The sequence below is a fragment of the Martes martes genome (assembly GCF_963455335.1).
Source record: "Martes martes genome assembly, chromosome: 6".
Taxonomy (NCBI): domain Eukaryota; kingdom Metazoa; phylum Chordata; class Mammalia; order Carnivora; family Mustelidae; genus Martes; species Martes martes.
The window spans coordinates 8,655,539-8,727,627 of NC_137893.1; the positions used below are offsets into that span (position 1 = coordinate 8,655,539).

General features: G+C 41.8%; 1 protein-coding gene across 1 annotated transcript; it reads left to right on the forward strand.

The window, feature by feature from the left end:
* Positions 1–14,025: 14,025 nt before the first annotated feature.
* Positions 14,026–39,232, forward strand: RSPH3 (radial spoke head 3; the record flags this gene model as incomplete). Its single annotated transcript, XM_080805875.1, has 10 exons — positions 14,026–14,030; positions 18,666–18,798; positions 18,916–19,607; positions 23,387–23,474; positions 30,583–30,724; positions 32,271–32,416; positions 33,606–33,809; positions 35,571–35,733; positions 37,583–37,669; positions 38,645–39,232. 10 exons carry the CDS (start codon positions 14,026–14,028, stop codon positions 38,899–38,901), a joined length of 1,917 nt encoding a protein of 638 aa, XP_080662001.1. The 3' UTR covers positions 38,902–39,232.
* Positions 39,233–72,089: the final 32,857 nt, after the last annotated feature.

Genomic DNA, 72,089 nt, shown 5'->3' on the forward strand with positions numbered 1-72,089 from the left:
GAAGGCTGTGTGTTGGGGGGGCCAAGGATATGTGGACATTTCCGGCCCTCTCTCTCTCTTTTGCCGTGAACCTTAAATTTCTCTAAAAAACATAATGTCTAAGTAAAAATAATTAATTTTAAAAATCAGTTACATCAAGATGATTGATCTACAGATCATCTATGTCTTTACTGATACTTTGTCTAGTTATTATATCAATCACTCTGTAAGAGATGTTAAAGTTTCCCACTATTATTATGATAACATTTCATCAATTTTTGTTTCTTTTATTTAGAGTCTGTTTTAGATGCATACACATTTATGATTGTTATATCATCCTGACTTGTAGGGTCATTCATTATGTAATGTGCCTACTTCTTTCTGTAATACTATGTTTGGAAGTCTATTTTATGATATTAATATAGCCACTTCAATCTTCTTACTTTTTTTGCATGATGTTTTTTTCTATCCATTTTATGTTCAATCTTTTTTGTGTCTATATGTGTATTTGTTTGTTTGTTTTTTAAGTAGGCTCCATGCCCAGCATGGAGCCCAATGCAGGCTGAACTCACAATCCTGAGATCAAGACCTGAACCTGGATTAAGAGTTGGACGCTTCACCAACTGAGCCACCCGGGAGCCCCTGTCTTTATGTGTTTCTTATTTAATAGGTTATATTATTCAGTTCTAAAATTTCTACTTTATACATTTTCAATTTCTCTTATGCAATTTCCCATCTCATTTATTAGCATTTTTTTTTTACCCCACTGAACATAATTATAATAGCTGCTTTAAAATTCTTGATTGTCTTCTCTCTTGAAAATAGGTCACATTTTCCTGTTTCTTCATATTCTGAATAGTTTGGGATTATATCTTGGACACTGTTAATGTTATAGCATCAAAACTGACTTCTGTAGTATTGATCCCATTGTTAAAATTTCTTTCTAACAGGCAATTGGCTTGGTTAGACTCAAAGGTTGTCTCACCTGTGGTGGGTAGCGATTAAATCTCAGTTCACTACTCTAAACCTCAGCTGCAAGCAGCTGTGAGTCTGCCTTGTCCATGTGCGGTGTGTGGGTCAGCTAGAGACTTGGACAGAGTTCCAATACAGAGTCCAGGTCACTGCTTCTCTGGGTGACCCCCCACTCTCTCCTGGTTGTGCCCCATCCTCTGATTTGTCAGGCCAGAAACAGGACGAGCTTTCTATTGGAATTTTAGCCACCTACACAATATTTGCAACCATGACTTGTTCGCTGGCCAAAGCTGAATACCAGGAAACTCTCCTCCCTCAGGTTTCAACTCCCCCCATCTGCTTTTGTTCACTCTCCAGAGCCCTTGGGGAGTTGTTGTTTTTATCTGTCTAGAGTTTATGGTTGCAGTTTCTGAAAGCGTTGGCCTATTAGGAGCCTGCTCCACTGGGACACTGGGTGCATTCTTGAAGAAGAAGAAACCTATGCATTACCTAGTATGACACGGACTGGTGTCCCTGGTCCCCATTAGACTTATTAAAAGGATAAAATGTGATCAGATCTTGGAAAAATCTTTTGGCACATTAAGTGTACTTGTCAAGTAAAAAGGCATTTAGACATATGTAGAAACTGACCATTTTCAAAGATGTAAATATGGCCCAAACAAATGTTAAGAAAAATATATCAAAGTCTTAAGGAACCAGAAACATGGATGGGGGGAGATGCTCACTGTAGGGTGACGGGGAGGCCCTGTGGTCCTTTCATTCATGACCTTAATTATTTTTATCCATGAATCCATAGCAAAAAGTCGTAAGGTTTTCACTGTGGTTGGAAATGAGAAAACGTGTGGTTTGGTTTCTGGCAAATTTGTAGGTGGTGTGACACTTGAGTTGTATACACTTAGTTCCTAAGAAAAATTGTATATGACAAGACACGGACGTCTAAATCTAAAGTTTAAAAAGACAACAAACATCCACAGGCCTCAGAGTACACTGAGATGCATGCTATCTAAATCCATTCCTTTCAGGATATTTAATTTACAAGGAAAGTTCAGTAACACCTTTAAAGACAGGAATGGTCCATTCAACAAACATTATGGCAGATCCAAGCATCAAAGTAATCTGTAAAATACGTCCCCTCTCAAACTGCTAAACTGGAGTGGCTAAACCTAGCAGTTCTTCCCTAAGAATTTTCACAGGTGTTCATTTGCATGTGTACAATTCCTTTTGCTACGTAAGCTTTTAAACAAGTTGAGCCAGGTTTCAAGTCTAATTTGTAAACACCGGTGTCTGACTAACCATTCCCATAGCAGAGGTAGTAATTGTTCTACATTTCCCGCCATTCCTAGGGATTAAAGAGTCAGAATACAGAAAGGCAAAATCTAAACTCCAATCTACTGGCCCCAGCTCATACCAAATTCCCAGGCTTAAAAAATGTCTTCTTCCTGGGACGCCTGGGTGGCTCAGTCGGTTGAGCGGCTGCCTTCGGCTTGGGTCGTGGTCCCGGCGTCCTGGGATCGAGTCCCGCATCGGGCTCCTTGCTCGGCGGGGAGCCTGCTTCTCCCTCTGCCTCTGCTTGCCATTCTGTCTGCCTGTGCACTTACTCTCGCGCGCTCTCTCTCTCTCTCCCTATCTCTCTCTCTGACTAATAAATAAATAAATAATATTTTTAAAAAAAAATGTCTTCTTCCTTAATGTCCTTGCCTCAACTGTCTTCCCCATCCAATTTATTCATCATGCAATGATTGGAAGCCTCGCCTTCCAAATCCCACCCTCTTGCCTAGCTCGCTAGAGGATGTCTATTTGCTCATGGAGTCCCTTGCATAGTCACTGTCATTACTCCTGGATGGGGCCCCTCAGAGCCTTGCCACAGAAGCGTGGCAGGCTAGGCCCTCCATCACCTGACTCCAGCTCTTTCCCCGGCCCATTGCTCCAGGAGCTCCCTGCACGACCAGCCCTTGCCCTGCGTGCAGCTCGCACATGCATACAGAGCATGTAACACCACACCTGTGCCTTTGTTCATGCCAATTCCTCTACCTGGACTATCTGCACAGTCCACACTCTCTTGCCTCCGCTGCTGTGCAGACACCTTATCTCATCCACTAAGCCCTTCACGGAGCCCACCTCCTCTCCAACGTAAAACTGACCCTTCCTCTTCTGAACCCCACATTTTAATGCCCTTATTTTTTTCATGGTTCCCTCCCCCTAATAGGGAATGACTTGTTTGAGGACAAACATGGATCACATTTCTCTTTGTTTTCCCCAGTCCTAAAAATCATCCTCACATAAGTTACATGTTCGTTACAAGTTACATGTTGTTACCAATGTTAAATGTAGTTAATGAAAGAACAGATACATCAACATGTACTCTTTAACACAACCAGGAAAATAGGACAGTGGCTCCCTGCACAGAATTCACCTGTTTACATCTCAACTTTACACAAAACATCCTCTGAAGTAGAATTTCTCCAACTACAACAACTCATCTTTCTGCCACTTCCTTCGATATTCATCAACTTCAAAGGCTCCATGAGTCAACACTTTCACTTTGATCCTTCTCTCCTACTATATTCTAGGTTTCCAACCCCCTTGGCAGGATATTGAAGGCATTGTCTTTCTTTAACTTCAAACATTTACTGTGCTCCTTCTTTGTACCAGGTGTTACAACTAGATGGGGGTGCGGGGGGAGGTTATCTCATTTAATTCTCACAACAACCTTGTGAGGTGAATACTAATATCCATGTTTTCATAGATGAGAAAATTAAGTAACTTTCCCAAGGTCACATCAGTAATGAGAGATGAAGGCAGCCCTTGAACATGGACTGACCATATTCTGAAGACATATCCCTTTTCTCCATCCCAGCACAGGAGATGAGGGACAAATATTCTAGACTGGATACTGGTTTTACATCCTTCCTATAATACATCTACTATGTTTCACAGACTTAAAATATTTTTAAAGCCACAGAGTAGTTCCCATCAAAATGGGTAAAGCTTATCGTTGACAAGACATAAAAGCAAAGAAGCTCCTGGCTTTGAGTTAAAACCACATGTATGCAAAGGTAATTGTTTTACTCAAGACCCCTTTTCCTCTGTCTTTAGCACAGTGGGTACAGAAAGAGGGCAATGGAGGGGTTTCCCCAAGGAAGGACCAGAGATTCATGGACCTTTTCACAATCTGCCAAAGACACTTCAAAAAGTGTCATTCAGATCTCAGACCCTTTGACAAAAACAACTCTTATTTTTATGAATAGGAAGAGTTAGGGGTTTTTTTTATATCTTCTTACAAGAAATTTCCATCCACTGGCTTTTAATTTTACTTTTCATTCAAAAGCACAGCATGTTTTTATATTGAAAACTTCCTAGGAAGCGGAGAGCCATTTCTCACACTCTGAGTCACGGTTTTGCTCTGATGAGGTAAACAGCACGCATCCCGAAACTCTTACTAGAGAGAGCCCCTGAAACCTTTCAGCTGAAAAGGAAATGATCAGTAAACGCTTTGATTCTGAGTTTTTCTGTAGCAAATGGAAAAACAGAGAAGGGGCAATCCTAAATGTTACCATCAGGCTCCAAGAACAGCTCTGCCGAGGAGCGAGACCTGATCTGGAAACAGGCTGTTTCAAGCCAGGCCCGGGTTCTGAGGGGCCTGCCCCTCATGCAATTTTGGGACTCCCTGTAAGAAAAAGAATGCAAACTCACAAATACAAATTTAAGAAGGAACACAGATATTTGCACAGAATGAGAAACAAAATCATAAATTGTCATTTTTTCCCTAGTACCAAAACACATATTTTAGTTCACTTGAATCTGTAATTCAAATCACTGCCAATAATACACATTCTTCACAATTCACGCTTGCTTAAGTACACATGGTCCTTTTTAAAGAAAGAGTTACTCCCATAGACTTTTCAGAAAAACGAATACAGATAAGTTTATTGCATTTCATCAAAACCAAAGAGTAAGTTACTTATGAAGCCCTTGGGAATCCCTTTCAAAGAGGAACTATAATACAGAAAATAGAAGGTCACCAGGATCAACAGATTATTAATGGGTTTATTCTCATTTCTTCAACAAATATTTGAGGATCTATTACGTTCCACGTGTTACATTAATAAACAACACGTAGTTTCTCCAATCAGAAACTTTAAAATCCTGTATAAAATGATAATGTAACAAAAATTCTTAAATTTAATTAAAAATTAGAAATGCAAACTGGAAAATGCATTATTAGCAGTAAGTAAGCGGGAACATACTGGTTAAGCATCTGGAATCACGCTTCTGGTCTGCATCCTAGCTCCATCCATACTAACTTTGTGACCTCATCTCTGGCTGGGTTAATCATCATGCCGATCTCAAAGTTACCATGAAGAGTAGATGAGTTAAAAAAAAATGTAAATTGCGGGTGCCTGGGTGGCTCAGTTGGTTAAGTGTCTGCCTTTGGCTCAGGTCATGATAAATTATCAATTTAATGGAAGTGACATTAAATAAATTATAAATTTAATGAAGCTGTTGTTTATCTAACAGCAAGCAAAATCCACTCCCTCAAAATTATGTAATATTTTTACTAACAATCTCCTGACACATTTCAGTAATGCTTTTTTTCTACAATTTTTGCTATGTACCCTTTTTAATCACTTCTTCCTGTAAATAGTTTGTATTATTTTCTGTAGAGAGAAGAAAAGTTAATCCTGATGGTTTTGTTTTGTTTTGTTTTGTTTTGCTTGACTAAAATTTGGGATTCTCTCTTTTTTTTTTTAAGATTTTATTTATTTATTTGACACAGAAAGAGATAGTAAGAGACAGGAAACACAACCCAGGGGAGTGGGAGAGGCAGGCTTCCTGCCGAGCAGGGAGCCCAACGCAGGACTCGATCTCAGGACCCCGGGATCACAACCCAAGCCAAAGGCAGATGCCTAACGACTGAGCCACCCAGGTGCCCCTCAAGTTTCATATAGGAGCTATAAAATCTGGGAAATTTTCCCACAGACTACCTACTGGCTTTATAGGTTTCAAATCTTGTTTCACCTCTACTACCCACATACTTCCTGTACGAGGCTCTGTAAAAAGCATTCTTGCGTGTGCTCTCGCACAGAAAGCTGAGTGAGTAGGCACCATGGCCAGTGGGAATATCTCTGGAAGCCGTACGTACCCCAGGACTAGCAAGAGCTTACCCATTCAGGGAAGTGACTGCCAACCATGTAAGTAAATCTCACAGAACCCAAATTAAAAGTATCCGTAAGTCAACAGTCCCCGAGCTCAATCCCAAAATCCCCATGGGATTTTCACTCCAAAGGGGGTTGGTGAGGGGGTCAGAGGTCAGAGTGGAAAGAGACAGGAGTCTTAACTGATCATAATTAAAATATATTTTGCAAATTTCATAAACCACACCAACACATGAATTCATTTTTGGCCTTGACCCTTTCCAAAGCCTTAGGAGAGACCTGGGGATGCGGCAGGCCCTTACTTAGCTCGAGCTGCCTTTGCTTCCCAGTGAAAGCCACCTCTGGGCTCCCTAATGTTTTCAGCCCCCAAACTGCCACTAACAATCAGTGAAAAACACATGCACGAGCTCCTCAAGAACTCTTCTCCATAATCACAGTCCTAGCGGCTGTCAAGTACATCGGGGAGAGTGGAGACCGAGTGCCGTCTCACCCACACAGACATAAGGCAGCAGGTTAGGTGGTTCCGCGTATACACACTCATTTACGTCTCACAGCGACACTGAGGGGCACCAGCCCCACGCTCAGACTGGGAAACAGGCTCAGAGTCACAAAGGAGCAGAGCAGGACCCAGGGCAAACTCCCAGAAGCCCCAAGTCCTTCTACATTCAAAGGCTGCTTCCTACGGTCTCTTTTGTGACAGAATAGAAAACATTTAAGCACAGAGATGAAGAAGGATTTAAAAATAAAAAAAAAGTTACCTATAGTCCCATTACCCAGACATAATCTTAGTAAGATTTTGGTATATTTCCATGTTTTATGGAACACAGAAATTGAAATTATTACATTAAATAAATCCATATTTCATTTTTAAAGCAACATATGTTCCTTGTCAAAAATGGGAAAAATCTTAAAAGGCACTAAAAACCATCTGTATTAGTTTTCTGGGGCTGCTATCACAAAATCCAGCAAAATGGGTGGCTTAGACAATAGAAACGTAAGGTCTCATTGCTATGAAGGCTAGAAATTCACCATCAAGCTGTTAGGAAGACTGCTTCCGTCTGAGGGCTGTCAGGGGGAATCAACTCCGCTCTTCTCCCCCAGCTGCTGGCAGGTCGCTGGCAGTCTGTGGCATCCTGTGGCATCCTGTGGCTTTAGAAGCATCACACTGATCTCCGGTTTTATGTCTGCACAGTGCTCTCCCTGTGTGCAGGTCTGTGTCCTTCTTAAAAGGACATCAGTCGTATTTGATTAGGGTCCCACCCCACTTCAGAATGACCTCATTCTGATTTAACTAATTATATCTGCAAAGATCTTGTTTCCAAATAAGATCACATCAGCTGAGGGTTAGGGAGTCAACACATGAATTTTAAGGGGAGACAATTCAACCCATCACATTATCCCAAAACCTATGAGTGAAAGAAAACCAGTGTTGGCAATTTATTCTTGGGTAGGTTTTTTTTTTTTTAAGGTTTTATTTATTTATTTGACACAGAGAGAGAGATCACAAGTAGGCAGAGAGGCAGGCAGAGAGAGGGAGGGAAGCAGGCTCCCCGCTGAGCAGAGAGCCGATGCGGGGCTCGATCCCAGGACCCTGAGATCATGACCTCAGCTGAAGGCAGAGGCTTAACCCACTGAGCCACCCAGGCGCCCCTCTTGGGTAGTTTTTAAAAGTTTGGCCACAGATTATTCTGACACTGCAAGTGGGATCCACGGCCCCTTTCCTTGAGTCTAGGCAAGGCGGCGACAGCTCTGCTCAGTAGCACTAGTACCCATCAGAGCCCAGGCACCAGACAGAGAGTGAAAGAGCTTCCAAATGCTTCTGGCCCCAACTGTCAAGTCATCCCCAGTTTGAGTCTTACCACCTGAGATCCCAGACCTCACTGAGTAAAGACATCCCTACTACATCCTGTCCTAATTTTCAACCCACAGAACCTGGGAGCACAAGAAAACTGTTTAAGCCACTCAATTCTGGGGGAACTAGTTACACAGAAATAATACTTAGAAATGTTATGGTTCTTCGTTTTTTTTTAATGTGCCATTAAAACTATATCTTCTTGAAGTGAGTCACTGACTTGTCAGATCAAAAGGAAATGATAAATTGTTTATCTGATTCTGAGATTTTCTTTAAGAAATACAAAAGCAGGTAAGCTACATTTCTAAACATCAGCATCATATATAATGAATATAACGATTCCAACCATAGGGAACATGGGGAAATCTCCCAAGTCCCAGGGGAAGAAGAGACGAAGTGTAGCCTGTTAACTCAACGGCTGCTAACACGTGATTTATGAATTGACCCAATCAAAATACAAGTCAGGTAAACATCGGAGTCTTAACAGATGCAGAAAACATGTGAGCCTCTTAGAAACGAAAACGATCCACAGGCCACATGATTCAGCCCTCATCTTGAGAAAGAGGGAGTGTTAGTGTCTCAACCAGGTAAACAGTTAAGCCAATATTAACACATACTAGAACCAAGTCAGTTTCAGTGGTCATCACATGATATTTCTTCTGAAACACGGGGTAAAGCAGGAGGGACAAGAAAGACATTTCCTGGAAAATGGGAGGAGAGGAGGAAGTGCTCAGGGAGGCTCTGCAGACCCAGCTTCCTCCCTCTGCCCTCTGGCCGCAACCAGACCACAGGCCCGCCAATCGCCAATCGAATATCTGCATTTTGGTCCAAAGTGAAAAAGGCTGGTCCTGTAAATCCCGTGGCTCATAGCTTCCTCATTACTGAGTTGTTCATTACTGAGTTTGACCACTCTCTTGGGTAGTACAAGTCTTCGTGCATTTTTTAACGAAGGGGCTTGGATATTGCAGAAAAGCCTAAGGCCAGTGGGATTTTTATTTCTTGCACAGCTAACTTGCATCTTTTTGCCTAAATGCTCATAATATCTCTTTCCCTTGTCCTTATAAAAATGTTGCCATTCTTTTTCTTGGAATGCAGCGAACCCTCTTGATCTGTGTATTTAGGAAACACGTGTTAAATTAAGTCTTTAGTTGTTGCTTCTATCTTCCCGTAAGAATAGGAATCATAGGTTGAACTGTTATCCCCTCTCTAAATATCACCTCCCATGCCGGGTTGATATTTGTAATCTTTTCCTCGAGATTCTGAGAACCATTCTCAGTGTGTTCTTTAAATGACTGATTTGACATTTGACAACATCCTCTAGTATGTAGAACTGAACTCTGCTACTGCATCTTTAATTTTCCATGAATCCTGTATTTCTGGAGACTCTGCCTTGCGCTGATTCAGACATTTTGAGCTCTCATCTCCCCGAAATTCTAGGCATTCTCACACCTTGAGGGTTTCACACGTGGTACTCTTTTCCCCAGAACACTTACCCCCTCACTTCGTGTTTCTCTTCTCCCTCTGCTTCCTCCTCACCCCCACCTTCCAAGAAGGGGAATAAATCCACACTTGGTGTTTGCCAGCAGACACAACACCATCATTGCCCCTGGCCTCCCCCTGCCCACCTGGGTGTGTCTGAAACCTCCTTCTCAAACTACAACCCAGCCTGCTATGCCCAACTCCCCTCCCCCTCCCTTGCTCACATCCTCTGCTAGACAGAAAAGGGACACACCCTATCCCTGCTGTCCTGGATATTTAGTTCAAAGTCAGAAGACCTTCCCCCTTCGGTCAATGCCATTTTAAGGCAGGAGTCCTTGATCCTGCCTTTTTCAACAAACCTCAGGGACACGGACATTATTAGATCATTTCAAGCAGCATTCTGGAACATAGTTTCAAGCCTTCGTTATGTCCGTATATTATATTACAGATTCTAATCGAAGAGACCTAAATACATCAGAATATGCACAGACGTAGCTGAGGCACATATACAATAAAGCACAATTCCGCCAATGTTATTAGTATTCTCAGACATCATGGAAGCCATATGGCCAGGAGGGTGACACCAGGCTCCCAGGAAAGAGAATGGTCTTTGCTTTTGAGATGTCTCCCTTTTGGCAGGCAGGGGACTCACCTACCAGTGTCTCCATCGCCTGGATTTCAACAGAATCTCAGAGCTGAGAGATTCCATTCATTCAATACAAGAGCATGTATGAAAACTGGCTTCTGCTTCCTGCTGAGGGAATTCAGGTTACGAGAACTTATTTTCTGATAAGATCTCACAGATAACTAAAGTGATTTGTGATTCATTATCGCATATGTAGAAAAAATATTTAGTAATGGTTCTAGTTATGGTTTTTTTGTTAATGACAGTTAGCGTCTTTGTTTAGATTGAGAAGTTAAATATATATATCACATCTAGCAGGTATACCTCATAATATTGGTGTCTATGTTTCTGAAGAGTATTGTAAAAATAGGTTCTTATATTAACATATATTTCAGAGCTCATGACCTTTTAGAAGAATTACACTGTGAAATTTTGTAAGTGAAGATTTCTTTTGAAAAATTATAACTGTCTTGGGGCGCCTGGGTGGCTCAGTGGGTTAAAGCCTCTGCCTTCGGCTCGGGTCATGATCCCAGGGTCCTGGGATCGAGCCCCATATCGGGCTCTCTGCTCCGCGGGGAGCCTGCTTCCTCCTCTCTCTCTGCCTGCCTCTCTTCCTACTTGTGATCTCTGTCAAATAAATAAATCTTTAAAAAAAGAAAAATTATAACTGTCTTTTTTTTTCTAAAGATTTTATTTATTTACTTGACAGATAGAGATCACAAGTAGGAAGAGAGGCAGGCAGAGAGAGAGGAGGAAGCAGGCTCCCTGCTGAGCAGAGAGCCCGATGTGGGGCTCGATCCCAGGACCCTGAAATCATGACCCGCGCCGAAGGCAGAGGCTTAACCCATGGAGCCACTCAGGCGCCCCTATAACTGTCTTTTTATTTTAGGTAAATTTTCTTTTTTTAATCTCTCTTTAAATTAGGTGTTATCTCTTTTATCTTAACCCTTTATAATGTTAATTAAAGAAAAAGATAATGATGTAATAGGGTCTAATTTTAAAAATTAAAGATGTGCAGACCATAGGATATTAGACTGTTTCAGAACATTTGGGTTTTAGTTTTTTTGATTTGAAGGTTAGTATTAGCTGACATTGGCTTTCATGAAATTGAAATTTATATTCTTTTCACTGAAACCAAGGTAATTCTATGGCATCTACTTCTCTAGCTCTGCCTTCTAACCTTCTCAACCTATAGGAAGTTGTCATGTGCATACCCTACAACCATTTCATAGTATTAAAATGTTCCCCAGCCGGTAGAGGAAGCAAGTTGGAGCCAAAGAGAAGAAAGACATCAGATGGAAGCAAAGAGTAGAGTAGGGGCGTACAATTCAAAGCCCCTCCACTGCTCCCACCCCGTGGTACCACCATTCCTGAAGTCACATGAACTACCCTTATCAACTTCGAAACACTCCTTTCTTGGCAGGCAAGGCCCAACGGAGTGTCTACCATCTGCAACCCAACTTGCACTAACACAACTGCATTATACAATACTTATTTTGTTATAAAGTTGGGCATAAACAATTTTTATGATTTTTAATCTGATATTTACACAGTCCTTCACAATTGTCTAAACACAGCTACATACATTCTCTTTGGATATGTAAAAATCATTGGGTGAGATGGGTAAAGCAGCATCGACCCTAGAGACAGTATTATTTTAAAATGACAACCAAAAAAAAATGTCTTTATCGCTAAGAGAAAGAATCATGGAAACTTTGTCCACGGTCACAAAGCATGCAGGAGCAAAACTGGATTTGAGCTGGAGTCTTCTGGTGGGGGGGGGGGGTGTAGACAACCAGGGCTCTGCACCCCCAAGCCCCACCCCACCCACACCCCCGGTGTGCTCATTCCTAGCCTGCTGCTCCGTGCATGGCTCGATGTCTCAGCACGTGGTCAAATATGCTTCAGAGACTCGCTCTAGAAAGGACACCTGCCCACAATGTAAAGATCTACTTTCCACTTGGTCTGTTTTGTTGGCATGATTTTGTCAAACAGCATCTCCCTAACACGAGGTCTACTTGCGTGGCTATGATTTTACTTACTGAAAGCTAATAATGAATTAGTGACACCTTGTGGCAAAACGTATGAATTCGTGTGCTACTACCACCCATGTTCACTTGATAGATTTGTCCAAAGGCCTTATTAAGTCATTACAACAAAAGCAAAAATGCTGAAAAGAATCATCTAAGGTTATAGGTTCTCCTCATAACTAGATCTCTCTTCGAAGCGCTGTACCTGAGCTTCAGTACCCACATCCCAAAACTGCTGTTATTGTCAAATTCACAGATGCTGTCCACGTGGGCAGACCCAACGGTTACTCTCGGTTCTGATCTTGCTTAAGCCCTCATACTATTTGACCAGGCTGAGCCCGCTGCTCTTGAAACCCTGGCTTTTAGCAACGTCACGCTGTTTCCCTCCTTCCTCTAAAGTCGTTCAAAGCCATCCCAGTGCTCACAAGTATCAAACTTAAAACCCTGGCCCCAACCTTTCCACTGAACTCCAGACTCAGATCTCCAACCTACCAACTCGACACACCGATTTGATGTCCAGTAGCCTCTCAAAATTAACGTGCCCCCAAGGGACTCTCAATTTCCTGCTTCTTCCACTCCATCAACATCTCAGTGAATGACATGATTATCATATTTATTTTGCTCAAGTCAAAAACTTAGAGGTCATCTTTTCTTCCTCTATTCCTCCCACTCTACCTAATCAACCAATAAGTTATCTGGACTCATCCTCCAAAATGTCCCCAAGGTGCCCCCTTCTCTCCATTTTCCCTATGATCACCCTAACTCAAGCCACATCCCCGTCTCTTAGCCGCAGCACCTTCCTGACTAGTCTTACTCTTCACCTCTTACAATCCATTCCTCACAAGGCAATCGGTGATCTTTGTAAAAGAAAACTTAGAACGTATTACCTTCCCACCTTAAAACCCTTGAATGGGGGCGCCTGGGTGGTTCAGTGGGTTAAAGCCTCTGCCTTCGGCTCAGGTCATGATCCCAGGGCCCTGGGATCGAGCCCCACATCAGGCTTTCTGCTCAGCAGGGAGCCTGCTTCCCTTCCTCTCTCTCTCTGCCTGCCTCTCTGCCTACTTGTGATCTTTGTCAAATAAATAAATTAAAAAAAAAAAAAAACCTTGAATGGCTCCCCATAATCCAATCCTCCCCATTCTACAAGGCCCTCCCTGACTAGACGCCTACGTACATCTAAAAACTCACTTCCAACCCCTCTTCCCCTTGCTCTCCATGTCCTTAGACACACTGGCCTTCCGTTACTTAAACCTGACAACTTTGCTGCCCTTCGGGACAGTGCACCAGCTACTCCCTTCTGCCTGCGCTGCTCTCCCTCACAACTCAACGTAGTCGGCTCCTCCCTATGGCATCCAGGTCTCACGTTAAATTGTTGCCTTCTCAGCCTTTTTCTACCGTCAGTCTAAAGCAGGGGCTAAGGCACTCCCTATCCTAATACCCTGTTGTGTTTTCATCATAGCTTTTATCATTCCACAAAATCGTTTTCCCTCTTTTTCAATTCATCTGCCTCTTACCTGTCTCCCTCGGCTAGAATGAAAGCCGCATCTATTTCTAGTTCTTACTGAAGGACCTGGAGCAAGGAAGGTGCTTGATGCTTGTTGATAAGAAGTGTGGTAAGTTCTCTCTTGCTTTCTCTCGCCTGTGCTTAGAGATATTGCAGGGGCGTCTGGCTGGCTCAGTCAGAAGAGCGTGTGACTCTTGATCTCAGGGTTGTGAGTTCGAGCCCCACACTTGGTGTAGAGATTATTTTAAAAATAATAAAACCTTTAAAAAAAAAAGAAATATTTCAGAAACTATAGCCATTCACTCATTTTCATACTCTAAGAGGAAAAGAAGACCCCCTTCTTTTCTTGGATAAACCTGTGCTATTCATTCAATCATTCATTCATTCATTCGTTCACTCAATAAACTACTAAAGCCAGACACTAAGCCATGAGGTAAGGCCAATTCTTATGCTCAAGAAACTTGTGGCCTAGTTGTGGAGGCAAACATGTTAGCAAGTTATTATAAATGCCACGTGGTAAATAAAAGGTGGAAATATGATCGAGGAGTACACGAGCCCGTTAAAGGTGTTAGAAATGTGTTCCTGGAGAAAATGACAGGAGCCATGGCTTAAAGGATGAGCAGAAAATCGGCCAGAAGGGATAAAGGGGAGGGGGGCACCTGGGTGGCACAGTCTGTTAAAGCACCTGGCTCCTGGTTTTGGCTCAGTCGAGACCTAGGTCGTAAGATCGAGCCCCACATCGGGCTCATTGCTCAGCGTGGAGTCTGCTTTAGGTTCTCTCTCCCTTTGCCATTCTCCCCTGTTCTCCTGTGCTCACTCTCCCTCTCCCTCAATCTAAAATAAATAAATAAATCTTTAGAGAAAGAAAAAAGAAGGGATAAAGGGAAAGCATAAATCACAGAGGCAGAAAACAAAATACTCTGCCCAGTGGGACTACTGTGCGAGTTCAGCTACTCTGGAGGAAGAAAGTACAAGGGGGAAACTAGCAAGATCTGAGACTGGAAAAAGAGGCAGTACCAGGTAGTGAAGAGCTTACAGCACGTGTAAGGAACTTGGATTCGCAGGGCGAAGAGGTCACAGAAATGTTTGAAGAGAGACCCAGCACGATCAGAGCCGTATCTCAGTTCGACCCTCCTGTGGTGGCACAGAGAAGCCAACTTGGGCTGTCTGCATCAGGTCAAAAGCTGGTAAGAATAGTAGGTAGGGATGCAAAGAAGAGGTCTCAGAACCAAGAAACATTTAGGAGGTCAGACAGGCGGGACTTGGTGATTACTGGGGATATTGAGAATGAGAGAAAAGGAGGGAGAGAGAGAGAGAAGCATTGCAAGAGAGGTTTAGGGATGGGAAGATAATGAGCATAAGCTGATACTTCAGTGCATAGGCTCTGGACTCAGGCAGATCAGGGTTTATGTCTCAGTTTTGTCACTCATTTGCTGTATGACTTCGGTAAGTGACTTTAACTTCTCTAAGCTTCTGTCCCCTTAGAAGTTAAGTAGAAATGATCTAAGAACCTACCTCATGGGGTCACTGTAAGAACTAACTGAAATCACGTATGTTAAGTGCTTAGGATAGTGCCTGCTGTATCAGAAACACCTGCTAATTAGTAAGGAACTTGAAAATGATTATCTAGGGGTGCCTGGGTGGCTCAGTGGGTTAAAGCCTCTGCCTTCGGCTCAGGTCATGATCCCAGGGTCCTGGGATCAAGCCCTGCATCAGGCTCTCTGCTCAGCAGGGATCCTGCTTCTTCCTCTCTCTCTCTGCCCATGTGTGATCTCTGCCAAAGAAAGAAAGGAAGGGAGAAAGAAAGAAAGAAAATTATTACCTACCTACCTGCATCGGCAGTCACGTCTACCTTCCATATTACTATGATGAACCGTGCACACTTCCAGGGAAGACCAGTCTCTCCAACTGTACATGAGAACCCATCCCCTCCTGCCTACATCACTCCATCAACTGTTGGCTCCCTCCCCTACAACAGCCATTCTGCCCTCGCTACTCACTCCTAGATCATACCCATGTACAGTCAACTCTCCCATTAAAAAATATAAAACCTTCTCTTGGCTGTTTCCCTCTGGCTAACATCCTGTTTCTTTCTTTTTCTCTGCAGCAAACCTCCCAGTCACAAATCTCCCTCCTCCCAATCTCTTCTAAATCTCTAACTGAACTTGGTCCTCCCTAACTCCACTATCGGCACCCTCTGCTCCATCGACAGTGATTTCTACCGCTGCTAATCCGACATTTACCGCTTGCTTGATTCACGTATGGCATTAGGCATCCTTACTCCCTTCTCCTCAAAACACTTTCATCACTTGATTCCCAGTGACCAGACTTTCTGCAATTTCTTCCATCTCTCTGGTTATTCTTTGCCAAGATCCTTTGTTGGTTATTTTTCATCTTTCCAGCCTCTAACAATGCTCAAGTGTTCATCTGTCTTCTATCTCCACTCCTTAGTATTCTCACCAAGTCTCATGGCTTTAAATAGCATCTTTATGCCATTAACGCAAAAATCTGGATCTCTACTCTGGACCGATCCCCTGAGGCCCCGGACTCCCATATCAAACTGTCCACTCAACACCTCCACTTGGATGACTAACATGTCTTTCAAGCTCAATGCACCCAGAACTGAACTCCCTCCAAAAAATGCTCCCCCTAAAACCTGCTCCTCTCAAGTGTTCCCTCTATCAGTAAACGGAAACGCCATTTTTGGTGTAGCTTCTATCTAAGACCAAGCAGTAGCTTGAATCAGACAACCCTCTTACAGGAACAACTGTAAAGGCCGAAACCAAAACTAAAAACAAAAATAAAAACCACAGAGACGTTTTGAAGGCAGGAGAATAAGCAAGCCAGTGAAGAAATGAGGGACTGGGATCCCAGGGAGAAAGAAAATACATAGGAATATATAACTTCTCCTGTTTTTGTTTTTGTTTTTGTTTTTCTCCTGGGGCATTTGCTGAGTTTCAGAGCAGGGCATTTATGGACAAGTAGAATGCAGTGGTGGTAAGTGTCAGGAGTCTTTCAGATCTGGGCAGATAAAAATTACAGTTGAGAACTACAGACAGAAATTGAAGGGACAAGACCTCAGACAAAGCAGGTTCACATCACATCAGACAAAGCAGGTTCACAGAGAAATAAGCCTGACAATTTGGCTTTTACCCTTAAGGTGTTTGTTGAATTCTAAGCTGTAAGGACACTAGAAATCAAGAAACCAAGACAGTGCAAAGTGGCTCAAAAGGCAAGCAGGCCTTTCAATAACCTCGTGGACTTGGGAATACAAAAATTGGAGTGCAAGGTCCCCAGAGATGGGTACCTGTTGAACATCCCAGGCTTTCTGCTGAGATTCCTAAAGGCTTATGCTCTGGGATCAGGGCAAACCAGAAAGCAATCAGCCCTCCCAATGCCTGAATCCTTGATGAAAGGTCACCTACCCCTACCCTAATTGCCAGCCAGAATAAAATTAAATCCTCCAGAAAGAGACATCACCCAGAGCCTCTCCGCAATTCCTTCTACGCGATGTTTAACATCTTATGAAAAACTTTAGCGTGATCTTTAACCCCTTTCCTTCTCTGGTGTTCCATTTCTAATCCAACTGTATCTACCTTCAAAATAGATTCAGGATCTCTCTGACCGCTCCATTGCCTGGTCCCGGATCCAAACCACTTTCTCAGCCAGGCTTACTGGTTCGATTTGGTCTCCTGCTCCTGCTTTGCCCTGCTTCAGTCTATTCTCAACCCAGCAACTAGAACAGAAATGCTTTTTTAAAAATCACCTGGGTGATTCACGGGTTATGTGCCTGCCTTCGGCTCACGTCATGATCTCAGGGTCCTGGGATGGAACCCCAGGTCTTCAGGCTCCAGGCTCAGCGGGGCAGTCTGCTTCTCTCTCTCCCTCCAGCCCTCCTTCCCCCCGCTCCTGCACGCTCGCTCTCTTTCTTCCTCTCTGAAATAAATAAATAAATAAATGTCAAGCTTCTATTCAAAAACCTTTGGGGTTTCTAACCTCAGAGTAAAAGGTCATCTTTACGCTGACCAACAAGGCACAACAAAATCTGAATTCATTACCTCTGACTTCATCTCCTAATGATTTCCCCTGCTCCACCCACTCTAGCCTCCTTAGTCTTACTTAGAACACACCTGGTTTGCACCTGCCTTAGAACTTTGCACTGATGGCTTCTTGGAATATGAGAGTTTCATCGCTCCATCTCCTTCACATCTCGACTCAAATTTCACCTTCTCAGTAAAGTCTTTCCTGACCAATCTAAAATCTCTAGGTCCCCCTCCACCTCTGACACCTCCTAGCCTGCGTTTTATCCTTAGTTCTTATAATTATCTAACATATGTATTTTTCACTCACTTAAGAGTTCTCCAAGGACCTTGGGCTTCTGAGCCTTTGATCGAGCCATTCTAAATGTACATCCTCAAGACTCTCACCAGTCAAAACACTAGCACCCATCAAACAGAATTAAAATCTCACTCTCTCCTACAGCCCTTCCATAAATTACCTCAAAATTAAGAGATCAAACCTAAAAGTTTCATGCAGTGTTTACCTCTAGCACTCACCATACACCTTTATTTAGGATTATTTATACCATACCTACACACTGGCTTTAGATCTTAATCTTCAAAGTGCAGGAGGAATCTAGATCTTAATGTAACGGCTCATCATTTACCAGACACAGTTCTAAGTATACTTAGTAATGCTTTTAATCCTCATGACAAATCCTAACAGATAAATTCTATTACCCCCATTACCCCCAGGGCAATGAAGCACAAAAGCGTTAACTTGCCAGAGGCTGTGGGCTTGGTACCCTGCAGAACCTGGGTTCAAGACCAGACAGCATTTAGTGGAGCTGAAGGAGTGAATCCAAGTGCAAATAACTGACCATTCAGGGATATATACACTTCACTGACACAAACTAGTATTAACATTGCTCATATTGAAACCAAAGCATCTGCACTTCCAAGCACAGACCCACCCCAGGACGCCTCGTTCTTCAGTCTGGGGACTGACAGATTAAGATACAGGAGGCCTAATAGACTCAACAAAGCACCCACCCCTTTGCCAACATTAGATGTCTGCGGGGCGCCCCTGTCGCCCGTGCGACCGAGGATCCGCTGAGTGCTAGCAACGGGCGGGTAAGACGAAAAGGAGCGCGGGAAAAAGCAGACACCGCTGCGGAGCGCGGCGGCAGCCCGCAGCCCAAGGTGGAGGGGCGACGGTGCTGGGAGACGCCGAGAAGCCCTCGCCGCGCCCTAGCACGTAACAGAGCGGGGAGCCCGGGCGCCCCGTGTGCGCGATCACAGCTGACCAGCCCCGGGTAGCCGCGCGGCGGCAGCGGCGGGAACAGAAACAGCCGAGGGCGCCCCTTAAGGAACGGGAGCACGTGGCCCTGGAAGAATGGCGCCGACACCAGCCCGGCAAAGCCAGACTTCAAAGTGGGAACGAGGACCGCCGCGCTGCTCGCCCCGTTCCCCGAAGTCCCCAAGCCCGACTCGCTCGGGAGACCGCTCCTGAACCGCAGGCGTCCACACCGGGGACGCGCCGATGGGCGGAGCCAAGGGCCGGAAGTGCCCCGGGGGGTTGGCCGTCCCGCGAAATCCCCCGGCCGGAAGTGCCTGGAGGTCCCGCCCCCAGGCGGAACTCCGGGTTGCTGGGCAACCGAAGTGGGCTCCTTCGGCGGGCTCAGTGTGCCCTGGAACAAGCCGGGTGTAGCTCCCACCTCTTGTCCTGGCAACCTCCCGTCCCGCCCGCCTTCCTTCTTGCCGCCTCTCCTTGCGTCGCGGAATCCCTGCCCTTGGCACCACGCTCACGTCTCCGGCTCCCACGACCACTTAGCGCCCACCTGCCTGAAAGCCAGTCTCCACGGGAAGCGAAGCGACCGGGCCGCAGGCGTGGCCTCCAGGCTCACGGACCGCTCCTCCCCAGCCATGGGCACCTACACCTACACCTACACCAGCCGGCCCCGGGCCCTGCCCTGCCAGCGCCGCCGTTACCGGGACAGCATAATGCAGCCGTGAGTGAGCAACCAGCCCCTGTGGGATCTCCACCTGCCCCGTCCCGGATGCGCGGGACGCGGGCCCCTTCGCCCTGGCAGACTTACCTGTGCTGCTCTCCCCTCTCCACACCTGCCGAAATAAAATTTCTTCCCTAAAGAACTCTCCCGTGCGTGGAGGCATGAAGCGAGAAGGGGCACGGGCGGTCTCCCTTCCTGAACCTTCAGCGAGCTTGAGTTGCTGGCGTGATCGATTTAACGTGTACAGAAAACTCTCGGTTCACAACATTGGAGTCAGCTAAGTGCCGTTGGCCAGTCGTGGGCACCTCACTAGCGGCCTTCGCGTACATTTTCCTCCGTAGTCCACGGTGCTGTGACCTTGCTTTAGTAACTCCGTTATGCAGAGGGGGAGACGGGAACAGGTGTCAGGCACGGTAGCACGTCCCGAATGACAGCCACGTCGAGCTCTTTCCACACCAGTCTTTGGTCAGGAGTCAGGTTATCCTTCCATGCTGAACCCCTAGTTGTATTTTTATATCAATAAGTATTTATTGGCAAATATTCGAATATCCTCTTCATTATCATCCATGATAATGTTTACGGGCCTTTCTAAAGCTTGTAGTTCTTTCCATAAGCCTCAAATTTTGGAGCCCCCAGAACTTCCCAAGAATGCAGACTCCATGGAAGTTGGAACATTTGTGTCTTTTGTCCACCTGGGATTGTGCCTGACATATAGGAGGCACTCACACAAATTGTTGAATTAACGATTGAACCAAGTAACTCTTGATGCGTATTTCAAACACTGAGTCTAAATTATCTTATCTTATTATGGCAAATAAAGACTTTTTAAAATAAGAAATGCCTGTCACTTTAAAGAAACCAAAATGAAAATTTAAAAAATTTTTTTAAAGATTTCATGTATTTATTTAAGAGAGAGAGAGAGAGACGGAGATAGACAGAGATAGCGACAGAGATAGAGAAAGCACCAGCAGGGAGGAAAGAGAGAAGCAGGCTCCCCACTGAGCAGGGAGCCCAGAGGCGGGGGCTCTATCCCAGGACCCTGGGACATGACCTGAGCCCAAGGCAGATGAGATACCCAGGCGCCCCACAAAATTTAAATTTGCAGAGGGATTATTTATATTATAAAAGGATTCCATTTAAAAACACTTTCTTGTGGCTTTAAGTAGTAGCAAACAAATCATTACTATTAAATTACACGAATAAATGAAATAAGAATCAATGGTGGTTCATTAGGAATGATTTTTTTACAGCTAGTTGATAAGCAAGTTGCAGGACCTTGCTTATATTGAAGCAATCTGTTGATAAAGCCATTGGAAGGAGTATGTGTGTATGTGTGTGTATTTGACTTTTCAGTTTAAAATTATCCTTAGTGGTGATTTTCAATTTAAAAGGTAATCCATGCTTGTGAAGCAAATGAAAAATACAAAATAAGGATGAAAAGGGCAAGTTATCACCCACTCACCTGTATTCTTACTTCCCTTAACAATCTTATATTCTTTTACATCTCCATACTTGAGCATATATACATTTATATAGGAGGTTTATTTCCAAAATTGAATCATACTACACATATTAATCTGCAATTAGCTTCCCCGCCTTTTTATAACCTCTAATTCTTTTTTTTCTAATTTCTTTACATATACATGTACATACATATTTCTTTTTATATAAACAGACTCCTGTGGTTCATGCTTGGGTACATTCTTAATGCCCAACCCCCTTCCCTTGTAAACTTGTTCTTTCCCTCCTGCCCCCAAGGTAAACCATGTTAATGCCCTTACATGAATGTTTCTGGACTTTTCTCCACACTCACATTTTATGTACAAATATATAAATATATACATACAAGTACACATGGGTTTTGTCTACCTCACAGCAATGCTAACATTATACACAATTCTCAACATCTTCCTTTCCTCACTTAATTCTTTGTAGAATCTCACTTAATTCTTTGTAGAAATCCCTCCAATTATTTTTTAATAGCATGATATCCCCTGGGGTATAAATGTACTATGCATTCTTAAAATTTTCGATTTTTGATTAGGTATTCAGTTTGATTCAAATTTTTGCCACAAAGAGGAAGTTTTCAATAAACAACTTTATGTGCTGGCCTTTTTATTTCTATGAAATAGATTCCTGAAATGGGGTTGTTAGGTCATGTATATTTTTAACATGAACAGATGCAACAATATGCCTTTTCTTTAGTAATGTTTAAATATATTTTTCCTTACATCCTCACCAGCAATAGGTTTTATGGATTTTTTTCTTTTTGGCTTTTGATAGTGTGAAATCAAAACAAAAATTTTCCTCATTATTATGTTAATTAGCACTAGGGAGTTTTAACCAAGTAAGCATCCTTTAGATTTTTTTCTATTTTAAAAAATCACTGGGTACAATGTATAGGACAGATTCTGAGAAAAAGATTGTTCCCAACAGTTAAGACTAAGAGACTCTTGCAGTAGTCCAGGTAAAATATAGCAGTGGCAATAAGCGATGGAGAGATACAAAAAAGATTTGGTCAGTAGAATCAATAAGACTTGCTGGATACAGACAGTGAGGAGGAGAGAGGAATTATGGATGAATCCCAGACTTCTAGATTAAGCCAGTTGGGTGGTTAATGGTACCAGTTAGAAGCAGGGAACACTAAAGACCTAAGAAGTTGGAGTGGGAAATTAGTTCAATCTTGAGGTTGCTTTCGAGACATCTCAGTGAGAGGTCACTGAGCATATCAATTGGATATATACTCCTGGAGCTCAGAGGAGAGTTCTGAGTTAAAGGTAATATAAAATTGGGAGTTTTAGGTATATGGATTATGAGGAAAGCCCTGAGAATGGATGAGTTCAGTGAAGGGCAAGAGAAGGCCTAGCCCTGAGATAGGGAGGAGCCAGCAAACACAGGCTGGGAAAGAGAAGTCCTAGAAAAACAATCCGAAGACTATCCTGGTATCACAGCAACTAGAAAAAAGAGTGCTTCGGCAAAGGAGTGACCAGCTGAGCTGAACCCTGCCCAGAGAGCAAGTAAGATGAGCAGTGTTACATGCCTGGTTTTTAAGTAATATGAAGTCAGGTTATCCAACAGTGGTTTTAATATATGATAAAAAAAGCAATTTACGACCCCTCTCAAAATCATTTCTAGTAGAGTACTGTTATTGGTATGGGTCAATATTTGGTTTCATAGCCATACTTCAGATATCATTTAAAGAACTTTGAATGAAAACATCAACAGTATGGTTTTTCACTACTGGTATTCTGATCCCCCAAAGCAAAATTCTATTAAAATTTAAAACAATATCATTTTAACAATATATCTCTGAGCTTAAAGAAACAACAAGAAATTTGACTTATTTATTTTGTAAGCCTGATTCTGTGAATCTTTTCAATCCTTGAATCCAATTACTGTCAGTACTTTAAGGCAGGCCCCTTTCCAACCGTCCATTTTCACATTTGTCAAGTAGTCTAACAGATTTACAGCCCTAAGTCCTGCTCTGCCACTTACTAGCTAGGTAACCTTGGGCACATTCCTTTCTGAATCTCCTTCCTCTTCTGTCAGATGGGAATGAGGGTTCCCAACTTGAAGCTTATTGTGAGCAATAAATAAAATATGTGAAGGGTCTGGCATATAATAAACATTCCATAAATGGTAGTAATTTGTCATGGACTGTGCCCAAACAAAAATCTGTTTTCATAACATTTGTATCTTAGTCTAAATTCAATTAAAAATGAGTTAATTGCACAGACCAACACTATTACAATAGTTATTTAGAATTTGCTATTTTACAGAGCTGAAGAACCTATGCATTACGGAAACATAATGTATGACAGAAGGGTGATCCGAGGCAACACTTATGCTCTACAGATGGGACCACTGGTAAGTATAATTTGAATATTCTAACACACAGCTTTTCAAAGTACTTGTGCTGAGCGACCAGTTTGTTTGTTTTCATTTCTAATTTGCTGCAGACTAAAACAGTTATAAAATAAAATACTGATAGATTACTAGAAAAATTAAATCTAATTAAAAAAAAAAAAAGACATGCGAAATACAAGGCTGATGGTGGGTGCCGGGGATTAAGGAAGTAGGGGATTAGGGAGTTAGTGTTTAATGGGTACAGAGGTTCAGTTTTGCAAAATGAAGAGTCTGGAGATGGATAGTGGTAATGGTTGTACAACAGTGTGAATGTACTTAATGCCACTAGATTCTACACTTCAAAATGGCCTTTACCACAATTAAAAACAATAATTTAAAAAACACAAAAACTCCAATATTTTGCTAGATTAACAGCACTTTGTAAAACTGCTCTAAAAGCTTACACACTTCTACTCTCAATTTCTATAATTAAATTTTTACAGACCAGTTCAAACAGTTCACAGATAACACTTTGAGTAGCACTGGTATAACATATTTAGGTTTGTTTTAATTACTTCATACTATAATACTCTTCTCATTATTTAATCCAAAATTCTTTTCTTTAATTCTCAACAAATATTTATTGGGTTTTAGGTCCTGTACTGAGTACCTAGGATACAGAGATGATTAGGATGTGGCTTGATGATTAAGAGTGATGATGAAATATAGTTAATCTGTAAACACTGTGTGATATATACATGCCCACCACCACATGGTGATATTTGGAATATTAGACATTCTGAAGCATGTACATCAAAGCCATCAAGGAAACTCACTAAATATATTGTATGTTTCGGCCATACCCTGGATCTGCTGCATTTAGAACCTTCAAGGGTTGGACACAGATATGTGCATCATTAATTAACTTCTCTAGGCAGTCAGTACAGCCAGTTCAGGGACCAACATTTGAAAACAACAGCTCAAACATGCGATATAGATGTGATTTGGCATCTTGTGGCAATAGCAATAAACACTGGCACATCTAAAACTAAACTAAAAAAGAGAATCACCTTTTTTTTTAGTTTTTTAAAATTAATATTATGATGACTTGATTTTTTTTTTTTTTTTAGTTCTTCAGTTAATTATTCAACAACTTACCTAAAAACTCTATACTGAGACTTCCAGTCCAGACAAGCAGGAATTTGCCAATAGCACAAGCAAACACTAGAAGATTCTGGAAGTGGAAAGAAGGAAATGGACTGGCTAGGGACTTCAGGATTTGAGTGACATAGTGATGAGTTCCCTAAATCTTCTTAAATCCCATTCAGAACACTGGAGAAGCTTGCAACCCAGCACAACCAACAGGCACAAGCCTGCTCCCTTTATCTGAAAGACTGCAAAAGGGTAACCTAGCAGAACAGAAACCTTTTTACTATCCTTCCTCCAGCCAAACCCCAATGGAAAAACTGTCCTGTCCCTCCTAGTGGAGTCAGCAAGACGTAGCTGGACTTCCATCCCCACACTGGCAGCAACAGTGCAGTACTAAGCGGTGCTCTGAGTCACTCGCTGAGGTGGTATCAACAAGGGTTGAGCAGGAAGCTTACCTTCCATTCTCACCCAGGGGCAGTGAGATGGCCAGAGATGGTATAAGTTGGTACCCTGCTTTTCCTGGGGTGATGGCAACAGAGCTAGGAGGCAGCTGAATTTTCAATCCTATCTGGCAGCAAGAGAAACAAATGAGATAAAGCAGTGTTAGAGCTCCACTCCTCTATACCCCAATACTCGTGTGAGTGGGTCACAGCAGGGAGCTGAAATACTACCCCCACCAGGCACCAATAAGGTGATTGATACAAATTGATCCTCAGCTTTCATATGGGGCCTAGCAGGATGCTGAATTGCTATCTCCACCCATGCCTGCATGCCACAACAAAAAGGGATGACTTCCTGCTTAAAAAAAAGATTAAGATCCAGAGTTTCACATTCTAACACCCAAAATTTCCAGGATACCAAAAAAAAAAAAAAAAAAAATCACTCATCATACCAAGAACCAGAGCAGTCACAACCCAAATGAGGAAAATCAGTCAAGAGATGACAACACCAACATGACTCAGATGTAGGAATTACCTGACAAGGATTTTAAAGCAGTAATCATAAAAAAATGCTTCAATCAAAAGTGAATAATTATGAACGTTCTTAAATGAAAAAACAGAAAATATTAGCGAAGAAATAAAAGTCATACAAATGAGCCAAATGGGGGTGCCTGGGTGGCTTAGTTAGTTAACCATCTGCCTTCAGCTCAGGTCATGATCCCAGAGTCCTGGGATGGAGTACCACACCAGGCCCCCTGCTCAGCGGGGAATCTGCTTCTCCCTTCCCCTCCTGTCCCTCTCCCTGCTCCTCTCTATCTCTCAAATAAATAGATATCTTTTTAAAAAAATGAACCAAATCGAAAATATGTAAAAAGTCACATGACTCATCAGAAATCACATAGGGAAAAATCAGTGAATTCAAAGCCAAATCAATGGAAATTACCCATTTTGAATGACAATTAGAAAACAGGCCACAAAATAATAATAATAATAAAAAGTAAAAATAGCTTCACAGCTGAGGAGCAATAACAAAATGTCTAACATTCATGTTTTCTGAGCCTTGGAGAGGAGAAAAGGCATGGGACTGAAAAAATATTTGAAGAACTAGTGTTTGAAAATTCCACAAATTTGGCAAAAGGCAAAAACGTACATATCTAAAAACGTACATTTCCCCAAGCAGGGAAAACCTAAAGAAATTCACACCAAGACACATCAAAATCAAATTTCAAAACTAAAATTAAAAAATCTTGAAAGCAGCTATAAACACATGACACGTTGCCAGAAGTGGAACAATTATTTGACTAACAGTGGTTCTTCATTTGAAACAATGGAGGCCAGAAAAAGTGGCTCAGTATTTTTCAAGTCCAGAAGAAAAGGGCTATCAAGCTCTAATTCTAATCCAGTGAAAACATTCTTCAGGAATAAAGAGGAAATCAAGTTGCTCTCAGATGAAGGAAACCTAGAGGATTTGTCACCAGCTGACTTACCCTTAGAGAAGAGCTAAAGAATCTCTCCAAGTAGAAAGGAAATGATAACAGAAGGCGGCTTGGGACTTCAGAAAGGAAGATAAAACAGTGGAATAGGTGAAAATAGGGGTAAATACAATAAACTGTCTTCTGGGTGTTAAAAATTGTGTTTGATGGTTGAAGCAAAACTACAACATCATGTGATGTGGTGCTTAATATATGTAGGTAAAATACTTAAGATGATTAGACTTTGATTGTATTTTAAAAGCAAGTTTCTGCCTTCCACTTAAAGTGGTAAAATGTTGATATTAAATGTTGACTGTGGTAAGGTACATAGTATACTGTGAAACCTGGAGCAACTATTTTTTAAAAAACTATGCATAGAGTTATAGTGAAAACTATTACAGATAAAAGAATTCTAAGAAATGTTCCAACTAATTCACAGGAAGGAAAGAAAAAGAAAACAAAAATTAGAACAAACAGAAATCAAAAAGTAAAAAGACAACCCTAACATGGCAATAGCTGCCTTGAATGTAACGTAATAGTTGTAATAGTTGCTTTAAATGTAATAGTTTGCTTTAATGTAATAGTTGCTTTAAATGTAAATGGTCTAAACAAGCCAATTAAGAGATAGATAGGCAGAGTAGGTAAAAAAACAAAAACAAAAACAGCAACAAAAAAACCCAACCATGACCCAATTGTGTTCTGTCTACAAGAAACTCATTTCAATTACAGTGATGTAGGTAGGTCAAAAGTAAAAGGACGGGAAAGGATAAACATTAATATTTAAGAAGTAGTTGTGGCTCTCTAAATAACAGATAAAGTAGACCTAAGGAAAACAATATTACCAGGGACAAAGAAGGACAATACAAAATGGTAAAAAGGTCACAGTATACCAAGAAGATAGAGCAGTCTTAACTATATATGCACCAAACAACAGAGTTTCAAAATACATGAAGCTAAAACTGGAAGGAGAAATAGACAAATCCATAATTTTAGTTCGGGACTTCAATATCCATCTATCAGAAAATCAGCAAAAATATAGAAGAACTACACAACACCAACCAATAGGTTGTAATTTACATTTATACAATACTTTCACCTGACAACAACAGAGTTTAAGATTTATTTATTTTAGAGAGCATGAGTGGGGGCAGAGGGGTACAGAAGGAGAGACAACCTCAAGCAGATTCTGCACTGAGCACGGAGCCCAGTGGTGGGCTTGATCTTATGATCCTGAGATCATGACCCGAACTAAACCAAGAGTCAGATGGTTAACTGACTGCACCACCCAGGCACCCCAGAATTCATACAGTTTTGAGGCACCTGTGGAATATTGACCAAGATAGAACATATCCTGGGTTACAAAACAAATCTCAAGATATTTAGGATATTTGAAATCATATCATAATGGAATAATGTCTCTTTCAAAATTTCAAACTAGAAATCAATAATAGATTATAACAGGAAAATCTTCAAACACTTGAAAATTAAGCAGCATGTTTCCAAATAATCCATAGAGGAAATACTAAAGGGAATTTTGAAAGACTACTCAGGACTAAATGAAGATACAACAAATCCAAATTTGTGTTTCATGCCAAAACAGTGCTGAAATGGAAAAAACTAAAAAGGAAAGACTTCAAATCAATAATCTAACCTCCTACCTCAATAAATGGGGAAAAGATGATAAAAATAAACCCAAAGCAAGCAGAAGGAAGAAAGTAATAAAGATAAAAGCAGAAATCACTGACATTGAAAACAAAAACAATAGGGGCCCCTGGGTGGCTCCGTTGGCTAAGCTTGGGACTCTTGATTTCAACTTAGGTCATAATCCCAGGGTGGTGAGATGGAGCCCCAAGTCAGGCTCGGTGCTGGATGTGAAGCCTGATTAAGATTCTCTTTCTCTCTCTCTCTCTCCCCTCCTACACCCATTTACATGCACTCAGTCTCTCTCTCAAAAAAAAAAAAAAGTTGAGACACCTGGGTGGCTCATTTGGTTAAGTGTAGAACTCTTAGTTTTGGCTCAGGTCATGATCTCATGGGTCCTGAGATTGGGCCCCACTTCAGGCTCCACACTTAGCAGAGGGTCTGCTTGAAGATTCTCCCCGCCCCCATCCACCTCCCCCATGTGCGTGCACTTGCATGCACACACACTCTCTCTCAAATAAATAAATCTTTTTTAAAAGTATACAAAAACAGCAGAGAAAATCAATGGACCCAAAAGCTGGTTCTCTGAATAAAATCAATAAAATTGATAAACCTCTAGCAAAACTACCAAATTAAAAATGAGAAAGAAGACACAAATAGCAAATACCAGAATGACTATCAGGGGACATAACCATGGATCCTGCAACCATGAAGAGATTAAATTTCTTATCTTTGAAAAGATCAGTAAAATTGATAAGCCTCTAGCAAAACTAACAAAAAAGGTAAAAGAGGGGTGCCTGGGCGGCTCAGTAGGTTAAGCGTCTGTCTTCAGTCAGGCTATGATCCTAGGGTCCTAGGATCAAGCCCGGTGTCTAGCTCCCTGCTTGGCTTGGAGTCAGCTTCTCCCTCTACCCCTCCCTATCCACCCCCTACCACCACTCGTGCGTGCTCTCTCTCTCTCCCCGTCAAATAAAATCTTTTAAAAAGAAAAGAAAGGAAGTAGAAGAGGAGGAAAAAAATAAGCAAGTATCAGGAATATAACTAAGATTCTGCATCTAGTAAAAGAGTAAAAGGATCATGATAGAATACTACAAATAAATCTATACATGTAAATTCAACAAACTAAATGAAATGGGCTAATTCTTCAAACTATAAACTATCAAAATTCACCTAAAATGAAATAGATATTCTGAATTGTCTAATAACTATTAAAGAAATTGAATTTCTAATTTAAAAGCTTTCAAAAAAGAAATATCCAGGCCCAGATAGTTGCACTGGAAAATTCTACCAAGCATTTTTTTAAAAATTCTCATTGATTTTATACAATTTACATAATTTTACACAATCTCTTCCAGAAAATAAAAGAAGAAGGAAAACTTCAGGGAATCAGTATTACCCTGATAACCAAATCGGACAAAGACACCTATAGACCAATAGCTATCATGAATGTCAATGCAAAAATCCTCAACAAAATGCTAGCAAATAGAAACTAGCAGGGATTCCACACTCAACAGGGAGTCTGCTTGAGATTCTCTCTCTCTCTCCTGCTCCCCCCCCCCACCCCACTCATGTGCTCTCTCTCGCCCTCTCTCAAAAAAAAAAAAAAAATAATAAATCTATGATATCATCACAACCAGAAAAAAACTGTATGCATTTAAATGACAATGGCCACTGTATTAGGGAAATGGGAATATGGCATATTTTTAATAAATTTTAATGTTACCAGATTGTTATTTCAATTAAGATGTTTTTGCAATTCTAATTTTAAATATTAAAATTTCTTTCACACAAAGTCTTTCAAATTTCCCCACTCTTTTCATATATACCTTGAGATAAGACAGGTTAGCTATAGGAAATGACCACAGAATGAGATACAGATATGAAATCAAGGACCTCTAAATATTGCAGAACTCTACTGTAAATAATTGCGTTTTTTAACCCACAATCAGCTATTGTTTTGTAGACTGGGACAGGCTTTGTTTGGACTGAGAATATTTCCTTTGTGACCTTACATATTTTTTCAGGAATTTTATCTATGTGAAATTCAGATTTATTTTTTAGATCCTAGTGCTTTTCAATTCCTTAACTACACATTAAAATGTATTGTAATTGAGTAATTCTACAGTATACTTGGTTACGAGGCATCCAAGGAATTCATGGTAAAAATGCTTGAATAAGGAAAAACAATTTATTAGATGGGATTCTGCAGCTGTTTATTCCAGTCAACAGTCACACTTTGAAGTTACTTACAGATAACTTTATAATTACCTGACAAAGTTCAAACAATTTTCATCATGAAGTCACTGATAATCAGGAGGAATTGTATGACGGATGCTCTTATGCTATCCAAGAATCACTTCTGGAATGGCAGTTCTATATGCTTTGAGAAATACCTTCTAAATTTTAGACGCCTTTTCTGTCACTCAGCCTGGGCAGCCTGATCCTCTAGAGATTCAGAGACAGCAGCAGGCGAAGAGGAGGGCTCTTGCCAGAAAACGAGCCCAAGAACAGCTCAGACCACGAACCCCCGAACCCGTGGAAGGCAGAAAGCACGTGGATGTGCAAACAGGTATGTGACCATGGCACTGGCATCGTGGCTTCTGGGTTTGCTCAATTTTCTAAGTCAATTCTTTTTTTTTTTTTTTTGGCGTTTATATTACTTACATATCCATTAATCTATTCAGTACTGCCCCAGTCACATGGTAGGAAGAGCACATTCATTAAACAAATTCATAGACTGTATTTTATTATTATATTGGGTATAGCTGGAAGTATGCGATAAGGTTAAAAAAATTTATGACCAAATTAATTCTCTCTTAGCTCTTTTCACATTCTTTTCTCTCCACCGGGGATGATTTCTCTTTTTCTTTTATATCCCAACATGAATCACTGCTGGACCTACAGGAGAAGAGAGCAATGAAGTTCTACTTTGACATTTTATTTGTCTCTTGAGAGGCATGAACTCAACCAGATCTGAGTCCTCCCCCTCTCTCCCCATAGCCTCTTCTGTTCTGTCCTTTTATTCTCCTTTCACTGCGCACATTCCCCAAGGCTACATGGGCTCTGCTGGGCCAGTGCCAGGCTTTCCTACTCATCTGGCTGTTCTCAGCTAGGGAGGATTACCTGGACCTCTAGGGCTGAGTGGTGGTGGCGTCAGGATCTTGATAATCAGACAACACGTGGTGTTTTCCTTAGACTGATGTAACTACTCAGGATTCACCTTGCATCTTGCCAAGATAATGAGTGGCTTTACCAGTTATTGCTGGGTAGTTAGGACAAAAGGAAGCGAACCATTCCAGGTCTTTTCCCCCTACCTTCAGGCCAAGTCTAGAATGCGTATATGTCTGTAATTAGCCAATATAGCTGTAATTCTACAAGAGCTAAATTTTAGTGTTTCTTTGTACATCAAAATATTAAGTGATACAGTAGCAGCCGCTTTGTATTAAGTTTTCCTATATCTGAGACCATTCCAGTCCTCTACCTATGCATCTCCTTTATTATTAAAAACTCCTTGTGATGAATAATTATGATCCCTTTTACGGATAAAGAAACTCGGGCTCTAAGATGTGACTTGACTAGGTCCTGTGTTCAACATCTGACTCCAGTTCGCATGTTCTTTGCATGATACCACACTGCCCTTGCCTCAGATAAATTATTCCTAAGGTGAAATTTGTTTTCGTGTGTCTGTTTATGATCTATATAGCCTAGAGGGAACATCAAGTAACATGGTGCCCAAGTTTTAAAATATCCAGGAATTTTGAAATCCTTATACGTTTACTGTCTTAGGACTCTGTTATATAGATGGATCATTAACTCTCTGTCTGTAGCCATACTTTGCATCTTACATTCACCTAAGCTTCATGTTCTTCTTTAGTTCCATTTTCAAGTACAAAGCTCAGTGCTTTCTCAGTGTTCCATAAATGCCCTAACCTGACTGGCTCTGTGTTCTTCCAGATACATAAAACTGCTTAGGACAAGGTGTGAATTTAATCCCATACTTGAGCACTTCTTTTCTGATCCATTTAATTCTGTTTGGAAGGAGCTAAAGTTTCAATACACATATATACTTGAAGTAGAACAGAATTTCAAACTCAGTGTATACGGTATTCTCTTAGAAATATACCTTGAAGAAATTGCTGACCGCATAATAGAAGTTGATGTGGAATGCCAAACAGATGCATTTTTGGACAGACCGCCAACACCACTCTTTATTCCTGCCAAAACTGGCAAAGATGTGGCCACCCAAATACTGGAAGGAGAGGTATAGTACATTATTTGGACTTCCCTCCATCTTCTGTAGAAATAGGTAAAGTTAGGTTTAGTTAAAAGCTTACAAACCACTTCATAGTCGGAAAGATGCTACCTACTGTATTTCTTTCCAAATGTACCTATAATAGTTTTATTCTGAACTACAGTGTTCTGATTTACCCTCTTCGCTGATCAGCAATAAAAAGCATTAGAAATATTTTTAGAATATCTGCACCTTGATTTTTGTGTTTGCATACTTAATATAGGGATACAAGGTAAATCTGTACCAAATAAAGAAAACTACTATCTCTGGTATAAGAGGTTCCCTATTAGTTGCTTTTAAATTATATAGTTTTCATGAAGATATTCTATGTTAGGAAAAAAATCCTAAAATGTTTGCATTTTCATATCAATGTAGAACGCACAAAAGACTAGTTTATTAAATTAAAGAGAGTGCAATGCTTATGCACATAATGACTTAAGTGAGATTTAAGACTTACTTGAAGGAATTGCCACTGAAGTTGGGAAATAAAGTAAGTCTTCACAAACTACATAGAAGGGTATATTTCCCTCTACATTACAGAGAAGAATCACTAAAATGCCCATTATTCTTGTTCCTTAGTTCCTTGGTTCTTCAAACTGTTAGTGAAAATCTAATAGGGCAAAAATTAAGAAATATAAGGGTATTTCTTTTGGGTTGTAGAGTTTGATCTTAAAATTGTTGAATACCAGGGTTCATTTTGATGAGTACATAAGTCTTTTTATAATTTTTGACGGCTATTCTGTGTGCCCTGCAGGCCATGGTGAGTTTTGGAAACCATAAGTCAGTCACCATCACAGTGTCCGGCACACAGAAGATCCTCAATAAATAGAACCCTGTCATTACCTCTTTTCTGGATATTTTTTCTTTGAGCATTTGGCTCATGATTAAAATTTTAAACTTGCTTTAAAAAAATTTTTTTAGGGGCACCTGGGTGGCTCAGTGGGTTAAGCCGCTGCCTTCGGCTCAGGTCATGATCTCAGGGTCCTGGGATCGAGTCCCGCATCGGGCTCTCTGCTCAGCAGGGAGCCTGCTTCCCTCTCTCTCTCTGCCTGCCTCTCTGCCTGCTTGTGATCTCTCTCTGTCAAATAAATAAATAAAAAATCTTTAACAAAAACAAACAAAAATTTTTTTTAAACTTGCTTTGTCTTGTGTGTTTAAGCTCTTTGACTTTGATCTTGAAGTAAAACCAATGTTAGAAGTTCTGGTGGGAAAGACCATTGAGCAGTCTCTTCTGGAAGTAATGGAAGAAGAAGAGTTGGCTAACCTGCGGGCCAGTCAGCGCGCATACGAAGAGCTACGCAGTGTTGAACTAGCCGAAGTTCAGCGACTTGAAGAGCAGGAGAGACGACACAGAGAAGAAAAGGTATAGAATTCTAGTTTTCTTTCTTAGTCTTTGGCTATTTAACAGATTATGTTCTGAATCACGTGGTATGTCATAGAGCTAAAAATCTTTGCAAAGACGTCGGGAAAAGGTTTGTTGCTCAATGATCTCCTCCTTTGTGGATCACAGGTCTTTCATGCACAGAATCACATTCTTTAAATACCAGCTTATATAAATGTATCTAAATAGAGTTTCCAAAAGTTTCTAAATGTAATAAATTACATATGGCCCAGCTGAAAGGCACTCTTAGATATCAGGATTTCTAGCGAAGGAAATATATTGGTTTACCATACATCAGTGACCAAAAATGGAAGGGAAAAGTAGAGTATAATCAGGGTAGATGGTGTCAAGAAGCAGGGGATCTGGAAAGAATTCTGGATCTTTTCCTCAGGGGCCAGGCCCTTTCCTGTACCCCAGAGATTCTCCAGAGCTTCTTTATAGAGTATTTTATTGTAGGTTTATAGAACTTTGAGTAAGAAAAGTTTTAGAATCTAGCTTTTAAAATGTGCCAGTAGGCGTGCCTGGGTGGCTCAGTCAGTTAAGCCTCTGCCTTCGGCTCAGGTCATGATCCCAGGATCCTGGGATGGAACCCGCATTGGGCTTCCTGCTCAGTGGGGAGCCTGCTTCTCCCTCTACCTCTCCCCCTGCTTGTGTTCCTGCTCTCGCTCTCTCTTTCTCTCTGTCCAATGAATAAATAAAATCTTTTTAAAAAGTAAAAATAAAACATAAATAAGTAAAGTATACCAATTACCTTCAGTCAGGAAACACTAGACTCAGTGATCTTTGAGAGTCTTTCTGGGTCCGGCAATAATTGTTGCCCTCTGTTGGACACTGAATAGATAAAGTATATAGGAGTGCCTATAATTCCCCAGAGTCTAGTTTACTGCACAGAATAGCTTAGTTGTTGGGATATTCTACTCAATACCTAATTAAATGGACTTTCCGTTTTTCTCCATAATGAATAATTAATTGTGTCAAGGGCATAGCGCTTATGGTAGAGATTATGCAAATGCAAGACTATTTGTTTACAAATGGGAAATGAACGGTGGCAAAATTAGCTTTGTTGAAATAATCAGGGAAATCCTTATCAAAGGAAATGTACTTATTTATTTACTATTAGGAAATATACTATGAAAATAATGAATAAAATCATCTAGACTTATATTTGCTTAAACTCTGAAAATAGACTTTGTAAGAAACTATATTAATGCTCCCACTTCCACATGGGAGTAGAGGAGAGGGTTCGTTAGCTTTTTAGATATCCTCTGGTCTATAAGAAGCAACAACAAAAGGGAGGTTTATAATTTTCAGAGCTCTATGAATTCGGAGAAGCTCACAAATGAGACAACTCACGGATCCAAGTTCTTTAACTGAAGATGTCTGAGCCACTGTAACTTTTGTATTGATACTAGTCTATGGTAATACAAATCACAAATACATATAACTATTATTCTTTGATATTATCCATATAATATGTTCAAACATGTTCATCTTCAAGTGATTTTACTTAAAAGTGGATCAGGAGATGAGTCTTCCCTTAAGCTCCAACTCTTTTTTGGAAATCAATACCCAGTAGCTGTTGAAATTCATTAAAATCTTGAAAGAAAATTAGGAATCATTCTGATTCCTTGCTGTCCATTTTTGATACAAATACGTGTCCAGATTTTTCCGCCCGCTAGATTCGGTGTTTGGGGAGCACCTGACGGCTAAGTAACCGTGCGCGGCGGTGTTTTCTGTGCGCAGGAGCGGCGTAAGCAGCAGCAGTGGGAAGTGGTCTACAAGCACAACGAGACCTCGCAGAAAGTGGCCGCCCGAGTGTTCGCGCAGCGCTATCTGGCGGACCTCCTCCCGTCGGTGTTTGACAGTCTCAGGGACGGTGGCTACTTCTACGATCCCATTGAAAGAGGTCGGTTCACAGAGGTGTTGTAGGATCACTGCTACAACACACATCCTCCTAATGCTTCCAAGTGATCCCATGCCCATGTTTATGTTGAATTGGAATCTATCTTTATAAAACAAAATTTTTAAAGTCAATTATAGTTGTTTTAAGGAAGTACTGTTATTATTGAAGGGTATACTATAAAGCTCATGATTTTAGGGTGTCAGTCTGTCTTTACTAAGAAGCAACATTGGGTAGTAGGCAGAAATACAGGCTTGATGTCAAAAATGAGTTTGGTTCCCAGTTTCACCATCAATCAGCTATATGACCTTCAGTTTCCTCATGGGTGAAATGAGGATTATTTAGGAGCTAAATATCATAATATGTATGGAACATAATATGTATAAAATATGTGCATAAGTAGTTGTTAACTTTTTCTCAGCCGACTTCCTATTCCACTCAAAAACCCTTTGGGGGCAGCAATGAAAGTTGTGTATTCATTTAATTAGGTGTTTCCACCACCCTGGGAACTGAATTAGGTGTGGGAGATAAAAATGAGGAGACCTGGTCTCTACCTTTAGAGAACTCACACCTGTCAGCTCTCTGTGAGCCCCCGCCAAGACCCACCCCTCAGCTAACCTGGCCAAAGGAACCTCACCCTCCTTCCTCAGGTTCAAAAGCACTTAAATGCACGTTGCTTTTGTATAAAGGTCCTATTTCAAAAGGCTAATAGTATTGTGGAGCAGAGGTTAGTAATGTTAATCTTCACTGAATACATACTCAATTCAGTACACATACATAGAGAGAGGTCAGATTACACACAACCACTGGTTTACATTTATATCGTACTTTGCCATTTATGTAGTATTTTCCATTTGACCCTCCCAGGAGCCCTGATGGGGGGGCGGGGGTAGATAGGGCAAACTAATTCCCATTTTTCGGAAGTAGAAACTGAAGCTCAGGGAAGTGAAATGCCTTCTCCCAAGCAGCCATTCAGCTTCGGACTCTGACCCCAGACCCATTGCTCCTTCCATGCTGCCCTGCCAACCCCCCAGGGTTTAACTAGACCTCTGCTGGTAGTCACAGAGGCTGATAACTTTTTTTTCCTCTCAGGAATTGCTGGAAAAGTCAATTACAGGTCATTTAGAAGCTTAAAAATTATTTCTAGTAGTGAATGTAATACCCTATTACACTCTCTATTGTCATCCCATTGAAAACTAACGGATGCCATCCCCCCCCCCCCCCCGCCAAAACCCATTTTGAAACATTAAAGTGTGTATAGTAACGGATCATATTTTTTAAAGGCTCACACAGTAGAGTAGATTTCCATTTCAGTTTGAACAACTTTATCACTAATGGAAGTACCTAGTTTCTGACCCATTTCTAGATGGCCTTCTTCTCAGATACTCTCTGACCCTTGTCCCCTGACGCTTGGAGAGCTTGTCCCAGGCCCCAGGCTTCAGGCTTCTCTTTATCAGCACGGTTCAATCCCAGATTTGTATCACATTTGAATCGGAGTTCTGCTCCCAGACCCACATCTTCCTCCCTAGTCCCCAACCCCCTACCCTCCCTCCTTCACCAAGTCAGACTGCACCTGTGCAGTTAGCTCCAAAGGCCCGGACACCAAGGAATACCTCATAGTTTTGATAATACTCTTTTTACTGTAATAGAAAGGAAACAGACCACAACATGCTTAGAGAATGTGGCAAAAGTAATGTTGTGTAAGTCTGTTTGACATTTTGTATTAAGGAAACAGTGTTGATGAATCTTCAACAATTAGGGAGAAAGCACAGATTCTTCCTATCTATAATAATTCATAAAGATCAGTATAGTGATTGAATTTCATTATAACAAAATTAACCTTTTTTTATTACAGATATTGAGATGGGATTCCTTCCATGGCTAATGAATGAAGTTGAGAAAACCATGGAATACAGTATGGTGGGAAGAACAGTGCTTGACAGTAAGCTCTTTTATTTTACTTAAAAGTCACTTCTGGGGGTGCTTTGGGTGGCTCAATCAGTTAAGCATCTGACTCTTGATTCCAGCTCAGGTCAGGATCCCAGGGTCATGAGGTGGAGCGTGTGTCAGGCTGTGTGCTGGTCATAGAGCCTTCTTAAGATTCTCTCTCCCTCTCCCCCTCCATCCTTGCACTCATGTGTGCTTCCTCTCTCTCTCTCAAAAAAAAACAAAAAACAAAAACAAAAAAAAATCACTTCTGGGGCACCTGGCCGGCTCAGTTGGTAGAATGTCACTCTTGATCTTGGGATTATAAGTTCAAGCCCCACATTGGGTGTAGAGACTACTTAAAAAAATAAAATATTCTTTAAATATAATCCTTATTTATTTATTTATTTATTTATTCAACAGAGAGAATCACAAGTAGGCAGAGAGGCTGGCAGAGAAAGAGGGGGAAGCAGGCTCCCTGCTGTGCAGAGAGCCCGATGAGGGGCTCGATCCCAGGACCCTGAGATCATGACCTGAGCCGAAGGCAGAGACTTAACCCACTGAACCACCCAGGCGCCCCTTAAATATAATCTTTTTTAAAAAAATCATTTCCGAGATTTTTTGACAGAAAGAATAAATAGAAGAAAGATGTTAAATTTTATAGTTTTTGTTTTTAAAGTTTCGTTATCTCAATTATATTAACAAAGGCACCGATTTTTACCCTCAATAGTATTTTTGGTTCTTGTGTAATTTGATCAGAATCAGTACCTTCTCTCGTGACTGTATAAATCCTATTCCGTTACAACAGGCATTGACTATAATTCATATTCAGCGCATTAAGTGGCATAGAAGTAAAGTGTGGTGCCTTTGTATAGAAGTAACCCAGGGAAGGGCTGAGGTCTGGGGGATGCTTTCCGCTCCTCTGTAAGTCAGCCTCATAACTACTCAAATAGGAACAGTCACACTGATTCTTGCACATGTAACGTTCCAGTGTTGATTCGTGAGGTGGTGGAAAAGAGACTGTCCATGTACGAGCACAAGGAGGACCAGCCCCAATATGTGAAGGCGGAGGATGGGCTCGGTGGTCCTGGAGCGATGGGAGAATTCCTTGAACGAAGTATGTCACAGCCACAGGGGCCCCTCTCAGACAGAGACTCCCTGCAAAGAGCACTAAGCAACGGAAGGTATGTGGGGAACGTGTCTCCCCAAGAAGGGAACTTTATGGAAGATGGAGAGGATGAGCAATAAGGAAGACCTCACGGAGAGAACCGTTGCCACGGAGGGCGCTTCGAGCTGGGACAGCGCTCGGCGCCCAGTCAGCATTGCAAGCGATCAGGTAACACGCAGGTCCCCTCAGGTTATGGAAATTATGTTGTATTTACTCAACATTGTCTTATGGACTGGGCAAATCAAATATGTTGAAATAATAAAACTAATGAAAAATGAAATTTAATTCATTTATTTAATGGTAGATATCTAGAAGCTGTGTTGTTGTAACTCTAATGAGAATCATGTCTAATTACAAGCTTTCTGTTACCATGAAGGGAACTAACAAATATATTTTTCCTTTATTTTTCTGATTTTGTGGTTTTTTCGGTTTTTTAGTATCATGTTTAATGTTAGATATCGGTGCTGTCAGCCACTGAGACTTTCTGCTCTACAGGAAAACTATTCTACCTACCCCATGAAAAAATACCTAAATGTCACATCACTGAAAGCTTTAGTGCTCCCTCCTTGCAAGGACCAACACATAAACCCTTATCTGTGTGAGACTAAATAGATCGCTACCCCTTCTGTCGTCAATATTCAAGTAAGGCCCCAGGGATTCTATGAATTGGTCATAGGCTCTTGTCTGTTTTCTCACATTCCTGCTGTTAAAACATTTCAAACCACACCAGTAAAGCTGAAGTCTCTACTTGCCCTTAGGCAGTTCCCCTCCCCTCCTCAACGGTAATCATTGTTATCATTGTCATAATTAGGTCTGTACCTTCTAGGCCTTTATCAAGATATTCATATACATATATGTCTGAACATTAGAAGATATACAGGTTCCTTTTTCTTTATGTACATATAAATGTATAGTTTACATTTTTCAGCTAACAGTCTATCTTAGACCTTAAACATTAGTACATATAAATCTCTTTTTAAAATACGGTAAGCTATTACATATTATGACTGTGATATACGGAACTCACATGTGACTTTTTAACCCGAACTTGTCTGAAGAGTTTATCTGTGCTGTTGAAAATTTGGGGTGCCTGGGTGGCTCAGTGGTTTGAGCCTCTGCCTTCGGCTCAGGTCATGATCTCAGGGTCTTGGGATCGAGCCCCGCGTCTGGCTCTCTGCTCAGCGGGGAGCCTGCTTCCTCCTCTCTCTCTCTCTCCCTGTCTCTCTGCCTACTTGTGATCTCTGTCAAATAAATAAATAAAATCTTAAAAAAAAATCACAGATTTTTAAAAAGATTTTATATTTATTTATTTTAAAGAGACTGAGCGAGAAAGAGCATGAGCAGGGGGAGGAGAGAAGCAGACTTCCCTGCTGAGCCAGAAACCTGACTGGGGGCTTGATCCTAGGACCCTGGGATCACAACCCAAGCCGAAGGCAGTGGCTTAACCAACTGAGCCACCTACGTGCTCCAATCACTAATATTTTATCTCTAAAGTCATATTAATCTTAAGCAATCATTGAAGTCCTCTCAAGTTTTAGATAGATAAAACCTATTTTTCTCAGAATAGTTGTAGATTTATAAGCTGTAGTGATTTGAAATAACTGGCAGTTATTAACACATTTATCTTGATTTCTTTTTAAGTACAGTACCAAAAATGTATCCACATTTTAAAAATGAAGAACTTCTTCCTCTGCTTTTAAAAAGAAACACACCATGTTACCTACAGCATTATGTAGTTCTGAAACCATTTTCCCATATGTTATGCCACTTTATCATTTTAACCTCATAGCAACCCTTCGGAGGTATGCATGATAATATTTTTATTTTCCTTGTCAGCCGGTCTTGTTAGGTCAGCCGGCAGACGTTAACCGCATGCCTGCCGTGTGCTGGGCACCATGTGGGAGACCAGCACTGCGCGGACCAGCCTCGCGGTGGAACTAAATGAAGTTGGGGTGTAAATGAGGAAACAGCAGCTCAGGGATTTTAAGTGATTCGCCATAAGTCACAAGCCTAGTAAGTGATGGGATGAAAGCTGGGACCCAAGTCTTCGTCCTTCAAATCCACTGTACTATCCTGTAAACAACCTTGGGCCCTTGTGAGGTATGAAGAATAACTTTAAGTAACTTATTGCATTAGTAGCATTTTAAAAATTGGAATCACACCTGTTATCATTGCTAGTTATTCCATGTTGTTAAAGTCTTTATGAGCATCCTCACACATACAAGATTTTAATTTTGGCAAGAAGAGCAAGACAGGGGCGCCTGGGTGGTTCAGTGGGTTAAACCTCTGCCTTCGGCTCGGGTCATGATCCAGGGTCCTGGGATTGAGCCCTGCATCGGGCTCTCCGCTCAGCAGGGAGCCTGCTTCCCCCTCTCTCTCTGCCTGCCTCTCTGCCTACTTGTGATCTCTGTCAAATAAATAAATAAAATCTTAAAAAAAAAAAAGAGCAAGACATTTTTTAAATTGGGGTCACTGTGAATCACTATTGTTATTGTTTTAAAATACCTCCAATTTTAAAAATGCTTCCAAAATGGATTAGAGGTTGATTATCTTCTACAATTCTAATCCTCTTCTACAATAGCCGAGTCCATTAAACTTTTAGCAGATGTTCAGCTAAACATCCAGACCTGTGCTCGATAATTCCACGAATTAATTCAATTTATTAAATATATGGAAATCTGTAGACTCCATACTGAAATTGGTTAAGCTTAATGCCATCCTAGTCAATGGTAGAGAGAAACAAAAATGATTAAGTGGTTAGGTCTGGGGCGCCTGAGTGGCACAGTCAGTGAAGCGTCCGAGTCTTGGTTTCAGTTGAGGTCATGATCTCAGGGTCTTGAGATGGAGCCCCGAGTTCATCTCCACCCTCAGCGGGGAGTCTGCTTCAGATTCTCTCTCTCTCCCTCTGGCCCTCGCGCTTGTGCTCTTTCTCTCTCCTACTCTCTCTCAAAATAAGTTAATAAATCTTTAAAAAAAGAAATAGTGGTTAGGTCACTTCCCTGTGAGAAAACGTAGAGAAGCAGGTTATTTATTACCTGGAGAAACAATATTGAATGGAAACTTTAAACTGACTTTGCCTACACTTGCTAATACTATTCTCATGAGTTCTATTACTGTCCATTGTTCCTACTAACACTAAGCTTACGGAAGCTAAATAGTAATAAAATGCATGTTACATAATAAATTTGTAGAGATGGTCAGCCCTGATAGTGATGAATTCCCATATCACTAAAATAGGTCAGGGAGGTCAAAGTAATTTTCTCTAGGGTAGGCATCACCACGTGCAAGCCATCCTGACTTCTGAGCTGAGGGATGTTGGACAGCCTGGAAAGTCACTCAGAGCAGCTCAGGGTGGTGACTAGAAGCTCAGACACCAGAGCCAAGCCTGGGCTCACTCTCTCCATGCATAAGGTGGTTTGCCTTTGTAATTAGGAAACAGAACCAGCTTATCAGTTGTGTTTTATTTTTGAATGTGGGAGGTTGGAAGATCTGCAGAAGGAAAACATACTTGGAGACTACTATTCCTTTGAAAGTTATAACAGGGATGGGACAAGTGGCATTTTTGTATCATATCAAAATGTGATGGTACCATAACTATTAAAATGTTAATGAGACCCACTTCTATCATAGAAGACTTCCATTTTCTTATCATGTTGTTAAAATATATCAACCACAACAGCTACATTTTAAAATCTGTAATTTTAATTTTCTAATGCTTCACTTACTATGAAAAACTTGGCACATTTCTAGTTTGTTTACAGGTGAATTACAGAAAAATTATATATATATATATATTCTATAGGTCAATAGGTTATTGATTTTAGGTAGCCATGTATCTCAATTTATTTAGCATAGAGGCATTCTGGAGAGGCCCAATGGGTTTAATTTCCCCACAGACCAATTAGTACCTATTGTGTCTTAGCAATAATTCCCGGATTTAACCAGAACCAGCCCTCGCCTGGCTTGTCAAGAATGTTACAAATCAGTTGTCACTACAGTGAAAAATACTGTTAATAATATTGGATTGGTGCCTGTAATTCTCCCTTTGAATTGGAGGATATTTACCTTTGTAGTTTAGTGATATGAACTTTAATAGACTTGTAATTAAAATTTGGTACATTGATAGCTTAGATGATATTTTGTGTTTTTTATAAACCATAAAAATAGTAATAACTGAAATATGTGACTTAGAAGAAACAGTAACGACACTAAGTTTGCTTATAAATAAAATCTATGAAGATACTAGAGTTTGAAACTTTAGGACAAAAATATCTTGACAATAATATTTAAACAGTTTTAAGTCGTTTCAGGAAGAGAGTTCAAAGCATGAATGACTTTTTCTCACTAAATGCATTTATAATTGTTGTAAGTATGAAGCATTTTTATTTGTGCTACTGTATATATTGTCTTCAGACATTTTAGATTATATTGATATCCACACTTACCACTAGGTGTCAGTAAAACTCTAAGGTAAAGTTAACTTGCCTCCAGCTTCACTTGGTAACCATGAAGAGACATTGGGAGACAGAGTTCAAACATACATTGTATTCCTTGGAGACTCTAGACTCACACTGAATATTTTATCTTTCCCTAAACTCATCTGCCAGCTCTGTAGGGATGCCAGTGGACTCCACCCTGTATCTCAGACCCTGAAAATGGTAATTTCAGAACAGACCTTAGCTGTCATATACCCCAGTCCTCTATCCAATACAGTATGTTTGATGATCATTTAGTCCTCGTTTAATCACTAAGTATGGGGCTTTCACTTTATGAGAAGCTCTAGAATACCAATTCTATCTTATTTAATTTTGTCCTCCCAGGCCCAGGCTGTAGTAAATAAATGCTTAGTCAATTATATTGTTGGATATTTCTCATTTTTAGAAATGTATCTTCTTCTGAGATAGAATGTCCCATTATAGTCTATGCTTTTTTGTCATAATCATGCCATTTGGTAGAAGTATGATGCAAGAAAACAGAATGATTTTCTTGCATATCAGCGTCCTCCTACATTCCAATAAGTTTTTCCTTTCTTCTGAGTTTCTCTTCTTGGAATGAAGTATCACCACTCTTCCCAATTATTCCTCATATGGCGTAGTTTCAGAGTTTCCTCACCCTCCATCCTAGTTACTGTTACCTTGAAACAGATAGAGATCTGTTCAGCATCATCTTAAACCTATTTCCCAGAATTAGGGAGACTACTATAGCTGTAATCTGACTCAGCAGGGAGTGCTGTGGGACTGCCCTCTCCCATGATGTGGACAGCACTTACTCACTTCCAAATTCAGATATCTAGAAACCTCATTTTTAAAACATAGGAGAAAAAAAGCCAAAATGATCTGTATGCAGTCACTATGTCACAAAGTCCACACACATTGCAGTGGACCATCCAAAGCTACTTTAAAATATTGCTAACCAATTCAGCTATTTGATTATTAACTCCACAGCATATTGGAAGTAGCATATTAACAAGGAAAGAGGGACTACTCTGAGAAGACCCATAGGCTGACTTTTATAAGAAAAAGGGGAAAAAGGGATAGCTCCAAAAGCACAGCATTCTGGAGCCAAAGTTGAATGTTCCTCAGCATGCCCTGAATACATCATTATATTACAGCACAGTACAGAGATTACTGTTTATGGAAGAAACACTTCTGGAATGGTGGAGACCACTGGAAATCTGCTCCTTCATAAGGGCAAGGAGAACACAGGCAAGAATTGTCAAAAATCAACATTTAAGAACTCTGGAAATTAACCAAAAACTTATGACAATGAAGAACATTTATTCAAGAAAAATGGCTGAACCTCAGTAAAAACACTAAACCTTGTGGCATTCTAACTTGCCCTTCAATTCACATCTCCTTCTTCCCAGTTCGTTGATAACCATGAAAACCAACAGACTTAGAACCACAGTAACTGAGAAAACCAGCAGCCTATCAGCCGTTAAAATGGAACAAAATGGGCTTAGAGCTCCCCAAAAAGCCACATCCTCAGAAAATTGTCAATGTTTGACCTGTCTGGCAGCTCCCTAGAAAATTCCATTAGCAGGGCTTATCTTTATTTGACCTGACTCAGAGCTTGCTCAGTGAGGAAAGTCCTAACACCAAGGCATTTGTAATTTAAGAAAAAAAAAAAAAAAGAATCAGCAGTTGTTTAACATCGTTAGCCGCCTGAGGCAGAAGAAGTACCTGTTGCAACAAATAGCAAACTTGAAGTAGAAACCTGGGGAATGAGATGACCATAGAGAGATTTGAAAAGCTTCAATGTATTACTGAGAATATATATATGTAGGGTGCTTTGTAGGGATCTGTGTATGCCCCGGAAAGGCCAAAAGGAGGCCCTAATTTCTCATCTCTGGCTGACCTTGAGGCTCTGCACAAGCAGGAGTTAAAAGCTAAGTCAGGGTTATAAACCACCAAACTATTGAAGGCATGTCTCAACCTACATAGAAGTCCCTTAGCAAAGCGTGAAAGACTTACCAGTTCAGGGCATTGAAGGAAATCTCTGTCTAATCATTAGCAGACCAAGTAAGCTAACCGAGCAGAGACTTCAGAGGTAGCACACAGCAAAAAATCCAGATTTCAGAGAATTTATTCAGGAAAGCCATTAAAGAGACAAACAGCAACAACAATAAACAGCAACAACAACAACAACAAAAATCCAGGTTGGAGGGGCAGAACACAAATCTGATATCCAGAGTTACCATATTTTCATCCTTTAAATTGTCCAAATGTCAATCAGAAAAAAAAAAAAAACCAACATACAAAAAAAATAAGAAAGTATGGCCCATGCAGAAGAAAAAAAGCACTTGATAGAAACCATTCTTAAGAAAGTCCAAATCTTGAACTTATTGGACAAGGTATTAATCAACAGTATAAGTATGTTCAAAGAACTAAAGGAAACCATGTCTAAAGAATTAAAGTATGAGAATGATGTCTTACCAAATAGTGGACACCAAGAGGTTAGAAAACTTAAAAAAGAGGCAAATAGAAATTCTGGTGTCAAAAATCTCAATAATTGAAATGAAAAATTCACTACAGAGTCAATAACAGATAGGAGCTAGCAGAAGGGTCAATGAAATTGAAGTTAAGTCAATTGGAAGAATCCACTCTGAGGAACAGAAAGAAAAATGAATGAAGAGAAATGAACAGAGCCTCAGAGACATGTGGGACACCACAAATATACCAACAGACACATAATGGGAATCCCAAAAGAGGAAAAAGAAAAGTGCCGAAAGAACATTCAAAGAGGGATGCCTGGGTGACTCAGTCGGTTAAGATGCTGCCTTCGGCTCAGGTCATGATCCCAGGGTCCTGGGATCAAGTCTGGCTTTGGGCCCCTTGCTCAGAGGGAAGCCTGCTTCTCTCTCTACCTCTGCCTCTGCCTGCCACTCTGCCTGCTTGTGCATGCACTCTCTCTCTGACAAATACATAAAATCTTTTAAAAAAATTTTTTTTCAAAGAAACCAGGGCTGAGAATGTCTGCAATTTGATGAAAAAAATGTTAATATTTATGTCCAAGAGACTCAATGAATTCCATGTGGGATAAACTCAAGAGATCCACAATTACACACATCATAGTCAAGCTGTCAGGAGACAGAGGCAGAGAATCTTGAGATCAGTAAGACAAAAATAACTTATATACAAGTATTCCTCAATAAGATTAACAGTTCATTTCTCATCAGACACCATGGAGGGCAGAAGACAATGAGCATATTCAAAGTACTAAAAAAGAAAAGGCTACCATTCAAAAAGTCCAACAAAACTGTTCTTAAAAATAAAGGAGGAAATATGGGATGCCTGGGTGGCTCAGTCAGTTAAGTGCCTGCCTTCAGCTCAGGTAATATATCCCAGGGTCCTGGGAATGAGCCCTGCATTGAGATCCTTGCTTGGTTGGCAGGGAGCCTGCTTCTTCCTCTGCCTGCTCTGCCTGCTCTCCCTGCTTGTGCTCTCTCTCTACCTCTGACAAATAAATATATAAAATCTTAAAAAAAAAAAAAAATGAAGGCGGAAATAGTCTGTATAGACCTATATCTATTAAAGAAATTGAATCAATAGTGATTAACTTTCTAAAACAGAGCACTAGGCCCACATAGGTTCACTGGTAAATTCTACCAAACACGTAACAAAGAAATTATACCGTTCTCTGAAATTTCTTCCATTGACAGAGGAAGGGGAATACTTCCTAATTCATTCTATGAGACTAACATTATTCTAACACTAAAACCACCCAGACCTTACAAGAAAACCACAAACCAGTATCTCTTATAAACCTAGTTGCAAAAAATCCACAAAAATACTAGAAAATTGAGTACAGCATGTATTAAAAAAAAGAATTATTTACCATGACCTCAGTGAGATTTAACTCACATATACAAAGTTAGTTTTTAACATATGAATATCAACTAATGGAATCCATCACATCAACAGGCTAAAAAAGAAAAATCACATGATTGTATCAATAGATGCAGGAAAAGATTTTGACATAATTCAATATATGCCTATTCATTATTAAAAAAAAAAAAAACATACACACAACTCTCAGTAAACTAGGAACAGTAGAAACCTTCAACTTGAGGAATAAAAAGCCACAAACTAAAATCAAAGAGAGAAACTAGAACTTATCTCACAAGATCAGGCACAAAGCAATGATGTTTCCTATAACCATTCCTTTTCAATATCATACTGGGAGTCCTAACTAATGTAATAAGACCAAAAAAAAAAAGGAAATAAAAGGTATACAGATCGGGAATGAGGAAATAAAACTCTCTCTGTTCACAGGTGACATGATTATCTACGTAGGAAATCTGAGTCTGGACTTCTGGGGAAGAGGACACAGTAGGAGGACCCTAGGCTCACCTCATCCCACTCATCAACTAGATGACACTCACATACGTATAAATAACCCCAAAAATGATCTGAAGACTGGCAGAATAAAGTCCACAAATAAAAGTAGAAAAGATGATACACTGAAGATGGTTGGAAAGGCAGAGAAGTGATCAGAAACTAAATGGACTCACAGGACTATCCACAGGAGGGAGAGATGCCATGGGCATGGAAAGGGGAGAGAACAGACCCCCACATTGGGAAGCCCACATGGCGAAGATGAATCTCTATAACATTCGGCTTTGAAAACCAGAGGGACAGAATTTCATGAGTCCTTATAACCAGTAGGACTTAACACCTGGAATTTTTAAAAAATCAGCAGGGTTGGCTCTGGAAGAGCCAGTAGGCAGAGGAAATTGAGTCCCTGCCCTTAAATAGATGGCACCACAAACAGCCCGTGGAGATACAGCACAGAAGAAGCAGTCAGAAAAGCCATACAGGAAGGAGAGTATTTATTAATGTCAACATGTGCCCTAGAGCGACAGAAGCCTCTGGGGTATTCATCAAGGAACAAAGGAACTGGCAAGAACCATTTCCTTCCCCTGCCCCCCAATGTGAACACGCAGCCACTTGCAGAAATTGCTACCTAACTGGCTAGAACTGCTGCCCATTCTCCCTGCCCAGTGCTTCCACTAATCCACCCCTCCAGATGGTCCATCTCAGACCCTGCATTGCACAGCCCTGCCCACAGTGGAATGGTGGCAAGCAAAGCTTGCTAGCACAAGGGCCCTGACACAACTCCCCAACTACGCTTCCTCAAATCTACTCTCTCTGATGCACTCTTGGCCAAAGCCCAGGGCAGTGCCCCAGGACTGGCCATGCACAAGCCACCCCCACAGTGGCCAGCACCACTCCAAGTGACTCCTGCCCTGGGGTGAAGGAAAGATAATCATACCCAACACCAGTCAGATGGAGCCCCCAGCAGTGGGCTGGAGGCAGATATCCGGTCTGACTGCAGGCCCCTCCCACCAATGAAAGCTTCTCAGGGGACAACAGAAGGAAAGTGCCCTACAGTTTATAGAGATACCACATATTTGGCAAATGCCCAGTCTGACTCACCTCAAGCCCAAGGCAGTCCAGACTGACCAATTAACACCATAGGAACTGAACACTGTCCTGAACACAGCTGTCTTTCCTAACACACAGAAACAGACACAGAGAGTTAGACAAAATGAGGAGACAGAGGATTATGTTCCAAATGAAAGAAGAGGATAAAATCACAGGAAAAGACCTAAGCACAATGGAGATAAGTAATATGCCTATTAAAGAAATTAAAGTAGTGATCATAAAGATACTCACTGCACTCAAAAAAAAAAAAAAAAGTGGAGGACATCAGTGAAACCCTTAACAGTAAAATAAAAAAGAACCAATCAGAGACAAAGAGCACAGTAAGTGAAACTAAAAATACACTAGATGGAATAAATAGTAGAGTAGATGAAGCAAAACAAATCAGTGGCCTGGAGGACAGAGTAATGGAAACTAAGCAAGATGAACAGGTGAAAGAAAAAAAAATTATGCAAAATGAGAATAGATTTAAGGAACTTAGTTAGACCATCAAGCATAATCACATTCACATTACAGGGATCCCAGAAGGAGAAGAGAAAGAAAAGGGCACAGAAAATTTGTTTGAAAAAAAAAATAATAATAGGGGTACTTGGGTGGCTCAGTTGTTAAGCATCTGCCTTCAGCTCAGATCGTAATCCCAGGGTCCTGGGATCAAGCCCCACAACAGACTCCCTGCTCAGTGGAAAGCCTGCTTCTCCCTCTCCCACAACCCCTGCTTGTGTTACTGCACTCACTGTCAAATAAATCAATAAAATCTTTTTTTTGTTTTTAAGAAAAGAGAAAGAAAAAAATAATAGCTGAAGAATTCCCAAATCTGGAGATGGAAACAGAAATCTAGATCCAAGAGGCACAAAAATCCCCCAACAAAATCAACCCAAGGAGGTCCACACCATGACACATAGTAATTAAAATGGCAAAAAGTAGTGATAGAGAATTTTAAAAGCAACAAGAAACGACATATAAGGGAAACCACATAAGGCTATCAGCTGATTTTCAGCAGAAATTTTCCTGGCTAGAAAGAAGTGGCGTGATATATTCAAAGTGCTGAAAGGAAAAATATATATATATGCAGGCAAGAATATGTACTCTATCTAGTAAGACCATCACTCAGAAAAGAAGAAGAAATAATTTCCCAAACATTCCCAAAAATTACCACTAAGCCAACCCTACAAGAAATGTTAAAGGGACTCTTTGAGTGGAAAGAAAAGATCATAAGCAAGAGAAAGGAAAGTAAGAAGCACAAAATCAATAAAAATAACCTATATCTGTAGAAATCAGTCAAGGAACTCACAAAACAAAAGGATATAAAGTATAATACCATATACCTAAAACATGGGGCGGAGAGGAGTAAAGAATGGGTTCAAACGTAAGTGACTATCAACTTAATATAAACTGCTATACACAGAAATATACAAACCAAATGGTAACTGTAAATCAATAACCAATAATAGGGGACACCTGGGGGCTCAGTCAGATGAGTATCTGAGTCTTGATTTCAGTTCAGATCATGATCTCAGGGTTGAAGATCAAAGTCATTACATGCCTCTTTTCTAACCACAATGTTATGAAATTAGAAGCTAATCAAAAGAAAAAAATCTGGAAAGAACACAAATACACGAAGGTTAAATAATATGCTACTAAACAATGAATGGGTCAACTAAGAAATCAACAAAGAAATAAAAAAATACATGGAGACGAATGAAAGTGAAAAGCCAACAGTCCAAAAACTTTGAGAAGCAGCAAATGCTGTTCTAAAAGGAAATATTATAGCAATACAGGCCTACCTTAAAAAACAAGAAAAATCTCAAATAATCTAACTTTATGCCTAAAGGAGCTAGAAAAAGAACAGACAAAACACAAAAACCAGCAGAAGAAAGGAAATAATAAAGATTAGAGCAGAAATAAACAAAATAGAAACTAAAAAAACAATATAAGATACCAATGAAACCAGAAGGTGATTCTTTAAAAAATCAACATAAATAAATAAATAAATAAAAATTAAAAATCAACAAAATTGATAAAACTTTAGCCAAATTTATCAAGGGAAAGAGAGAGAGATGACTCAAATAAACAAAATCGGAGGAGAAATACCAACCAATGTCACAGAAATACAAAGGATACTAAGGGAATATTATGAAAAATTATATGCCAAAAAATTGGACAACTTATAAGAAATGGATAAATTTCTAGAAACATGTAACCTTCCAAAACTGAAACAGGAAGAAATAGAAAATTTGAACAGACCGATTACCAGCAATGAAATTGAAACAGTAATCAAAAAAGATAACTTCACAGGTGAATTTTACCAACCATATAAAGAAGACTTAATGCCTATTCTTCTCAAACCATTCCAACAAATAAAAGAGAAAGGAAAATTTCCAAGTTCTTCCTATGAGGCCTGCATTACTCTGATACCAAAACCATATAAAGATACTACAGAGGTAACTGGGTGGTTCAGTCAGTTAAGTGTTCAACTCCTCAGCTCAGCTCAGGTCTTGATCTCGGGGGTCATGAGTTCAAGCTCCCCACTGGACTCCATGCTGGGCATGGAACCTACTTTAAAAAAAAAAAAAAAAAAAAAGACACTACCAAAAAAAAAACAACCAACCAAACAAACAACTATAGGTCAGTATCTCTAATGAACACAGATGCAAAAATCCTCAACAAAACATTAGCAAACTGGATCCAACAATACATTTAAAAACTCATTCACCACGATTAAGTGGAATTTATTCCAGGATGCAAGGATGGTTCAATATTTGCAAATCAATCAATGTGATATATCACATTGTTAAGAGAAAGCATAAAAACCATATGATTATTTCAATAGATGCAAAAAAAGCATTTGACAAAGTACATCCACTCATGATAAAAACCCTCAACAAAATAGGTTTAAAGGGACCATACCTCACCATAATAAAGGCCATGTATGAAAAACCCACTGCTAACATCATACTCAATGGTAAAAAACTGAACATTTTCCCCTTAAGATTGGGAATAAGACAAAGATGTCCACTCTCACCACTTTTATTCAACATAGTACTGGAAGTCCTGGGCATGGCAATCAGACAAGAAAAAGGAATGAAAGGCATCCAAATTGGTAAGGAACAAACAAAACTTTCACTATTTGCAGATGACATGATAATATATACAGAAAATATTAAAGGTTCCACAAAAAAATTACAAAAACTGATAAACAAATTCAGTAAGGTTATAGAATATGAAGTCAATGTACAGAAATCCTTTGCATTTCTATATGTTACTAATGAAGCAAGAAAAAGAACTTAAATTATATATATATATAATTAAGCCATTAAAAAGAATGAGATTTTGCCATTTGTAGCAATATGGATGGAACTAGAGAATATAATGCTAAGTGAAACAAGTTAGTCAGAGAAAGAGAAATACCATACGATTTCAGTCATATGTGGAGTTGAATAACAAAACTCAGAAGATTAAAAATAGAGATACCCTATGACCCGGCAAATGCACTACTGGGTATTTGCTCTAAAGATACAAATGTAGTGAAAAGAAGGCACACATGCACCCCAATGTTCCTAGCAGCAATGTCCACAATAGCCAAACTGTGAAAAGAGCTGAGATGCCTTCAACAGTTGAATGGATAAAGAGGTTGTGGTCCATATATACAATGGAATATTACTCAGCCATCAGAAAGGAGGAATACTTAACTTTTGCATCGTCATGGATGGGACTGGAGGAGATTATGCTGAGTGAAATAAGTCAAGCAAAGAGAGTCAATTATATGGTTTCACTTACTTATGAAGCATAAGGAATAGCATGGAGGACATTAGGAGAAGGAAGGGAAAAATGAAGGGGGGATGGAATCAGAGTGGGAGACGAACTACAAGAGACTGTGGACTCTGAGAAACAAACTGAGGGTTTGGTGGTGGGGGTTGGGGTATGGTTTGGTCCAGTGATGGGTATTGGAGGGCACATATTGCATGGAGCACTGGATATTATATGTAAACAATGAATCTTAGAACACATCAAAAACTAATGATGTACTGTATGATGACTAACATAACATAATGAAATTTAAAATGTTTTAAAAACACAGATGAACAAGGGAAAAAGAGAGAGAGAGAGACAAACCAAGAAATACTCCTAACTCTGGAGAACAAACTGATGGTTACCAGAGGGGAAGTGGGGGGAGGGGATGGCGAAAACAAGTGATGGGTATTAAAGAGGACACTTATCCTGATGAGCACTGAGTAAGGTACAGACTTGTCGAATCACTGTATTGTATTCCTGAAACTAATATAACAATGTATGTTAACTATACTGGAATTAAAATTTAAGACTTATTAAAAAATTAAATTTTTTTTAATATTTTATTTATTCATTTGACAGAGAGAGAGAGAGATCACAAGTAGGCAGAGCAGCAGGCAGAATGAGAGAGGGAAGCAGGCTCCCTGCTGAGCAGAGAGCCCGATGCGGGGCTCGATCCCAGGACCCTGGGGTCATGACCCGAGCAGAAGGCAGAGGCCTAACCCACTGAACCACCCAGGCGCCCCTAAAAAATTAAATTTTTAAAAAGAAAGAAAAATCTGAGTCCCCCAAAATCTCTGAAAATTAATAACTGATTATAGCACGGTTGTAGGGTAAAAGGTTAATATATAAAAGTCAATTATTTTTCTATATTCCAGCAATTAACAAGCAAAATTTGAAATTAAAAACACAATACCATTTATATTAGACCCTAAAATGAAATACTTAGGTAAAAATATAACAAAATATGTACAAGATCTATATGAGGGTAACCACAAAAGTCTGATGAATAAAATCAAAGAAGAAATAAATTAATGGGGAGACATTCCATGTTGATGGATAGGAAGGCTCAATATTGTTAAGATGTCCATTCTTTCCAAATTGATCTACAGATGTAATGAAATCCCTATCACAATCCCAGCAAATTATTTTGTGGATATCAATAAACTGATTCTAAAGTTTACATGGAAAGGGAAGGGACCTATAGCGACAACACAATTTTAACAGATGAGAACAAAATTGGCACTGCCCAACTTCAAGACTTTCTATAAAGCTGTAGTAATCAAAATAGTGTGGTAATAACAACAGAATCGACAATAGGTCAATGGAACAGAACAGAGAACCCAGAAATAAACCCACATAAGTAGAGTCAACTGACCCAGCAAAGAGCAAGGGCGGTATAATGGAGAAATGGTAGCCTTTTTAGCAAATGGTGCTGGAACAACGGGACATCCACGTGCAAAAAATGAATCTAGACACAGACATTACACTCTTCAACTTAAAATGGATCAAGACTTAAATGTAAGATGTGAAACTCTAAAACTTTCTTATAGCATGAGTAAACCTAGTTGACCTTATGTTTGGCAATGACCTTTTTTTAAAGATTTTATTTATCTATTTGAGAGAGAGAGAGGTTGAGAGAACAAGTGGGAGGAGGGGCAGAGGGAGAAGCAGACTCCCCATGGAGCAGGGAGCCCAATGAGGGGCTCGATCCCGAGACCTGAGTTCATGACCTGAGCCAAAGGCAGATGCTTAACCAACTGAGCCACCCAGGTGCCCTGAGGATGAGATTTTAATACAACACCAAAGGCATAATCCATGAAAGAAAGAATTGATAAGCTGGACTTCATTAAAATTAAATATTTCTGCTCTGCAAAAGGCACTGTCAAGAGAATGAAAAGAAAAAGCCACAAACTGGGAGAAAATCCTTGCAAAAGACATATCTGATAAAAGACTGTTATCCAAAATATACAAAGCACTCTTAAAACTCAATAAGAAAACAACCTGATTTTTAAGGTAGGCCAAAGACCCGAACAGACATTCCTCCCAAAGAAGACATACAGATGCCAAATAAGCATATGGAAAGATGTTCCACATCATATGTCATCAGAGAAATGGAAATTAAAACACCGATGAGATGCCGCTGCACACCTACTAGAATGGCCAAAATCCAGAACACCGAAAAAACCAAATGCTGACGAGGACGTGGAGCGACAGGAACTCTCTTTCACTGCTGGTGGGCGTGCAAAATGGTGCAGCCACTTCGGAAAACAGTTTGATGGTTTCTTACAAAACTAAACATACTCTTAATATATGACCCAGCAATTGCACTCCTTGATATTAACCCAAAGGAGGTTAAAACTTAGGTTCACGCAAAAACCCGAACACAGATGTATATAGCAGCTTTGATTGCATAGCAGCGATGATTGACATATTGGAAGCAAATAAGACGTCCTTCAGTAGGTGAATGGGTAAATAAACCAGTAGATTTAATTTGCTTTGCATTTTCCCATCTTATTTGGTATTGTTTATAAACAGTACTTAAAGTGCAACCATTGACTTAACAATGTCCTACTATTCATCGTTAAGGAATTTTAGGCTCTAAATACATACGATGCTAATTGCTTTCCAGAAAGACTGGACTAGCTTTTTACCCTCCCATCGAGGCCAGTGGAATCTGGATAAGGTATACATTCGCCTTCTTGTGATAAATCGTCTTTTATGCTAAATAACAAATAGGAATTTCCCCCTCCAGTAATGACAGAATAAGACTTGACTGGAAGACGTCCCCCAGAAAAGAAGTATAAGCCATGGACATGATCCAAAAAGCAGATACCTCAGTGAGGAGGAGAGGAGGGGAGCTGTCGCAGGGAAGTTCCCGGGAAGTTTGTGGCTTCTGTTCCAGGACTCAATGTAGTCCCCTCGGAGTACACAGTCTGGAGGAGCCGCTAACTGAAAACAGCAGTCTCTTTGGCCGGAAAAGCCCGAAACTATGGAATCATGGCCACTGAATAGAATGGAAGAAGCTTGAAAGGGAAAAAAGCAGACGAGGGTTTCACCAAAGTGCCCACCCACATGTCTGCGTGACCCCGACCCGCGCATGTGGGAATCAAACGCAGCAGCATATCTAAAGACGAAATATCCAAACCGAGCCCGGCGCTGTCACCCAAAAAAATAGATTTTGCGATTCAAGCAGACAAGATCATTGCCTGCCGAAACAAGAGACACAATGATTGTGAGAGAAAAATAACAGAATCCAGAATTTCCACAATTTAACATCTATTATGTCCAGGCTACAATAAAAAAATTGCCAAATCATATGAAGAAACCAAGAAAATGGGACACATTCTCAAAAGAGATGAAAATCAACAGAGTCCAATGCCAGGATGTTCCAGATCCTGGGAGTAGTGGACAATGATTCCAAACAGCTATTATAAATCTCAATGGGGGCACCTGGGTGGCTCAGTCAGTTAAGCGTCTGCCTTCAGCTCAGGTTATGATCCCAGGGTCCTGGGATCGAGCCCCACATGGGGCTCCCTACTCAGCAGGGAACCTGCTTCTCCTTCTCCTGCTTCCCCTGCTTGTGCTTTCTATTTGTGAAATAAGTAAATAAATAATCTTAAAAAAAAAAAGAAAAGAAAAGAGAAAGAATTCTCCTCCATGAAGTCAAGTAAAATGCTTTCAGTGAGTATAAAATAAGAAATCCCAGGAGAGAAATAAAAATGATTAAAGAAAGAACCAGATGAAATTCTAGAACTGAAAAATAATAGTATCTGAGATTTTAAAATCATAGGATTGACTTATTAGACAGAGGGAGATGTCAGAGGGAGAAAGTAAGCATCCTTGAAGAGAGATCAATAAAAATTGTTGAGTGTTCCTCAGAAGTTCCTCAGCAGAACAGAGGAAAAGAAAGAAAAACATAAGATGGTGAATGAACACCAAGCAGCATAAACAGGAAAGATCTTTCTCCATGACACTTCGATAGTCCAGCTGCTGAAGGCCAAAAATAAATAGCAAATCTTACGAGTGGTAGGAGAAAAAAACCACGTTACATCCTGGGGAGCAGCGATTAACAAGGGAATCCAGCTCAGAAACCATCCAGGCCAGGGGCGCCTGGGTGGCTCAGTGGGTTAAAGCCTCTGCCTTCGGCTCAGGTCATGATCTCAGGGTCCTGGGATCGAGCCCCGCATCATCGGGCTCTCTGCTCAGCAGGAAGCCTGCTTTCCTCTCTCTCTGCCTGTCTCTCTGCCTACTTGTGATCTCTATCTGTCAAATAAATAAAATCTAAAAAAAAAAAAAAAAAAAAAAAAGAAACCATCCAGGTCAGAAGAGTATGGACCAACATTTTTAAAGTGGGAAAATAGCGATTGACCTGAAATTCTACATCCTTCAAGAATGAAAATGAAACAAAGACAGTTTCAGATGAAAGAAGACTGAGAATTCATCACCAAGAAACCTATGTTACCAGAAACACTAATGTTTCAGGCTAAAAGGAAATGATGCCAGATAGAGAGTTGGATCCTCAAAAATAATAAGAAGGATGAGAAGGGATAAGTATCTGGAGACATGAAAACATGGGTTTCTTCTCTCCACTCTTTCCCTTTTAAATTCTTAAAAGTCAAAGTTGCTTAAAGGAAAATTATAAAAATAATTTTGTTTTCGATAATCCAAAGTTAAGTGCTATTCACTCAGCAAATGAGCATCTATGGGGACAAAGGAACATACTTACCGTGAGCCAGGCACCGTATCAAGCCTTTTCCGTGCACCCATTTCATTTGCCACAGCAGTCCTGTAAGATAAGAATCCCCTTTCACGTGAGAGGAGACGGAGTGTGTGAGGACCCAGGGACATGCATAGCAGAGCCGGTACCTGATCCCAGTTCTGTCTGATCCTCAAGCCCCAGAACTCAACGACTTCCACCCTCTCGCCTCCGGAAGAACCAGTCCGTCTGGTCTAGAAGATGTGAGACGCACCTGGAAATGCCCTGTGAAGAGTCAGGAAAGACATACAGAGAAGAGCCTGCGGTGTCAGCAGGAGGAGAGACTGGACAGAAGCAGGGAAAACCTCAGTGAGGAAAGGGGGATTCTAATAAGCCTTGAACAGTGGTTAATTAAGCTTTGTCCTGGCGTTCAAGTAGGAATAAGCAAATTGTTTTGGGGAGGGAGCATGGAGTTAGTAACCCTATCAGACTGACACTAATATTTCATGCTGGAAACGGGTGTGAAATTGGTTTAGAAGGGGCGCCTGGGTGGCTCAGTGGGTTAAGCCTCTGCCTTCCACTCGGGTCATGATCTCAAGGTGCTGGGATCGAGCCCCGCATCAGGCTTTCTGCTCAGTGGGGAGCCTGCTTCCCCCTCTCTCTCTCTGCCTGCCTCTCTGCCTACTTGTGATCTCTCTCTCTCTCTCTCTCTCTGTGTCAAATAAATGGATAAAATCTTTTTAAGAAAGAAAAGGAAGGAAGGAAGGAATAAATAGGTTTAGAAAAGTGAAATGGAGCCGGACTAGAAAATCCGGGCTCATTTGCAACGACATGGATGGAACTAGAGGGTATTATGCTTAGCGAAATAAGTCAATCGGAGAAAGACTATCATATGATCGCCCTAATATGAGGAAGTGGAGGTGCAACGTGGGGGGTTTGGAGGGTAGGAAAAGAATAAATGACACAAGATGGGATCAGGAGTGAGACAAACCATAAGAGACTCTTAATCTCACAAAACAAACTGAGGGTGGCCGGGGGAAGGGGGTTAGGGAGAGGGTGGTTGGGTTATGGACGTTGGGGAGGGTATGTGGTATGGTGAGTGCTGAGAAGTGTGTAAACCTGGCGACTCATAGACCTGTACCCCGGGGGCTAATAATACATTATATGTTTACTAATTAATTAATTAATTAAAAAAGATTAAATCTACCAAAAAACATTAAAAAAAAAAAAAGAAAATCCAGGCTACATGGTAGGGTATAGCCATATATGTGCACGTGTTCATACCGGTATGTGTGCGCATGTGCACACAGGCATGCATGTGTGTATCATGTTAGAAGCCCTTTTCCAAACCCCAGACGCCTCGCTCCTTATAACCCCCGCCCCCTTCCTTCACATCCTCGTCCGGATGCACGTGCCCTCCCGCTCCCACCTCCCGCTGGCTCCTCAGTCTATGGAAACCTGGATTTTGTCTTCACCGCCACCTGCAGTTGGTCACACCGAAGTCTCCAGTGGGCTCTCGAGTTTCCGATCCAGAGCGCGCGTCTGCCCGACTGCCACCGTCATTCAAGATCCTCTGTGTGGGTCGGCTTCCTGTGCTCTTCTTCCTTTCTCTTAGATCAGTTCTTGCGGGTTCCCGTCTCTCATGGTTCACGTAGCCGCACTCCTCCCCCAGCCTTACCTCCCCATCAGCACCCAGGACTTCAGCCCAACTCGACTCTGATGAGACCCCAGTTCTGAGCTCCCCATCTATAGCTGGACGGCTCTGTCCAGAGCTGGGGGGAAGCTGAGATTTTTCTCTACTTCCTGCCGGCGTCAGGGATGTGGTAAAAGACACAGAGATCAAGGGCAGTACATTGTCACAGCGATGGCTGTCCCCAGAGCATCCGCATTTTTGTGCTGGTTTCTAGAACCCCAGTTCCCACCCGGCAAACGGAAAAGGCCAGGTGAGCCTTGGACATGCAACGGACTGCCTTAGAGGAGAGGAGCCCCGAGCCTGGACAATGCAAGTCTTTTCCTGTCATTCCAGAGGGAGATGCTATCTTTTTCTTCAAAAGTTGTTCAAGTTTCTTCAGTTTGCTACACGAACATGCCGGAAAACATAGTCTGAAAGGAAGGGCAGTCAGTGCCGTGCTCTCAAGATGTGCAGAAACTCAAGAGGCTCATGGAGAATGGTTTCTCAACCAGGTCCATTTCACCATCCCACTGGTCCCTTAAATTCGGCGCACAGTGAAACCAAATTCATTATCATCTTCCAAACCGGTGCCTTTCTGACTTCCTTACATTGGGTTAATGGTACTACAGTGATTTCCTTACTTCTATACATCAGTATAGGCTAAAAGCCAAAAAAATACTTACAAAATAAACCCAAAAATCTCAGCGGCTTAAACACAACGAAACTTTATATCACTCCTTTGCAAAACCCAGTTCAGATGTTCCTGGGAAAATGACTCTCCTAGGCAGCTCCCTTCCAAAAAATAAATGAAGTCCGAAGCCTCCTTCTGTCTTATGGCTCTTCCATTTTATGGCTTCAGAGCCTCTTTGGCATAATCCCATGAGCAGTGGTTCAACCGGGCAGGGGCCCTTCTCTTACCATCTTCCTCTGGAGCCTTGCGACGGGCCTGCCTCGTCGCACATCCCGTCCCTTCTGCTGCAGAAATCCATCAAAACTCCTGTCTGATTGTGTCATTTGTCCCCTGAAAATCCTTCACCGTCTTACCATTTTGTGCAAAGTAGAAAGTCCAAAATCCTTATCGGAACATAAAGGCTCTCTTTGATCTGGTCCCTTCCTGTCTTTCCGGCCTCACTGCCACGGTTATCCCACACGCACCCTCTGTTCTTACCACACTGAGTGACTAAGAGTTCCCTGAGTTTTAGTTGCTCTGCTTTACTTCCCGACGTTTGCACCTGTTGCTTCTCTTGCCCGCAGTCATCCCTTCCGCCATCTGCCCACTCCCCACACACCACCCCCCACCCCCGCCACACACGTGCCATTGGCCTACGTAGCAAACTTCTCATCCTCATATACTTAAATACTCCCTTGGAGCGTCCCTTTGCTAGGGCTCCAGCCTCCAGCACCACACAGACCACACCTGAAGAACACTTGGGGGAGGAAAACTTAGAGATAGAAGTAACAGCGCCCAGACCGTCCCCATTCCGCACCACGCCCCGGGAGGGCTTGCGGGGACTACGCGGAGCTGGCATTAGCCTCTAAGAGAAGACACTCAGCCCGGCGCTATTTCGTGCATATGAGCAGCTGCCCAGTCGTGTAAGTACTAGGCCCTCCCCTGGCATGAGCGGAGTCTGGCGCCCACGCCCTGCAGTGCCTTCCAGCCCTGGTCCGCGGCTCAGCCTTCTGTGGGGACTGACCGTCCTGCCTTAAGCACTCAGCCGTAGCCAGTTTCTGCGGAGCAGAGTCCAGCTTCCAGCGGGCCGATCCACGGGGAGCCAGCCCCGTCTCCGGAAGGCCGGTCTTCAAGGATGAGTCCTGGACCAATGGACCTCACCTCTCAGTTCAGCCCCCTAAATTCAAAGGGCACCTCATCCCATCAGTATTTCACCACCATTTCAACCACAGGGACTGAGTCCGGTCTCGACATCACTCACTGCAGGACAGACCACAGGCCATCAGGTCCAGACCCAGCCGCAGAAAGAGCGGTCACGGGGTCAGAGCTGGCTAACTGGGAGCAGCTGCACAGAGCCCACCGCTTCTAGGGGCTCCGAACTTGATGTGATGCTCTGCTGTCCCTGTCTTGAAATTTTTAGTGTTTTGAACACTAAAAATTTTTCCATTTTGCACTAGGCCCAGAAATTAATGTAGCCAAGCCTGCCGGCCTGTTCCCCGGGGTATCTTAAACAGCCATCCTCCTCACTCTGTATGAAGGACACTGGTTTTCCTGCCTCACCACTGGTGTTGGCCCGTAGCTGACATGACGTGTGGGCCAGCAGGCGGGCCAACGGCAAGTCTGGAGGGATCCTGTTGTCTAAAATCACCCCGGTCCCCGGAGGCAGGCCAGTCGCTGGATCTCTGTGGTCTGGGAAGTCTCGCCTGCTCTTTTGCCAACTGTAGCTAACAGACCGGTATTGTCGTCAGCTCCACTACCCCATCCAAGAATGAGGTCACTTGAGAAACCGTAGTGCCTCCTATATCCCACCGGAATATCCCACCACTGCAGGAAGTTTGCTCGCTCCCACGGGGTCAGGGGACGGCCGTCTGGACAGTGCCGTGTATAATCACAGGGACCCGTCAGTGGCCGTTCTCCCCAGCCACAGGCACGGCGATGCCAGGAGAACAGGCTCCCCGTGGTCTGCAGCATCGCCCTCAAGCCCCCTCCGATGGCATTTCTCGTCGTCCTGGCAGGACAAGGATGGCCGCTTGGCCCCAGAGCCAAAAGCCCATGGCCGGCAGTTGGTCTCACTTCACCATTAGCCGCTGTCACACGGGGTTAGCACTGTTAGTGAGCCCGTTCCTACCACTGGTCTTGGTCTGTGAGGACGAAGATGTGCTTTGCATCTGAATCCCCAATATCCACACAGCAGGCATCAGCCGGTGTCCCCTTCCGCACGCTGGATTGGCCAGATGGTGCCAGCCCTGGGTTGAAGGTTAACTGAGCTACGACGTCAAACTCACTTCGTTTCACTATCTTCCGGTGACCCTTAATTTGCAGGACCCGGGCTTAAAGCTCACGTCAACTCATCGGTCACATGTTTAATGAAGAGTGGTTGCCCGAACGACCCACGCCTTGTTCACTTGCGTCCTGCAGCTAGGAATGTTTCTGTGTCCACATGTTCTTGATGCCTTTCCCACGGCTTTGGTTTTTCCTGAGTTTCTAATATTCGGGTATGTGTTTTTATAAGCCGAATCAACAAGATACATTATTTCAGATGCTGTTGCTAACATCACCTAAAAAAATTCCTTTCAAAAGTAAGTTTGTCAAATCGGTGAACCTGTGCTTTATTTCTCTTAGTTACCTTGTTGGATAAAACTAAGTTATTCAGAGCTTTGCAGGCCAACTTATAAAATGCCGCTTGGTCTGGTTTCTGGAATAGAGTCACGCAGCGGGAGGGCAAACAGGACTCAGTTCTCCGAGGTTAGGCGCAGACCGAAAGGCCAAGAAGAATGCGGCCGGCGGCGGCTGCTTCCCTGGGCAGAAAGACATCCGCGGGCGGGCCCAGGAGAAGCTGCCAGGCTTAGCCCTCTGAGGCTTGTCAGGGAGTTGAGACTCCTGGGAGGGCCCGTTTGGGAGTCCCTGGTGTGCTGCGCAGGGTTGGGGCAGGGGAGAGGCTTCCCGCAGACCACTCACGAGCGTGACCAGTATTCCTCGGAGCTGGAGTTAGCGTTACTGAAGGGTTTATTGCAAACTGGGAAGAAGTATCGCCAAACAATAAAGAATGGATTTATACACCATGTCGGAAGTGGCGAGCTCCTATAGCAAGAGCATTCAGAGCCCTTGGGACAGTCTAGGACAGGACCCACCACTCCCCATGTTCCCCCCAGCCCCCCTGACCCACAGCCTGGTGACGTGGGGCACCTCAAAGCCAAAGTGCCAGCCACGGCTCAGCCCTGGTACACCAGGCGGCCCGCAGCGGCAAGCAGCACAGCTGACCCCTGAACGATGTGCAGATTTGGGGGACCAACTCCCCCCAATCAAAAATCATGTATAACTTTGGTTTCTTTTTTAAGATTTATTTACTTACTTTGAGAGAGAGAGAGATAGCAAGAGAGAGCACAAGCAGAGGTGGGGGTGGGCAGGAAGAGGGAGAAGCAGACTCCCCACTGAACAAGGAGCCCGACACAGGACTCGATCCCAGGACCCTGAGATCATGACCTGAGCCAAAGGCAGACACTTAACCAGCTAAGACACCCAGGCGCCCCTCCGTGCATAACTTTGACTCCCTAAAAACTTAACTACTAATAGCCCACTGCTGACCAGAAGCCAAAAACAGAAACCATCAATTAACACATACTTTGTGTGTTTATGTATTAAATACCGTATTCTTGCAATAAAGTAAACTACAGAAAGTATTACAAAATCGGACAGAAATGCCCTTTACGGTACTGTACCGTATTGGAAAAAACGCGCGCATACATGGCCCTGGATGCTGGAAACCCTCGCAGGCGGTCCTTCCCCGACCAGCCCTGGGCCCGCTCAGCGCACACCCTTTAATGAGTGTGGCTTCAAAGGAACCACAGCCAGCTACCTCACGGGATCTTCCAGGAATTCTGGAAAGTTCTCTTTAAGAGGAAAAGCCCAGATCGTCCACCCACTGTCCAGAGGGGCCTGACAGCCCACCACAGCCACATGCCTTGGTGGGTTCCCGCTCCCGGCCTCCGAGGCTCCAAAGAGTAAGAAACAGGTGTTCATAGCAAGTTGGGGAGAGGCCGTCACACCCCCCTAGTCCCGGCCATCCCACTGCAGACCACTAGACCTGAAGCTGGCTGAGTCACGGGAGGGGAGAAGCTTCCAGCAATATCACAGTCTGGAGTTTTCACTGCTGAACTGCATTAGACTCACTTGATATTAGACAGGGGGTTCTAAGTACCTTAGAGGTGACCAGAAAAGGGGCCCCTGGGTGGCTCAGTCAGTTAAGCATCCAACTCTTAATTTCCGCTCAGGTCATGATCTCAGGGTGATGAGATCGAGCCCTGAGTCAGGCTCCATACTCAGCAGGGAGTCTGCTGGAGATTCTCTCTCTGCCCCTCCCCCCAACACACCCCTGCGTGTGCGCTTTCTCCCTCTAAAATAATTAAAATCTCTAAATCTCTAAATATCTCTAAAATAAATACAGAAAAAAAATACAGAAATCTTAAAAAAAAAAAAGAAAAAAAGAAAGAGTGACCAGAAAAGCCATCGAGCCTGCCCAAGATTTTGTCCGAGAAACAAGGAGAAAGAGGTCCACAGAGTGGGCTTAACAAACCAGAGAGGGAAGCATAAACTTGGGTTCTGCCTGCCTCTCCACAGGCTCTCTCCATAACCTGGTTACAGGGCGGCGAGGGGGGGACATGTATTCATTAAATGCTCTGCAGACATGGCCACCCTGTCTAGTTTCTTTTGTTTCGTTTCACAACTGTTTATCTTTCTCTGAACAGAACACAAAGGAAATGCAAACATGCATGTTTAGAGAACACTGAGTTTCTAAACACACACACCCCCCAGGTGCCATCTTGCTGTCGTAAATTGTTGTGTTTCGGCGGCCAGCAGGGTCCCTAAATTGTGGGTGAAAAACTACTATAATCGATCGACTTCACATCTTTTATCCTGATTTCTTTCAGGAAAAGTCCTTAGAGGTTTAGAAGCTTCCCCAAATGACAAGAATCTGCAGCATTTTGCACAACGCTGAACTGAGTCAATTTAGTTGAGAGTTCTTGCTATTAGCTTCAAAGAGCTATGTCTAGTTGTCTTATTGTTAAAAATCCATCAGAAAGCGAGAACGGAGTTTTTATATATAGAAATATAAATATAAAACTAGTAAATATAAACTAGTAAAACTAGAAGGCTTTCCTGGGGCGCCTGGGTGGCTCAGTCGGTTAAGTGTCTGCCTCCGGCTTGGGTCATGATTCCGGGGTCTTGGTTTGAGCCCCACATCAGGCTCCCTGCTCAGCGGGGAGCCTGCTTCTCCCCCTTCCTCTGCGCCTCTCTCCCTCTCAAGTAAATAAATAAAATCCTTATTTTAAAAAAAAAGCGGGGGGCTTCTGGTGGCTCAGTGGGTTAAAGCCTCTGCCTTCGGCTCAGGTCATGATCCCAGGGTCCTCGGATTGAGCCCCACATCGGGTGGGCTCTCTGCTTGGCAGGGAGCTTGCTTCCCCACCCCCCTGCCTACTTGTGATTTCCGTCTGTCAAATAAACAAATAAAAAAAAAATCTTTAAACATAAATAAATAAATAAATAAGTGACAGCAGCTTTAAAAAAAAATTCAGGTTCCCATTTTTCAATCAATATAAACAAAATACCCGTGAAATGACTCATCTACTTCTGAGTAGAAACTGAAACAAACAAAAAACTCATTTCTTCTATTTAGGAGAACAAAAAAATTTAACAGCAAATAAAAGATATTGAGAACACCTCAAGAACAAATGAAACAAAGGATTCATAACTACACAAATTCGGTATTTTAATACTTTCCACTTCTTGTGTACCTGCTAAATCATTCCTGACAAAAATCACAAATCAGTGAAATATGTTTATATGGCATACCTAGTATGAATTATAAAATAAATAATTTTAGTAGAAGAACTAGAGATTACAGTGTTGTAAATGCTTCAATAGCATTCGCATGTAGGGGCGGCTGGCTGGCTTAGTCGGTAGAGGGTGAGACTCCGGATTTCGGGGTTGTAGATTTGAGCTCCATATTGGATGGAGACATTACTTAAACAAAATAAAATCTTTAAAAAAAAATCATTCATAGGTAAAGTATTGGTCATTACTTATTAACCTTCATATAAGTGTGCATTTCTATCGGGGGTGCATGTGGGCTAACAGATCTCCACTGGACCCCCTCAGCTGAGCCGCTCTTTCTGAATTGAAAAGTGGGTCCCATGGAAAATAACCCGTTTGGTCTTCATTCCAGATTTCTTCAATGAGATCACTGTCTTAGGTTAAATATGATTTTTTATCTATTGTGCATATCTTCACAGGAGACCTACTTTATCCAAGATCATTCTGCATCCTTTGCATAAAGAAGATTTTGACCACAACATTTTGAATAATCTATTTTTTTCGGTTGGGGGAAGAAGCATCAAACAAAAACGTGAAGACTTCTGTTTTGTGGCTGATTTCTCCACTCAATCTATAGATTTGATTATTCACAAAACCCTTTCCTTAGTTCTGTTGTTTTCATTTGTGAGTCAGAAAAAACATAAACCGCTATCTACTCTTTCCAAAATAAAGGAAGCACAACATAAAAAGATAGCTTTCAACAAGAAAACGCTAAAATCTTGCCGATCACACTGATGGCATCTTGTGAGGAGGGCGGTTGGGGTGGTGTCTGCTGCACATTTGAAGGAAGAGCCCAGAGCATACACCTATCACATCTACACCGTGGGGAGAAAACACCGTTTGGTCTTTATACTTTGTCACTTATTTCCTCCATGAATATTTATTTAGTGCCTATCATATATCAGGCTCTGTTTTTGTGGCTAGGAACACGGTGGTGAACGAACACATGAAGTTGCTGCCCTGACTTTTGCGTCTCCTGGAAACAAATAAATAAAACCCAGCCCTCCTCGGTTAGCAAATACCGTCAGCCACAGTATAAGCGTGATGAAATACACCTAAAAATACTTTTTTAAACACTTTTTTCAGTGAACATATATTGTGATTCAACTAGTCCGGGGTGGGGTGGGACCTGTGGATCATATTTTTTAAAAGCTCCTTAAGGGGCGCCTGGGTGGCTCAGTCGGTTAAGTGTCTGCCTTTGGCTCAACTTATGATCTCAGGGTCCTGGGTTCGAGCCCTGCATTGGGCTCAGAGCTCAGCGGGGGAGTCTGATTCTCCCTCTCTGCCTGCCCCTCCCCCTGCTCGTGCTCTCTCTCTCTCTCTCTCTCTCTCTCTCAAATAAACAAATAAAATCTTTTTTAAAAATTTTAAAATAAGGTCTATGTGTGGCTGATGTAGTTTAAAAACAAATAAATAAAAATAAATAACAGCTCCTCAAGGTGGTGGAATGTGCAGACACACAGTTGGAAAGCTGCAAACCTCTGAGCATTGTTTCTCTGGGCTTGTTTCATTGTTTCAATTTCATTGTTTCAAGATTCTCTGGGATCTTTCATAAATGGTGGTTTCTTTATTCTCTTTTGAGCCAGAATATATTTCCCAATGCTACGGAAATTAAAATTCCTACACTGGAATTGGACCCAGAGAATTAGAAGCTGCCAGCGGACTTTGGCGATCCTTGCCAATCTCTCAACCCCCAAGTATGGAGGCTGGAGAGGGTGTGGGCCACATACACCATCCTGGGGAGAATAAGGTTATGGTTGACCCCATCTGCCTTCTCCAGCTATTTGCTTCAGAAAGTGCCCAGAAGCATGAATGAGAATTTGTGCCCATTGGGGGGAAATGCCAAAAATGTGTCTTCTTTTTTTTTTTAATTAATTAATTTATTTTAATAAACATATAATGTATTTTTATCCCCAGGGGTACAGGTCTGTGAATCGTCAGGTTTACACATTTCACAGCACTCATCATAGCCCATACCCTCCCCAATGTCCATTTCCCCACCACCCTCTCCCGTCCCCCCTCCCCCCAGCAACCCTCAGTCTATTTTTGAGATTGAGTCTTTTATGGTTTGTCTCCCTCCCGATCCCATCTTCTTTCATTTTTTCTTTTCATTTTTCTTTTCTTTTTCTTTTTCTACCTCCCCCCATCCCCCCGCATTGCATCTCCACTTCCTCATATCAAAGAGATCATATGATAGTTGTCTTTCTCCGATTGACTTATTTCGCTAAGCATATAAGCATGTTTATATACCCTCTAGTTCCATCCACGTCGTCACAAATGGCAAGATTTCATTTCTTTTGATGGCTGCATAGTATTCCATTGTGTATATATACCACATCTTCTTCATTCATTCAGCTGTTGATGGCCATCTAGGTTCTTTCCATAGTTTGGCTATTGTGGAAAAAATGTGTCTTCTTTATAATTAAGAGGACTCTAACCATTTGTACCTTACTTACTTCAGTAATGGTAAAAACAATTTTAGAAAATTACACAAAAATAATCATCCATTTTTATTCAGAAATTTAGGACATATCTAGATTCTAAGAACAAAGTCATGGATTTATTTTCAGCGTGGATTTATTGACTTTGGCCAATATTACAATGGTAAAATAGGATTATATAATAAAAATCAATGAACTATTATTAAAGTGTCAAGTTTAAATAAGACTTATCTGTTTTAATATGTTTTTAGAGTTATAAATACTTTTAGATATATAAACATACACATACATATATATATAGTCCCACGATGCCTTTTATGTCTCATACTTGCTTTGGTTGAAAATGTAATTTTAACAAGAGATAGTTTATGAGCTTCTAAGTTGATAATACACCATAGGTTATAATGAATCTGACAGGGGAGAAAAGCGTCACAGTGTGTATAGTATGGCCTGAGCATGCCTGACATTTACCTTACTGACTGATAACTTCATATCATGGGGTTTTTTTTGTTTTAAGATTTTTTTTTAAAGATTTTATTTATTTATTTGACAGACAGAGATCACAAGTAGGCAGACAGAGAGAGAGGAGGAAGCAGGCTCCCTGCCGAGCAGAGAGCCCGATGCGGGGCTCGATCCCAGGACCCTGGGATCACGACCTGAGCCAAAGGCAGAGGCCTTAACCCACTGAGCCACCCAGGCGCCCCTTGTTTTAAGATTTTATTTGTTTATTTGACAGAGAGATAGAGAGAGCACAGCAAGGGGAGCAGCAGCAGAGGGAGAGGGAGAAGCAGGCTCCCCAGTGAGCAGGGATCCTAATGCAGGGCTCGATCCCAGGACCCTGAGACCATGACCTGAGCTGAAGGCAGAGGCTTAACTCACTGAGTCACCCAGGCACCCCTCATATCATGTTGTTTTAAAACTATTTCATAAGCACCAAGGCATACTCAACGCAGAATATAGCACTTTGGTTTTATTAAAGATTTTATTTATTTATTTGGGAGAGAGAGCATGAATGAGGGGGGGCAGTGGGAGAAGGAGACTCCCCACTGAGCAGGTAGCCTGAGGAGGGGCTGGATCCCAGGACCCCTGGATCTTGACTTGAGCCAGAATCACTCCTTACACTTCAAGATGAAGCAAAACTAAGTATTTTCAGTTGCTGTGTAGGAGGACAAAGGGAAGGACAGAAGTCTTGATAAAAATCATTTATGCACCTATAATCTGTTTGGGATTTGTCAGCAACCACTAATAAATTCATTTTCTCCATTCGTTCATTGCTTTATTCCTTCTGCAAACATGTATCTGGCTCCTGGGACTTCAAGACACAAGGAGGAACAAGACAGACAGGGTCCCCGCGACTGCAGAGCTCACACTGGTGCAGGGGAGAGTGGCACCTCAAACTTCAGTTTGTTTTCCTGCGCCAGGAAGCAGGGTGTGCCCAAACGCCATCAACACCAGTGGGGCGTGTGCCAATATCCCTCAGGGAGAACTGAATTAACAACAGATAGAGTTTTGATTTTGTAGTAATCTTGAAGCAAAAAGTGGAAAGACTTTTTATGTAAAATTCAATTATACTGTTTAAATCTCTAAAACTAAAAATAATAATAAAAAATAAATAAACAAATAAATGCGTTTCTAAAACTAGCATTAACAACTACACTGAGGAAGGAGAAATTAGTTCTTTGAAGCACGGTGCTGTTAAGTATTAAGCAGGTCTAGTAACTCGTTCTTTGTGGTGTTTAGAACTTTCGTGGATGTTGACTGCATTACTCCCAAACCAGATCCTCCCCAGAGCCCAGGGTGAGGGGGTGTTAGTTTCACACCCATATTCCTTCAGCTTCGGTTAATTCACTGACTGAGGACTCGATCGATGTTAACAGACATGATACCCCACCTGCCAAACTATTCTAATACTAACTGCAGACCGCACCAGGCACTCCCCAGGAACCAAACCCTTGGGTCAGTGCATTGACTTTTTCAGCCCCACGAGGCTGCATCCGCTCAGCGCCCCCAGGATCTGGAAGCAGGGCAATTAGGCTGCCGCTAGCTGGAAGCCACCCAACCCTATACCCCTTCGCAGAGCCTCTGAGATTCTGGGAAAGAGCCTCACACAATTCATTCCGTTGAATTCAATTGCATCGACAGTGCAAGGGTAACAAAAGAACCAGTGTAAGTTACCTGCTTCGTCACAGAGAACTGGGACAGAGGAGACCGATGTTAGCCACAGGGTCCCAGGACCCTGAAATGTGGGGAACAGAGATAACTGAGCTTTCTGCTGCCATCTAAACCCTTGGGAGTAAAGATTCTGAAATCATGCAGTCATGCTCTGGTAACTACTTGAGTCCCTACCGATTTAAAAATAATAGAATCAATTTTACTGACTTACCTACAAGACAGTCTCATCTATACTTTCCTAGCAATTTTGGAAATGTACCGCTTAAAAAATATTTTTGAGTTCTTGCTGTTGCTGGTACTGAATAAAAATAGCAGATTTTGGTAAAGAAAGTTCTTGGCCTAGCATTCTTCACTGAAACCAAAGTAACTCGCAAAAACACAAATGAGGCTTTCAGTCCGTTCTTAGCGCTTGAGGTTGGACACTCCCCGCCTTCTGTCCTTCCCCTATGATTAGTGGCAACACACATTCTTTGGGGATGCCGTAAGGGCAGAGTCGGAGGGCTCTGAGTGCTTAATTGGAAATCTCATTCGGTCATTCTCAATTGTGAATGCAAAATGGTCTCCACTACAACCCGCTATCACGATGAAGGCAAACTAACAAAAGGGTTGCCTCCATTCCATGATCACTGTCTCCATTTGTGACCAACTACAAGCAATGATTTTAAACAAGGATTTTCCTAGAAAATCCAACAGCTTTACTACCCATGCGAATTAAACATGTATGCGTTTTACACTGTAGAGTCACTGTCCTTCTAAAGCAACACACAAAACTGTATTTTTCGTCGCTCCCGACTCACAATTAATTTAACGCTGCTGAAGCTGTAGAAGAAGAAAATACTCCTATCTGATCATGAAGTCATTGTGGCTTTTCTGCTTTGGTGAAAAGTAGAACGGTCCACACTTGTGAAATCGAACTCCTGCGTGCAGACAAACCCACTGATAGCAGCGCACCCGTCACCTCGGTGGCCACAGCCCCGTAGGATGAGCTCGCTACCCCTGAAAAAGATGTTGCTTGAACTTTCAAGTTTCGGAACCTCAGTTTTCATATATGCACTGGTTTTCCTTGTTTTGTACACCCTGACCCTTTCCTCACTGCCCTTGTTCTACACGGTGAATTTCCCAAGCAGCCGCGGCAATCGAGGTGAGGTCAATAATTATTTTAAAACTGGTGGTCAAGTTTCCACTTCTGGCAAAACTGAGTTATTTTCGCAGCCCTCCCACCAAGAGCGCTTAGGAAACCCAGCCAGGACATAACAACAACAGGTTCTAACTTATCAGAGTGCTCCCCAGGCACGGAGTGTCTTCAGAGCTAAGATATGAAAGCAGTGGGAAGCCAAGAGAAGTAAGCCCACCATCTGGGGCCACTTCTAGCCTGGAGGCAAGAGTCAATTCAGAAAGCAAAAGCTGGGGGTAACAGGTGAAGAAGTCAAGCAGACCTTTTTTTTTTTTTAAGGTTTTATTTATTTATTTGACAGAGAGAGAGATCACAAGTAGACAGAGAGGCAGGCAGAGAGAGAGGGGGAAGTAGGCTCCCTGCTGAGCAGAGAACCCGACGCGGGGCTCAATCCCAGGACCCTAAGACCATGACCCGAGCCGAAGGCAGAGGCTTTAACCCACTGAGTCACCCAGGCGCCCCTCAAGCAGACCTTTTGACCACTTCAGGGGCTTAAGGAATATCGCTTGGCACTTCTGAGTCTCCTCCGGGGGAAGGGCCCCTGTAAGCACTCTCGGTTTTTGGTGGGGAACCCCAACTGCCAGATCCTTAGAAGGATAAACCAAAATTAGACAAGCTCTTAAAAAGACTGGAGCCCAGCTGTGAGCCCCCTCCACCTCTGACAAAGTCAGGGTAAGAGCGAATCTTCTCTAGAGGGAAGACAACGCCACGCAGTCTCCATTAGCACTAAAAACTTTATACGTGACATCTGACACTCGTTCAAAAATAACCGGGGCATAGGGGAATTCGGGCAAATTTCTTAACCACGTGATCAAGACAGACATCACTGAAAAGGC